Source organism: Cajanus cajan, chromosome 3 (assembly GCF_000230855.2).
Source record: "Cajanus cajan strain Asha chromosome 3, NIPB_CcT2T_4, whole genome shotgun sequence".
Taxonomy (NCBI): Eukaryota; Viridiplantae; Streptophyta; class Magnoliopsida; order Fabales; family Fabaceae; genus Cajanus; species Cajanus cajan.
Genome location: NC_138519.1, coordinates 34,512,749 through 34,584,837, shown reverse-complemented (window position 1 = coordinate 34,584,837; position 72,089 = coordinate 34,512,749). Strand labels below are relative to the sequence as shown.

General features: G+C 34.8%; 5 protein-coding genes across 10 annotated transcripts; 1 reads left to right on the top strand and 4 right to left on the bottom strand.

Moving 5' to 3' along the window:
* Positions 1-26,192: 26,192 nt before the first annotated feature.
* On the top strand, positions 26,193-36,721 carry LOC114915377 (uncharacterized). 4 transcript variants are annotated; one of them, XM_083070867.1, is made up of 5 exons: positions 26,193-27,256; positions 27,360-27,441; positions 28,201-28,269; positions 36,300-36,395; positions 36,487-36,721. In XM_083070867.1, the coding sequence occupies exons 1-4, from the start codon at positions 27,133-27,135 to the stop codon at positions 36,340-36,342; spliced, it is 318 nt and encodes a 105-aa protein (XP_082926993.1). In that variant the 5' UTR covers positions 26,193-27,132; the 3' UTR covers positions 36,343-36,395; positions 36,487-36,721. The 4 variants fall into 4 exon arrangements, 1 of the variants encoding a protein (XP_082926993.1); XR_003803352.2 differs by having other exon boundaries at positions 27,163-27,256; positions 28,061-28,269; XR_014432422.1 differs by having other exon boundaries at positions 27,168-27,256; positions 27,364-27,441; positions 28,061-28,269.
* Positions 36,722-38,568: 1,847 nt separating this feature from the next.
* On the bottom strand, positions 38,569-46,845 carry LOC109791975 (2-alkenal reductase (NADP(+)-dependent)). Its single transcript, XM_083070866.1, has 5 exons — positions 46,427-46,845; positions 40,167-40,341; positions 39,790-39,956; positions 39,135-39,217; positions 38,569-39,037 (listed from the first exon to the last, which is right to left on the bottom strand). Exons 1-5 carry the CDS (start codon positions 46,646-46,648, stop codon positions 38,659-38,661), a joined length of 1,026 nt encoding a protein of 341 aa, XP_082926992.1. The 5' UTR covers positions 46,649-46,845; the 3' UTR covers positions 38,569-38,658.
* Positions 46,846-48,734: 1,889 nt separating this feature from the next.
* On the bottom strand, positions 48,735-53,276 carry LOC145955744 (2-alkenal reductase (NADP(+)-dependent)-like). 2 transcript variants are annotated; one of them, XM_083070864.1, is made up of 5 exons: positions 52,942-53,222; positions 50,121-50,298; positions 49,482-49,648; positions 49,257-49,339; positions 48,735-49,164 (listed from the first exon to the last, which is right to left on the bottom strand). In XM_083070864.1, exons 1-5 carry the CDS (start codon positions 53,164-53,166, stop codon positions 48,786-48,788), a joined length of 1,032 nt encoding a protein of 343 aa, XP_082926990.1. In that variant the 5' UTR covers positions 53,167-53,222; the 3' UTR covers positions 48,735-48,785. The 2 variants fall into 2 exon arrangements, with proteins under 2 accessions (XP_082926990.1, XP_082926991.1); XM_083070865.1 differs by having other exon boundaries at positions 49,010-49,153; positions 52,942-53,276.
* Positions 53,277-57,216: 3,940 nt separating this feature from the next.
* LOC145956261 (uncharacterized) lies at positions 57,217-58,023 on the bottom strand. Its single transcript, XM_083071832.1, has 2 exons — positions 57,948-58,023; positions 57,217-57,611 (listed from the first exon to the last, which is right to left on the bottom strand). The coding sequence occupies exons 1-2, from the start codon at positions 58,021-58,023 to the stop codon at positions 57,217-57,219; spliced, it is 471 nt and encodes a 156-aa protein (XP_082927958.1).
* A 7,258-nt stretch (positions 58,024-65,281) lies between these two features.
* On the bottom strand, positions 65,282-69,786 carry LOC109794540 (2-alkenal reductase (NADP(+)-dependent)). Of its 2 annotated transcripts, none has more exons than XM_083070862.1 (5): positions 69,481-69,775; positions 66,716-66,893; positions 66,077-66,243; positions 65,852-65,934; positions 65,282-65,759 (listed from the first exon to the last, which is right to left on the bottom strand). In XM_083070862.1, exons 1-5 carry the CDS (start codon positions 69,703-69,705, stop codon positions 65,381-65,383), a joined length of 1,032 nt encoding a protein of 343 aa, XP_082926988.1. In that variant the 5' UTR covers positions 69,706-69,775; the 3' UTR covers positions 65,282-65,380. The 2 variants fall into 2 exon arrangements, with proteins under 2 accessions (XP_082926988.1, XP_082926989.1); XM_083070863.1 differs by having other exon boundaries at positions 65,605-65,748; positions 69,481-69,786.
* Positions 69,787-72,089: the final 2,303 nt, after the last annotated feature.

The following is a 72,089-nucleotide window of genomic DNA, read 5'->3' as shown; positions in this document are numbered from 1 at the left end:
TTAAATTAGTATTTTATTAATGGTTGATAATTAGAAAATAAAACAAGGATAAATACATTTTTTAAATTTTATATCTTAGATTTAAGATGAATAAATATATTAAGTTAATTAATAATTTATTTAAAATGTTAAAATTTAATTTATAAAAATAATATTTTAAAAGAGAAGGGTTATAATAACATCGGTGTAACTTTTACTAAGTATTACATCGCTCAATAACTTTATATTAAATGTAAATTTTATATATTCAACCGTTAAATTGAAAGTTTTTTACTCTTAGATCATATATACAGAATCTTATATGAATTCAAGATGATTTGATACTTCATTCTTATAAAATAAAATTGACGTAATATATACATTTCAAATAAAATATGAGCACTTTGATTACTTTTAATTTGTTGTTTAATTTTAACAAAAATTGATATAAACATATAAAGTGATATGAACTTTTAATCTATCGGTTGGATTTACAAAATTCACATTTAATATAAATTTATTGAGCGGTGTAATACTTAGTAAAAGTTATATCCGTGTTATTATAACCCTTCTCATTTTAAAATATATAAATTATTACTTAAACATTTAAATTTATAATAAATAATTTAAATTGTATCATAAAATTAATTTTAAATAGAAATAAGTAGATTGTTAATTATAAAAGTAAGTATATATATAAATAAAGATTAATTAAATATAATATAATTATTATTATTAGTAATATAATTATTATATATATTATTATATATTTATAACGGTCCGGATATACCAAAATGATAAGGATCCAAAAATAATATAAGTATGAGATTGGATAGTTGAGGATGACTTAAATGAATTAATTTGTACTACTTATACTAACAACATGCATTTGCTTTTCAGTAGCTTATCTCATAAGAACTTCACAGTTAAGCGTACTTGACTTAGAGTAATATAGGGATGAGTGACCTTCTGGGAAGTTTCCAAAATTGTGTAATTAAGGACAAAACATGCTAAAAACTTAAGTATTGTGAAATAAAATCCTTAAGAGGCCAAATATGAGTGGTTCAAAGCGACCAAATTTGCGATGTCTATAAAATTTAATAGAATAAAAAATAAATATTTAGCGACCGATTTATTCGGTCACTAATGAGTGATGTTTTCTTTATTCCTATTCTAATATAATTGTTTTACTTAGATAATCCATGGTAAAAGTTACTTGTTTTTTAGATTTATTAATTTAGCTAATATTTGGAATTTGGTACAATTAAAATTGTGTTATTAATGATGTCTTTAAAAAATTTCTTTGCCCATGGAAATCTTTTTAATTCTTATTAATTTAGCTAATATTTGGAATTCTTTTTTTTTTTAATTCTTTAACAAGTTGTGAAAGTTGAAGGTTTTAAAATTAATGGGTTTCTTTGGTACATTTCATTACTTACAATTTGTATTATAATATTTTTACAGGAGGCACAACAGAATCGTTCTGTTTCTTATCATGAAGTGTATAACAAAGTTCACAAAAAAATGATGGTGAATTTGTCTCAACTAGGGCGATTGATTATGTACTTTTTTAACCTCTTGCTATTTCACTTATTTTTTTTTGTTTATTATTTATAAGAAACATATGAAGAATCAATGACACAAAAATATGGAGAAGACACTTCATGTCATCCTGTAATTGATTCTCATCTTTGGTTAAAAGCTGTAGGTGAAAACAAGAAGAAAAGAGTTCATGGCATGGGACACAGCTTGGATCTTGGAACTAGTAGCTCTACACAAGCTTCATCTCCAGAGGTTGTAGGTTCCTCTACAAATCTTACGCCTATGACAGAAGAATGGGTCACTATAGTTATAAATAATGCATTAGCCTCTTTTTTGCAAACACAATTACAAGAGATGATGAGGCAAATAATTCAGGCAGTTCAACCATCAACAACACCATCAACCAACCAACATAAGGAGGATCAAGGACGAGATGATGATTTTACTAGCTTAGGTTGATTACTATTTAGGATGACTCGTTATTTGGCTTTTCTTTTTGTAAGACATTGATTAGTTTGGGTTTCTTTAAGATAGTATGCACAAGTTGGATTTTGTAAGACATTTAACAATTTGGTTTTGTAAGAGATATTGCTACATGCAACTTTTATTTTAAATCATGTTCAATTGAAAAAAAAATTATGTAGTTGATTTAGATTTATTTAAAATATCAAATTAAGTGGTATATCTACAGGGATTCATGAGAGAATAATGTATATATATAAATAAATTAGGAAGGTTTCGCGAGGCATTAGCGTGGTATTCGCGAGGGAACTCAATCGATATGCTTTGATGGATTTGCATGGGATTAGCAAGGGATTTGCGAAGGACATATTTGCGATGGGTTAGCGAGGGATTTGCGAAGGACCTCAATTGATATATTGCGACAGAGTTGCGAGGAATTAGCGACAATATTATCGCGAGGGATAATTGCGACGGAGTGGCGAAAGATTAGCAAGGAAATTAAAGAATATTTTGCGATGGAGTAGCGACAAAGTAGCGAAGGATATCTTGTGAAGGTTTTGCGATGTTTTGGCGAGGAAATATTAAATGTAATTAGCGAGGGAATTTAGGTTCTACATTTGCGAGGCGATAGCGACGAATTAGCGGCACAAATTTGCGACGGACTAGCGAAGCTGGTTGCGAGGGAAAAGCGAAGGAATGTAGCGAGGGAATTGCAAGGGATATGCATCCGTCGCTAATTAGCGACTTGAATTTAGCGAGGGAATAGTCCTTCACAAATCCCTCGCTAGTCCCTCGCCATTTTGTTTAGCGAGGGATTTGCGTAGGATCTTTCCCTCTCTAATTTGCAATTTTCTTGTAGTGTTTTTTTATACAAAATTCATTTTTCATCTTCTCTAGAAACTAAACAAATTATATTTTGTTTGCCCATATTTTGTAAATTAATCTTATAGAGATTATTCTTTCTAGGTTCATAGTTGGATCATCCACAACTTGTATACCTAACCAAGCATCTAGGGCAAATAATGAAGGGTTCCTTCATAGCTTAACTCCAAAGCAACTTACGAGTGGATGAGATTCTGAACTTTATGGCGCTACTACTAGATAAGCTTAATTGTTTGGGCATCCAAACGTGGTGGTCATTGAGATCAATAGGCCTTAGTATAGTTTGCAAGGAAGTCATTAGCCTAATGATAATCCTAGAGGCTTCACAATAGTGCATGATGATGTACTCCTTTTTTTTTAAAGTAAGGAGACCTCTTGGTGGCATCAAGGATTGGAGGTACCTAATCATCTTTAATGGTATGCTCCTTCTACAATCATTGCAATTATCTCTCCTCTTTAGAGTTTATACTCTTAGACTCCAAATCGTTAGTTGAGGGCACAAAGGATAGATAGTCTTCTGGTTCTTGAGGATCTAGCTCCAACAACGACGTGTCTACTTGCATGGGTATTACCTCGATTATGACCTCGGAAGATAGAGGTGCAATATCATTAACAAGGCAAGACATTTCCACTGATGTGGGAAATGTGGGCAGAACATGATGAAGACCTTAAGAGAGACTAGATTGATGTAGCTTATCCTTCAAGCTTCTTGAATGATTCTTTCACTTCTTGGACTCCTTCAAGCGTTTTCAATGACTTCCATTAATGTTAGAATCCATTTCTAATACACAAGAGGAGATAGGAACTTTCTTATAGGCGATGCCACACCCTTAAAGAATGATAAATCTCTTCAATTTCTCACGACTAAAGAGAAGATAAGAGAAAAGGAAGGATTTCAAAGAGAGAAACAAATTTTGAGAGAGAGATTCTAAGAGAAAATCTCAGCCAGATCTTAATATATGCATCAAATTTGAATACAAATAGTTTCAAGCACCTATATATAGAGTTTAGGTAACTTGGAGAAACAACTAGAGTCTTAGGTAGCTTGAAGAGGAAGCTAGACATCTAGGAGACAAGAAGACACTTAGATCTAATTCCACCAATCACAATCAAGCTCTAGGAGAATAAGCATAAAAAGAGTTATAAAAGTCTTTTAATTAATCAAAATATTCTTTTAATAATTTTAGAAAACTTAAGGTGTTATAGGTATTGACTCACTCAACATAGAAAGAGTTATGTATGATGAGTGAATCAACAACCGTCATAAATTTTTTTTGTCATATTTACATCTTTGCCACCATGTCATTTTCTTTGTCTTGTGGAATACACCAATGTTCGTCTTTAAAAGCTAATTTTTCACTAGTGACTTCCAACTAATTGTAGTTAAATATGAGGAAATGTGCCTCTATGTATGAGATCTTAATAATTGGTATATGTGATTATAAATTGTGAGACTATCATTGAGGTGTAAAGTGTGTAATTAATGAATTTTATGAGTTCATATCATAAGATATGGATATGAAACTTGTTTTTAAATATATTGCACAAACAATAAAGTTGTGATAATATATATATATATTGTGATGAGAAATTAAGATGTGCAAAGTATGAATTGTAAAAGACTAAGCCAGTGGCTTAGCAAATCTATAAGACTATGTTTGGGACATAATAAGGCTATTATAAAGGCTAGGTATGTGACTTAGCTCACGTGTTTAAAACCAAATTTGGGGCTTGGCAAGTGTATTATGAGATGTTATGTAAATTGTGATGTCATGTGTGAATCTCTAAATTGTTTGTATCATGCATAAGTTTGTTGGAGGTTTTGTAATAGAATTGAATTAGAGAGGTCTATATGATCATCTGTCATGACCTTGGGGATTTCATAGTTGGGTTCTAATCATCAAAATATTGAGAAAGGAGTGCCCATGTATGACAATGTGACCCTGTCTAGACTTGGTTGAACATTCTACTACTAAGAATGGGGACATTGGATACTAATAGTGCAATGGTTCATTGTGTTTAGGGTTTAGTGAGAGTGTTTGATAGTGCATTTTGGGAAGTAACTTTGTATATACTTATTTGGCCTTTTGACCTTTTTATGTAACTTATATTCATATTTTGGCTTAGATTTATGATAGTGGTATTATTTGATGATTGTTGTAATTTTACTCAATTTTTAGATTTTTACCCAATTTTACACCTTTGTTCTTGTGTAGGCTATATATGAAGCTCCCAATATCGGATTTGGACGTTCTTAGTATCTATGGAAGAATAAAAGAGAGTTACACAACTTCTTTGTCAGGAGCAAAGGCCAATTCGATTGCTAAGAGACCCAAAAATACGTTGCAAGACACTACAACAAAATTTAGTATTACCGATAATTATTTAATGGCAATAAATTAATTGCCTCTATTTTATTATTTAATAAAAATATTAATGACTATTATATAATGGCCACTAAAAGTATTTACATCACATCAAAATTCACTATTAGCGACAATTATTTGTTAGAAAAAACTTAAGTCCCACATCGACTAGAAATAAAATAATTAAAGAGTATATAAGTGAATGATAACTCTCACCTTACAAGTATGTTTTATAAGGTTGAGTTAGGCCTATAACTTACTATTCTAAGTTGGTATTTAGGAGATAAGATAATTAAAAAAATTAAAGAATATATACTTAGAAGATAACCTTCATCTTCTAAGTCCCACATCAATTAGAAATAAGGTAACTAAAGAGTATTTGTACTCATCTTACAAGTCATACATCGACTAGAAATAAGATAATTAAAGAGTATTATAAATCTTTTCTTAAACTTTTAGCGGCAATTTTAAATGCCAGTAACAAATGACACAAAAAGTTATTCACTTTTCCCGACTATTATGAGGGTCTTTACCAGCATATAGAATAATTGCCGGTAAATGTTTTAGCGACACTGCATATAATGGCTAATGTATGAAATGTTAGTAAAAGATTTTGTAGCAATTTTTATTGCCACTAAAAGTCATATTAAATGCCACTAAAAGTCCATTTTATTGTAGTGAAGGTTGAGGCCCTATTGAGTATTTTCTGTTTGGTTTTAGATTGTAATGTTAGGATTTGTTTAGTAATGTAATTATTTGATTTAGTGGCTTGGTCTTTAATTACTCAGATTAGGCCCACTATATTTATCTATTAATAAGTGTTGTGAGACTTGTTGTGTACACTTTACACTCATTTTTCATATTTTAGATTTCTTGCTCTAGAAGCTTCTTTCATTTTCTCTCAACTCTCTTATTTTCTCTCTCACGAATTCCTCCCTATTTTGGCTGAGACTCTTCATCTTTTCTCCGAACAGATGTGTGCATGGAAAATGATGGAGATGTATGACTAAGTTCTCTTAATTGATTCAAGTTTTCGATTATGCGGTAAAATCCTCTAAAATTTGAATTCCTTTCTTCTCTTATTTTTTGTTCTTCAATTAATTTTAAATTCTATTCATGATTATGGATTTTGTTTGTGATTAATTGAAGAATAGAACTAATTCAAATTAATTTTAGAACACCAAATTGGATTCAATTCGGATTGGAACAATACGAAACAAATTTATCTTCATAGGGTTTTCATAGAGGATGATTGTGTTCTTTGTTCTTTAATTTCAATTAAACATTAAATGTTGGAATTCAGATTATATTCTTTTTACTGCAATAATCATAACTTGAATCGATGTTTTATTCGATTGGATTTTCGAATTCATGATTCTGTAGAGTTTAAATTTTAGTTTATAATTATTGTCCATAAAGCGTTCGATAAAAATTCCTCTCTCTTATTCTATATAAAATTCAAGTTCCTGTGAATTGTGTCCTTTTGGAGATAACATAGGTTGTTTCCTATACTCCAAATAATTTTATGAGGGGAACCTAGTTTTATTTGATAGCGTTCAACACCATTATCAAATTTGGTGTCGTTTCTAGGGACACAAGTCATTGTGTCTTGATTTTATCATGCCTACTAACTGTTCGTGAAATTTCTTTTGTATATACAAACCTTGATTCTAACCATTTTTGTTGAGTTTTGTGGTTTTGTGTAATATTTTCTGACAAGCACTTTTTCAGAGTTTTCGCTTTGGGCTGAAACTTTTTCTCCAAAGGTAAACCATCAATCTAAGCAAACTTACTCCCTTTGAGAGTAAACTGTGTGTAAAATTGTCAAATTCCATCGTTTAGACCATTTTTCATTTTTTTATGCTTTTTCCATTTTTAAAATTCACCAAAAAATTACAGAAAATGGGAAATATGATATGAAATTATGTTCTTGTGTTGAAATATTTTTTTTAAAATTCATTTAGTGTAGTTTTGCATGTTCTAGACCTCATTTCATACATATTTGACTTTTTGTTGACTTTGAATTTTGTTTTTGTGTTCTGTATTGTTAGTGTTTACTCTATGATTGCTTAGTAGTGTATGACTACATCTAATCCTAATCATTTAAATGATTTTTATCCCGAAATTGAGAGAACACTACATAAGCTTAAGACTCAAGTAGTTCACACTAGTGATACTGCTACTTCTGTTTCTAATTCTTCTTATTCTCATTCAAGCTTCTTTCTATATGATAATATTGTTAAGTCAGACGAAGAAACTCCCAACGAGGTTTTTATTGAGACAAATATAATACATGTTGTTATCTCTAATAAGTGTGTTAGTGTTTCAGAAAAACATAAGAACATGTAAAATGAAGAACAAGCATATGAATCAGACGATACACAACGACAAACGAAAGGTTAACACAAGACAAATCAAGAACAAGACAAAAACGCGTCAAGCACAACCTAAAGCGAAACTTAAAGACTCAGACGAAGGTTGGTCAAAGATAATTTGAGAGTCTGACCATATATAAGTTGACCAAACGAAAGGAAAAGTCAATATGTTAATGACAAATGCTTAGACAAAGGTTAAGGCTTGAGCTACACGTAGACGACTAGACGTAGACAAAAATTGTCACGCAACCACCTGAGAAATCAAGTTTCAAAGGAAAATTTGAATGTCGTCCAAACTCACAGGAGAACACACGAAGTCATCAAAATTGTGAGAAGAAAAGAAAAAAGGAGAAAAGCAAGCGCAGAACTAAAAGTATGCATGTGTTAGAAAAAGTACATTACTTTTTCAAACAAGGAAAAAATTCCATAGCTATGCGACCAGAAAAGGACAAAAAGGTTCATAGGTCTCTACTAAACTTAGACACTGCTGCTACCAAGACAAAGAATATTTCACGCAAGGTCTATCATAAGAGGCAACATTTAATGCAAGAATCTGAACATTAAATGACAAGATCAAACTGGTCGTGAACGACTATATCTACTTCAACGGACACTTGCAACGGGCAGATTTGACAAGGCTATATATAGGTCTCAACTTCAAACCTTAAATGGTTGGTTGTTGGGCCCGAAATAGTGAAAACAAGATAAAGAGTGATATCTAGCCCATGATGCAACAAAACCAGAGATAGAGTGTATAGTCAAATGTACATTAATGTATTCGTCTCTATAAACTACGGAGTTTCAAATATGTACATCTTAGGATCAAACCTTAGTGAGTGTACCAATTTGTGTATCCTCTCCGTGAGAGTAAACAAAACACTCAATTGTTGTAAAGACTAAGGTTGCATACCTTAGTGACTGTAGAAATCTATGTATCCTCTCTATGAGAGTAAACCATACACTCAAAACAAACCTGTCTAGCCAACATTGTAAAGCCTGAAGAGGCTAGGAAAAGAATACTTGTAAAGCTCGGAGGGGCCTGTCACAAAATACTCACTGCTAGCCAAAAGTGGTTGAGAAGAATATACTAGCGTTTGTGAGTGATGTTAAATCAGATGAAGAAATTCCCAAAAAGGTTTTGAGTGAGACAAATATAATATATGTTGTTATCTCTAACAAGTGATTTAGTGTTTCAGAAAGACATAAGAACAGGTAAAATGACGAAGAGGCATAAGCATCAAACGATACAAGGCCATGCCAAACACAATCCAAGGCAGCACACAAAGACTCAGACGGAAGATGGTCAACAACCAAGAAGAAACTCCAGAAGAAATGGGAAGCTTGACCATATACCAGGTTGACCAAGGCGAAAGGAAAAGTCAAAATGCCGATCAGACAGAGGTTAAAATATTGAACTAAATGTCGACTACCAGACGCAGACGAAGAATGACACACAATCACCTGAGAAATCATGGTTCAAAAGAAAATTTGAATATCGTCTACACTCAGAGAAAGAAACACAAAATCATTCAAATTATTAGAAGGGAAGAAGAAAGAAGAAGAGCATGCTCAAACACCAAATCATGTATATGTCAGAAAAAGTACATCACTTTTTCAGGCAAGGACAAAAGTTCCACAGCTATAGGATCAGAAATGGACAAAAAGTTTCCTAGGACTCTACTACATTCAGATACAGCTACTAATTGAGCAAGAAAACTTCACGCATTGTCGATAAACAGGAAGCAACATTTAGTGCAAGAATCAGAGCATTAAATGAGAAGATCAAACTAGTCGCGAACAACTATATTTGCTTCAACGGGAAGTTGCAACGAGCAGATTTCCACTAGACTATATATATCACTATTTCAAACCTTAAAAGGTTGGCTTTCGATTGGAAGAAAAAGAGTGATATCAAGCCCACGAGACAGAGACCAGAAATGAGCATACATAGTCATATGTACAATGTAATATTATATTTTTTATCTCTGTAGACTAAGGTGTTTGAAATGTCAATGATGGACTAAACCTTAGTGAGTGTTGTAAACCTATGTATCCTCTCCATGAGAGTAACCCAAACACTCAAACACAAGTCTCTGTAAAACTAAGGTAGCAAACCTTAGTGAGTGTAGGAAATTCCCAATCCTCTTTGTGAGAGTTATGTATGCACTCAAACCAAAACTGTCTAGCCAACATTGAGAAGCCTGAAGAGGCTAGGAAAAGAATACTTGTAAAGCTTGGAGGGGCTTGTCAAAGAATACTCACTGCTAGCCAGATGTGGCTGAGAAGAATATACTAGCACTGGTGAGTGAAGCTGGCGGGCCAGGAGTGGTCGAGAATACTTGGAGAACCAGAAGTGGTTTAAGAATACTAGTGTTGGTGAGTGAAGCTGGAGGGCCAGGAGTGGTCGAGAATACTTGGAGAACCAGAAGTGGTTTAAGAATACTAGCGTTGGGGAGTGAAGCCAATGGGCCAGGAGTGGTCAAGAATACTCAAGGCCAAGAGTGGTCGAGAATACTCAGGTCCAGGAGTGGACGATAATACTCAAATATTTTTCATTTCATATCTAGTGGAACCCTTCAAGTTGAAGGAGACTGGACGTAGCTCAGTTGAGCGAACCAGTATAAAAGTGATTGCACTACTCTATCTATATTTCAGATGCAGATCATTTTCAATTGTCAAATTATAATTAATCTCCGTCTACTATCTATTCTTCATTAAAACAATTTTTCAGACGAAGACACAAATTTTGTTTACCAAACATAGTATACTGAAAAGCTTTATCCTCTACTTGTCTTCAAATGAAACTATCTTGAAAAGGAAAATGTTAGAACTTCAATAATTATCATTATAAAACATTTTTCTCAGTAGACGATGAATCCTTCAAATGCAATGACATTATGTTAACCAAATTTTTTGTAACCGTCTGACATTCAAAAAATGCATTAGATAAAAAGCATTACTCTTGCGAAAACGTTTTAAAATTCCTTCGTACTAACACACACATATTCAACCCCCCCCTTTCTATGTGTTTTTCCGCTAACCTCAAGTGCATCTGACGGGCCAGGAGTGGTTGAGAATACTTGGAGAACCAAAAGTGGTTTAAGAATACTAGCACTTGTGAGTGAAGCTAGCAGGCTAGGAGTGGTCGAGAATACTTGGAGAACCAGAAGTGGTTTAAGAATACTAGCACCGGTGAATGAAGCTGGCGAGCCAGGATTGGTCGAGAATACTTGGAGAACCAGAAGTGATTTAAGAATACTAGCGTTGGTGAGTGAAACTGACGGGCTAGGAGTAGTCGAGAATACTCAAGGCCAGGAGTGGTCAAGAATACTCAGGGCCAGGAGTGGTGGAGAATACTCAGGTCCAAGAGTGGACGATAATACTCAAATGTTCTTCATTTTGATATTTAGTGGAGAGCTTTAGTTGAAGGAGACTCGACGTAGCTCTGTTGAGCGAACCAGTATAAAAATGATTGCACTATTTTATTTATACTTCAGACGTAAATTCTTTTTAATTAACAAATCATGTTGAAAAACTTCATCCACTGTCTATTCTTCATACAAACTACTTTTCAGACGAAGATGCAAATCTTGTTTAACAAATATTTTACACTTAAAAGTTTTATTCACTGGTTATCCTTAAATGAAACTATCTTGAAAAGGAAAATGCAAGAACCTTAATCATTATTGTTATATGAAACATTTTCCTCAGTAGACGATAAATCTTTCAGACGCAGTACCCTTTTGTTAAGCAAACTCTGCATAATCATTTGGTATTCAAAAGTGCATTGGACGAAGAACATTACTCTTGCGAAAATGTTTATAAAATTCCTTTGTACTAACACACACATAATCAACCCCCCTTTCTATGTGTTTCATGTCTAACTTCAAATATGGCTAACCATGATCTGACCTTGAAGGAATTGGCTACACCTAATGTAGTTTATCAACCTTGGTGTGTTCAATATCTTCAATTAGAGGTGAATTATGAGCTTAAATATGGGCTAATCTATTTGTTGCCTAAGTTTCATGGACTATTGTAGGCGAAGATCCTTCACAGTAATAATGTTATGATCCTCCACAATAATATTACCATGATTCATACTCTAAGAGGTATAGTTCTAACTGGACAGGTCATCATTGGAGTCAACCACCACCTGTATAAAGTAATGGAGTTACATTGGAGGAAATGATGAAATAGATGGATGAATGCAATAAGAAGTTTCAACAAGAGTGGAATGTTGCATCTCAAGATTTGCAAATACAGATTGATCAATTGACTACTAATGTCAACCAACTAAAGTTAGCACATTCATCTATGTCTACCTTGAGGAGTGACATTCTTGATCTTGATTGTACTAGTATTGATTTATCTGGTATTGATTCCTCAATGTGTGAGATTGTTGACCTTGTATTTGAACATGGATTTGACATTTTTGACATTATAGCTGAGCTTTCCATTGTTGACTCTAATTATACTTGTGATGATTATTCTATTATTGTTAGAGAAAAAGATACATACTAGAAGGAGGTTGAATAGTGTATATCAAAAACTCGCACTTTGAAAATGTAGTGAAATGGTAAAAGTTGTGACAGGCGAAGTGGCACAAGTATTTTATACTGGTTCTTCTCAAACACAGAGACTACGTCCAGTTCTTAATCCAACCAGGTTGAGTTCTACTATCTTTCACAAAATACAAGTATTCTTTACACAAGCCAATTTTGGCTTAACCTAAGTAGTCTTTGATTTGCCTCTCTAGGTTGAACACCAAGTATTCTTTCAACAAGCCTCTCCAAGCTTAGACCAAAGTATTCTTTCTACAAGCCACTTCATGCTAAACACCAAGTATTCTTTCAACAAGCCTCTCTAGGCTCAACACCAAGTATTCTTTTGAACAAGCCTCTTCATGCTCAACCCTTACATGTAAATTTGACAAGTTACAAGGATAGCTTCATCTTTTCAAATGTGATGTTATGAAATTATAGCACAAATAGAATACAAAGAACTATGTACAAGATTTACAATGAAGAGCTTCTTTGTAGTGTTACAGCTTTGTTCTTAGTATGTTTGATCAATGTAAATTGCTCAATGTTGATCTTTTTATGTACAACGCTTTCCTTCTTATATGTATTTTATGTTCTCTGTTCTTTGCTTGGTCTCTAAAGGCCTGATCCTTGTATATTAGCTTTAGAGAGAAGATGACCGTTACAACAATGTTGGATTTAAGCATGTAAATTTCTTCACAAGTTGCTTCATTTGTCTTCCTTGTTGATCTTAGAGATTACCATTGATGCATTTAATGTGAGCATTAAATTCTTATCAGTGAAACGTGTATCTCTTATCTGATCCATGTAGCTACTTATCATCATTTCCTTATAAAATGAGTGTAGTAGAGGTAGTGTCAGAGTAAAGCAGTTGAGATTGGCATAGAGCATTCTTTACAGTGTCTTATCCATGAAATCTAGGATTTTTCTCTTTTTTTCCTGACACAATGATTTAACATTTCCTTTTGAAAACTTTTGTTATCATTGAGGAAGCTTTTTTATTTGATTTATTAAGGAATAAATAGTTAATACTTCTTAAATATTATTCTATTATTTTAATGAGAAATAAATGTGGCATTAATCTAGATGATGTACCTTGTTTGTTGCACTTCGTCTTACAAACGAAATATGACATTTGCTTCATCTGAAATAGTCTCCTGAGAAAATTTATTTGTTATCACAAAAACTCATAGCTACTCGAGGCATTCAAGACTATCTTTTAATTTTACAAACTTCCTTTTTTATCATACAATTATGTGTGATATATGTGCAAATATTAGTATTGCTATTGCAAGTACAACAAATGTCATAATATCAAATGCCTCACTAGTAAATGTAGCTACAACAGTGGATGTTCAATTAGTAGAAGAACCTCCATTTCCATCCACTGCGCAACCTCTATCCTTAGAGATGAAACTTGAATTTTCATTTGATATATGTTTAGAGAGTTTTCCAAGGATGTTTGTAGACCCCTAAAATTGTCCGGGTCGGAAATAAAGCTTGAAGACTCTCGAAGACTGAAGGAAGATCAGCCAGAAGGACTCCTGGAAGGCCCTAGGAGGGTTCTCTGTAGGTCTAGAGGTCTTAGAATAGCTTAAAATAAGGAAGTGGAGGGAATGAAGCCCAATACGGCCGTACTAAACTTAATACGGCCGTATTGAAGCTTCAATATGGCCGCAGTGAACTCAATACGGCGTATTGAAGTTTCTGAACTTCAATACGGCCGTACTGAAATCAATACGGCCGTATTGAAGCTTCAATACAGCCGCAGTGAACTCAATACGGCCGTATTGAAATTTCTGAGCTTCAATACGGCCGTATTGAACTCAATACGGCCGTATTGAAGTTCAAAAATTTCAATACGGCTGTATTGATTCTGTAGCCCGTATTGGGCCTGTTCCCTATAAATATGACGTCAATTGGACGTCATTCCACACTTTCACACTGAGTTTTGACTCCCTCCTTGAGTATTCTGGGGTTTTTGAGCAGTGTTCTGCCCTAGAAATCTCTCTGGGAGTCGATCCGACGAAGTTCTGGAATTCCGAGCACTTAGCTTGGAGATTCGAACCTAGTCGAAGGGAAATCCTCCGGATTTCCATAGTCCAAATTTTATAGGAGGGAGCGAGCGGGCTTGTAGAGCGAGGGAACGCCAAAAAGCTTCCCAGTTTTACGAAATATAAAAGCACGCTTCAAAGGTTTCTTCTTAAAATCCTTCCTTTTACTGCTTTCTGTGTGCATATTGTCATCATGTAGATAGTTAATTTATAATCGCTTATAATAAATAGGGGTAATTTAGTAATTTTACACTGTTATTTTAGAAATAATCTGTCATAGGGAACCCGAAAGGGGCGCTGTGGGGTGCTAACACCTTCCCCACGCGTAACCGACTCCCTTACCCAACTCTGGTTGTAATGGCCAAAGTTGATTTATAAAATCAATTGCCTTATCCCTTTTTCCAATGTTTTGAGTAAAACATTGGTGGCGACTCCACGAACCCTCCTTTTGCGAAAACCACTAATCCATGGAGGGTCCCGCTTGGGATTAATATGGATTGGTGAGACATTTAATAAATAAATTGGATAAGATCGACAAGGTCTCAGTTTGAGAACAAGTCGTTCTAATAATCCAATACATTTTCAAAAACTAAAATAAAAGCGAGTTCGACCGTCTTCGCGACCGCCGAAAGCCCGTTTGGGCCGGTGGCGACAGATGGCGACTTCACTGGGGAAGCCTCGAGAGTCAGTCCCATTTAGTGACAGATTATTTTAACAAATAATAGTTAAAATTACTTCATTACCCCTTGCTTGTATGATAACATGATTTATTATATGGCTTTAATAACTGTTGTATTTTTAAATTTACGCAATTGTTTGAAATAAAAACTGCACACAAACCTTTGCACACAACAGTTCCCTCTATACCCGGGGGCATGAGTGATTAACCATAGGGAGTGGATGTTAGTACGGCCGGTTGTCGAATGGGTCTATAGGTGCCCGTAGACCGTTGTCGGAAAACATCACTCAAGGTGATAACCATGAACTTGAGTCCGACGGTGCGTTGGAGCTTTCCATCGACCTACGATGAGAGGAATTGGATCCCTATAATGGGGGCACCTTGGGGCCTCAGACCGGTGAGAACAGTTAGATCCACCTTGAATATGCACTTTTCTGCAGGATACCCCTACCTCGTGATTCGCTCGTGACTGTTCGTGGATGAGTGAATTGTTTGTGCATTTTTTATGTGAAATTGTTTGAGCATACATTGCATTTCTTTAAACATACAACATTCCTATTCTTTTAAAAAAAAGAATAAATAGGAATAAGAATCTTCCATTATACGGTGTTAACATCTACCTTCATCACATTCATATAGGTAGTTTCCCTTTTCACCCAAAAAAATACAAAAAATATATAAAATAAAAAATACCCAAAAAAAGAAAAAAGGGTTATTTATCCAAACCAAGCAATATCATGCATCATCTTAGGAACATCCTAAAAACATGATAATGCTTAGTTGAATAAACACTATGCATGCATATTCAACCTCATCATCTCATATCATGCATATAGATCATGGAGAGATCTAGGAGTATTTCATACATCCCTCCTAGTAATTCATTAATAAACATAAATAAAAAGAAAGGATTAAATCGATGCGTATGTTCAAGATGGATCGCACGCCATTCGTTATCAAGTGTAAGCCAACAACCGCGCCAAGCGAGCACACGTCAACTCCGTTGTTGGTAATCAAGACAGACAAAGGGGAAGGTCCGACACCGTTAAGGATCATCGCTCCGAGGCCTTTCCCCTACGAATCAAATAAGGCTGTGCCATGGATATACGACATCCATTCTTCTGCCGACAGCGATATCTCCAACATCGCTGGACTTGGGGGCATGACTAGGAGTGGCAGGATCTACACTCCCGAAGATCTTCATGATAAAGCTCCCAAGAATAAAGGGAAAGAAAAAGAAGAAAAAACCGAGGAAAATAAGGAATCCGAGGAGGAGACAGACAAGCTGTTAAAATATATCCGACAGAGCGAGTACTCCATCATGGATCAACTTCATAAGACGCCAGCAAAGATTACTCTGTTGTCGTTGATCCTATGCTCCGAACCGCATCGGCAAGCTCTGTTGAAAGTCTTGAACGAGGCATACGTGTCGCACACTATCTCCCAAGACGAGTTTGAGGGGATTGTTAGTCACATCAAGGCTAATGATCACCTCACCTTCATCGATGAAGAAATCCCCGCCGAGGGATCAAACCACAACAAGCCCTTGCACATCTCTATAAAGTGCAAGGAGTATCACATCGCTAAAGTCTTGGTAGATAATGGATCTTCCTTGAACGTAATGCCAAAAAGAGCGCTCGAGCAATTGGCAATCAAGGGAGTCCAAATGCGCCCGAGCAACATGATTGTTCGAGCCTTCGATGGTTCTAAAAGAGAAGTGGTGGGAGAGATCAATCTTCCAATCCAAATTGGACCCACTATCTTTAATGTCGAATTCCAAGTGATGGACATTACTCCCGCATACAGCTGTCTCCTCGGCCGACCTTGGATTCATGATGCGAAAGTTGCTCCCTCTACGCTCCACCAGAAAGTCAAATCCATTGTGGGTGACAAGCTGGTGACTGTACAAGCTGAAGATGACATACTCATCAGCAAGCCATCCACCATACCTTATGTGGATGCAGCAGAGGTAGCTTTGGAAACCGCCTTCCAAGCATTGGAAATTGCCAATGTTGAAACGTTTCCCCGAGAAATGAAGAAGGTAGCCTCCATGCTCACCAAGAACGGATACTTGCCGGGACAAGGATTAGGCAAGGACTCCCAAGGAATCCCGGAGCTACCCATTATCAAGGATAATCCGGAAAACAAGGGTTAGGATACAACCCTAACAAAGATCAAAGAACGAAGAGGAATCAAGATCCTTCTCGACGTTCTTTAAGCCAGATCTTTAGGAAGGCCGGTTCACAAGCGTCAAGGCCGGTCGTCGTCATCAAGTGTTCTCCTCCTTCCAATAGGGATGTGTAAATTCAGTGACTATTAGAGATCACTCCTCGGGGACAGCCCGACCCCCGAGCCTCGATAGGGCACATGTTTCCACTATGATTATAATAAAATCATTCTTCATTATTTCTTATTGCTTCTTTTCTTGCTCGCAATAAAATTCTAAACCACGTCATTTAACCCTGTTTGAATAAACATAAGTGAGGTTAAAATCGTCTTAATAATCAATAAACCCGCATCATTTTTATGTGGAAATGTGCATGACAGCTTGGAGCACCTTTTTCTTGGCATCAATAAGTGCCATCATGGATAAAAGAAATCCTAAAGATAATAAGCTCGGCAGGAAACCCAAAAAGGGGACTGCGCAAAAATAAGAGCAAAAGACCCGCTAGGAATCCCACAAAAGGGTGACCTAAGCAAAAGTTAGGGTTACAAAATGAATACAAAAGCCCGCTAAGACATCACAAAAGGGTGTTTTAGGCAAAAGTAAGGGCCATCAAAAAGAAAAAGAACAAAATAAATCCATGATGGTACCATCAATTGAATTCAACAAGGGGCTCAAGAAAAGCTATCCAAGTTGTCAAAGCACAATCATTAATAACAAAGATGTGCTTAACCTCATAAGTGTTTAATCGAACAAACCTAAACACTTAAGCCTACCATTGGCCAGCCATTCTTACAAAATCCATTTTTCAAAAAATAAAATAATCCCCTCTAAAACACAAACTTTTGAAAATATATCATTTCCTTCTTTTCTCTCTTGTCCCAACGATTTTTGAATAATCTAGTGGAAACATGGAGATATAGTGGTCAATAGGAGGGTTGACACATCTTCTAAAGAAAGGGAAGAATCATTTGGTTGATGACACCAAAATCAAATACGCATCATTCCTCGGTAACAGAAATCGGCAGAGCACAGTCCGTCTGGAGGAATGGCAAAATCCAAACAGAAAAACGCATCGGTTAATTCTTTTGAAAAGAGAATCAAATAGAATTAGGTGCATCATACCGCATACATGCATACAGATGATAGGTGTACTGGAAGATCACTTATTCTCTGTTTATTGAAAAAAAACAAAAAAACAAAAAAACAAAAAAACAAAAAAACAAAAAAAACAAAAAAATATATATATATATATATAAACTTCAGAAAAACAATACGCCCGTATCATGTTCAGTATGCCCGTACCAAAATTAGGGTTATGAACAAATTTTCAATTCAATACGGGCATACTGAAATGAATAACGGCCGTATTGGCAATAACAGAAATCCTCCCTCACATCAATGACAAAATTCCTCCAAGAAGAAGAGGATAGGGGGAGCCATTCATTTTTTCCAAAAATAAAATAATTAAACTTGCATTTTGTGCATCGCGCACATTAATTGCACATTCAAAGACCTCGTCATGAGGCAATTGCATAAAATAGAAAAAAATAGAAAAAATTGCTTGTGTATGACAGCAGCAAACAAAATGCAAAGATTCAGAAAATCAACAGCGTCATACAGAATAACTGAGCCTGGAGAGGCTTGTCGAAAGAATACTCTCAGAATAATTGAGCCTGGAGAGGCTTGCCGAAAGAATACTCTCAGAATAACTGAGCCTGGAGAGGCTCGCCGAAATAATACTCTCAGAATAATTGAGCCTGGAGAGGCTTGCTGAAATAATACTCTTTCAGAATAATTGAGCCTGGAGAGGCTTGCAGAAATAATACTCTCTCAGAATAAATGAGCCTGGAGAGGCTCGCAGAAATAATACTCCCCAGAGGGAACCTCAGCTCAAGCTCACGGAAAAATCCCCAGCGAGAGCTATCAAAGCAAAATCGACGCAATCCCCAATGGAAGTGCGATCATCCAAACAGTATATACAAGTCAAAGGACTTAACACTTCCTCAGTGGAAGATAGCTCTCCAACTCAAGTGTTGAGTGAGGCTAAGCCTGCAGAGGCTTCCTAAATAATACTCTGGGATACATAAGATCCCTCATTCCCCAATCGCCTACTCAGAGGCATCCCTGCAAAAAGAGAAAAATCAAAAATATCAATAAGTATTCCCCAAGCGGAATCTGGCACTCAGCCGAACACTGAACTTCAATTCCTCAGTCGCCTACATAAGAGGCACTCCTTCAAAAGGAAAAATCATAAAAAGATCAATAATCATTCCCCAAGTGGAATCCGGCTCTCAGCCTATCATTGAACATCAAGATGATCTGCCTAACAGAAGAGGCCAATCACAAACCAATGACAAAATCCCCTGGCGGATAACAGCCTACACAGAGGCAACAAAATCCAAAAATTAAAAAGAGATACCCGAATAAGGATAAACCGGGATACTCCACCAACGTGAAAGGACGTCAGCCAAACATAAGGCATCGCTCAACTCAGAGAGAAAGAGCATCTGTGTCTATACCCCAAGGAGTCAGAAATTCCCCAAGGGTACCAACAATGCAATGCAAGTTGGGGCACAGGAACCTGTGAATGACTGCACATCCCCTATGACGGATCCCTGCGTTATCCAGCCCTCAGTGGCACAAAAACAATCGTCGAAGCAGCATCGTGGACTGTGGAGACAAAATCAACATCCAGAATCCCCAGCGGATAACAGCCTACACAGAGGCAGCAAAAATCAGAAAATCAAAAAGAGATACCCGAATAAGGATGAACCGGGATACTCCACCAACGTCAAAGGACGTCAGCCAAACATAAGGCATCGCTCAATTCAAGAAGAGCATCTGTGTCTACACCCCAAGGAAACAGAAATTCCTCAATGGGTACCAACAATGCAATGCAAGTTGGGGCACAGGAACCTATGAATGACTGTACATCCCCTAGACGGATCCCTACGTTATCCAGCCCTCAGTGGCACAAAATCAGAAAAACCGTCGAAGCAGCATCGTGGACTGTGGAGACAAAATCATATCAAAGCCTAAAAGGCAATACCCAGCTACCCAGTTGTCGAGAGCACCGAGGTATGCACCAGCCTGGAGAGGCAATACTCAGCTGCCCAGTTGTCGAGAGCACTGAGGTATGCACCAGCCTGGAGAGGCAATACTCAGCTGCCCAGTTGTCGAGAGCACCGAGGTATGCACCAGCCTGGAGAGGCAATACTCAGCTGCCCAGTTGTCGAGAGCACCGAGGTATGCACCAGCCTGGAGAGGCAATACTCAGCTGCCCAGTTGTCGAGAGCACTGAGGTATGCACAAGCCTGGAGAGGCAATACTCAGCTACCCAGTTGTCGAGAGCGCCAAGGTATGCACAAGCCTGAGAGGCAATACTCTGCTACCCAGTTGTCGAGAGCACCGAGGTATGCACAAGCCTGGAGAGGCAATACTCAGCTGCCCAGTTGTCGAGAGCACCGAGGTATGCACAGGCCTGGAGAGGCAGTACTCAGCTACCCAGTTGTCGAGAGCACCGAGGTATGCATGAGCCTGGAGAGGCGACGACTAATACTCAACCTGGAGAGGCTACTCAACAATTTTCCCACCTGAAGACATTACAAGTCGGAAGGATGGCTTATTCCCCGGACAATTGGGTCAACTCCTTTACTTGTCAGCCGGTACACCAAAAGACCGTTTGACTAAGTAAAGGGGGGGCAGCTGTAGACCCCTAAAATTGTCCGGGTCGGAAATAAAGCTTGAAGACTCTCGAAGACTGAAGGAAGATCAGCCAGAAGGACTCCTGGAAGGCCCTAGGAGGGTTCTCTGTAGGTCTAGAGGTCTTAGAATAGCTTAAAATAAGAAAGTGGAGGGAATGAAGCCCAATACGGCCGTACTAAACTTAATACGGCCGTATTGAAGCTTCAATATGGCTGCAGTGAACTCAATACGGCGTATTGAAGTTTCTGAACTTCAATACGGCCGTACTGAAATCAATACGGCCGTATTGAAGCTTCAATACAGCCGCAGTGAACTCAATACGGCCGTATTGAAATTTCTGAGCTTCAATACGGCCGTATTGAACTCAATACGGCCGTATTGAAGTTCAAAAATTTCAATACGGCCGTATTGATTCTGTAGCCCGTATTGGGCTTGTTCCCTATAAATATGACGTCAATTGGACGTCATTCCACACTTTCACACTGAGTTTTGACTCCCTCCTTGAGTATTCTGGGGTTTTTGAGCAGTGTTCTGCCCTAGAAATCTCTCTGGGAGTCGATCCGACGAAGTTCTGGAATTCCGAGCACTTAGCTTGGAGATTCGAACCTAGTCGAAGGGAAATCCTCCGGATTTCCATAGTCCAAATTTTATAGGAGGGAGCGAGCGGGCTTGTAGAGCGAGGGAACGCCAAAAAGCTTCCCAGTTTTACGAAATATAAAAGCACGCTTCAAAGGTTTCTTCTTAAAATCCTTCCTTTTACTGCTTTCTGTGTGCATATTGTCATCATGTAGATAGTTAATTTATAATCGCTTATAATAAATAGGGGTAATTTAGTAATTTTACACTGTTATTTTAGAAATAATCTGTCATAGGGAACCCGAAAGGGGCGCTGTGGGGTGCTAACACCTTCCCCACGCGTAACCGACTCCCTTACCCAACTCTGGTTGTAATGGCCAAAGTTGATTTATAAAATCAATTGCCTTATCCCTTTTTCCAATGTTTTGAGTAAAACATTGGTGGCGACTCCACGAACCCTCCTTTTGCGAAAACCACTAATCCATGGAGGGTCCCGCTTGGGATTAATATGGATTGGTGAGACATTTAATAAATAAATTGGATAAGATCGACAAGGTCTCAGTTTGAGAACAAGTCGTTCTAATAATCCAATACATTTTCAAAAACTAAAATAAAAGCGAGTTCGACCGTCTTCGCGACCGCCGAAAGCCCGTTTGGGCCGGTGGCGACAATGTTACATAGGTGTGTTGAAACTAACCTTATGCTAAATTTTGAAAATTTACATTTTATGGTAGTAGAAGGTATAATTTTAAAGCACTTAGTATCTATTAGAAACATGGAGGTTGTTAGGTGTGATATTAGTGTTTTATCTTTTCTACCCTACCTCGTATCTATGCGGGAAAGACATTCTTTTTTTGGACATGCAAGTTTTTATTGGAAGAAGGTCATGTCGAATTTCCACAAATTAGCCTTGCCATTGCCCAAACATCTAAAGTGGAGGAGAAAATGGAGGATTTTCATTTGGTCAAATCATGAGATATATCATGAAAATTATTTCTGTTTAATTTATTTTACACTTGAATTTTTTGTGGCATTATATGCTTCTTATGGAGCATTTTATGCGTACATAGGAGACAATGCAAATTTCAAGTTTTGAGGGGGATGCGAAGGATCTCTCCTTGGTCAAGCTACTATAAGGGAGTTTTACCTCTCTTTTATTTTAATGAGCATTGTCTTAATTGTTGAATTTATTTTTACATTGAGGAAAATGTGAATTTTAAGTGTGGGAGTGTATTTTCTATTTCTGTTTTAGTTTATTGCTTCTGTATTTTTACTGTTGGCTATTTTTTGTTTCTATTCTTATTTCTATTTTCTATTTTTGTATTTTGTATTCTATTTCTGTTTCTATATTATATTTCTATTTTTGTTTTTGTTTTTTGTATTTTGTTTCTATTTCTGTATTTTGTATACTATTTTATTTTCTGTTTCAGATTTTTGTTTCTATTTCTATATTTGTTTTTTTTTGTTTCTATATATATTTTTGTATTTTTCTATTGTACGAATTTTCTATTTTTTTATTTTTTTTACCTTTGTATTTTATTGTTTTATTGTTTTGTTTTGTTTTGATGTTGTGGACAGCTTGCACACAGCCTCTTGAATCTCTCCCAATAGTCATGCAGTGTTTCATCATTCATTTGCTTGATGCCACATATGTTCTTTCTTATGGCTGCAGTTCTAGAAGCAGGAAAGTATTTTTCTAGAAACAGCCTCTTCATTTCATCCCATGTGACTCTTTTAGGAGGGAGATAATACAACCACTCCTTGGCTGCATCAACTAGTGAAAACTGGAATGCTTTCAACTTTATGCTTTCTTCATTGCTACCAGCAGGTTTCATGGTTGAACATACAACATGAAACTCTTTCAAGTGCTTGTGGGGATCTTCACCTGAAAGTCCATGAAATTTGGGTAACAAATGAACTAAACTTGATTTTAGTTCACAGTCATCCTCGTTAGCAGAAAATTGAATGCATAAAGGTGGATTTGAAACATCGGGTGCAGCCAATTGTTTTAGTGTTCTATTATTAGCCATGTTATTGTTTTGATTACTCAAAGTGTTTCTAAAAAGTCTTCTTCTAGTTATCCTTAGTGTTCTTTCAATTTCAGGATCCAAATCAAGTAAAGGACTAGTAGAAGATCTTGTCATACACTACACAAAAATACAAAGAGAAAATGAAAATAAAATAAAATGAAAGATATCTAATATAACAAAATGACACCTTTAATCCCCGGCAACGGCGCCAATTTGACGAGAGGTTGTCGAAGCCTCTATCAAACACAAAATAAAATGAGTTTAAACTTGTAGCACAGTAGTGCCCTAAAGTCGTCTCTCGAGGATCAAAGGAAATTCTTTTTATTATATTAGCAATATTAACAAAATTTTGGAAAAGGGGGGGTTTGGAGTTTGATATAATTTTTAGAACAAGAAGTTGAATAATAAACTTAGATGATAAAAACTTCAACTTGTGGATTTTCGTTCTTTGGATTTATCCTTGGTTCAAAATCTCAATCTCAAATAATAATTAATTTCTTGCATTTAAGTTCAATTAGTTAAGCACCAACAAAACTTAAATAGATTCTTTCCAAAGTTCAAGCGAACATCATTTGAGTCCATTAGGTTAGGATCAAGCGTCCAAATTTAATCCCTATTTGGTCTCTAAGTCCAAGAATCCAACAAGCCATCCATTGGAGAATTTAATTAATCAAATCTTGCTTGTCCCAAAGTTAATCAATCAAGCGTCAATTAATTTAGGAGATTCTTCAAATGTTTAAGCAAACATGATTTGAGTTAACAAGGTTAGAATTATTCATTCACATTTAATCCCTAGTTAAACTCTAAGTCCTTGAATCGGCAAACAATTAATGAGTCAATCAATTAAGTCCATGAATGTTCCTTTGTCTTTCTCAAAATTAATGTAAACAAGTGTCACATAATTCTTGGTCTTGCATTCCTTCTTAAGTCCAATGTAAGTAAGCATCACATAGGTCTTAGTTCAAGGAGTTAATGAGAACATCTTATGTAATGAATTTAAGTGATCAATTCAAATTCAATTATATAAGCATAAACAAGATAGAAAGATAAAGGTAAATTCAATTATTAAGAGTTGAGGATACACAAAATTTTCTTCAAACCTCAAAATCCATTAGAACTTATTACCACAAGCTGAATTAGAAACTTAGCTATCCATAAAATTAAAAGACATTATAACATTAAATAACAAGAAAGACTAAGAAGAAATTGAGAAGAAGAAGAAGAAAGGGAGGTAGAAGAACACCCAAGAGTAACTTATTTGAAGGTGTTTTGGGACATCTTGCAATGGAGAAGTGAAGGCCTATTTATAGCCTTCATACAACACAAAAAAATTGTAAAATAATGGGGAAAAGAGTAGACAAAACGAAATGGGAGAGTTGGTGGGATGAGTTGGATTCCATTTCCGCACCGATTTTTGACCACCGAATTGGACCTTCTAGATGGACGAATTTGCCAACGGCTCCTTCTGTAAATATTTAGGTCTTTGTCTTAGCTTTCCAGGGCCACCGAGTTTGCTCCATTTGGATCACCACAGCCCAAGTTATGGCCTGAAAACCGAGACATGTTCATCAGCCCAAAAACAGCGAAAATTTTGAATAATAATTCCCAACTATCCAATTAGGCCTAACAACACACATATCTATCTAAATCCTATAATTAGCCATGACTGGAATGTAAAATAGCTAAATTAAAGGAAAAGATACATATCAAATTATGATTTATCAGTAAGTTGATTTGGAAAATTAAAGTTTGAAACATTGATGGTAGAACTATATACCTTGCAAGATTTTTAGCCTTAATTGATGGATGGACATCTTTTTCATGCCATATTCTTTCTTGTGTGATTCATTCATCTTGTTATTATTCTAGCTAGGTTTCGCTTTGACTCTCTTTGGTATTCCTTGTCTAACATGCATTATTGATATGATATAGACATTCCTTCTTTATAAGCTTCTAGCCAAATGGCCTTACCTTACATTTTTTCCACTTGTTAACCCCTTTGAGCCATTTTGGACCCTTCATTTGATGATTTAGCTCATTAAAGGTCTAAAAGTGAAAAACTATGATATACCCTAACCTTAAGAATTATTGGACCTTTGGAATTGTTTCGGGAATGGGTTTAAGATAAGTGTGGGGGTGTAACTCCAATGCTTTATGCAATGATGAGATGTTTGTTGAGTGTTCTTTTACATTAACTTGAAGAAAAAAAAAGGAAAAGGAAAAGCATTAAAAAAAATAGAACGAAAGAAAGGAAACAAAAGAAAAAGAAAGTTGAATATATATATATATATATATATATATATATATATATATATTCAAAATCAAAAAGAAAAAAATTAAATGAAAAGAAAAAATATATGAAAGTATAATAAAGTGGGAAGAGAAAAGAGAGAGAGAGAGAGTGAGTGAGTGAGAGAGGTTAGTTTTAGCATTAGGGCATTTTTCATACTTATCTCATTACTTATTCCTCATTGCTCCCTTTTTCTCTTTGGTTCTTAGCCTTGAAATCCCAATTTTATCCCACTTTTACCTTGACCACATTACAACCTAATAAAAGTCCTATTGATCTTTAATTGCATGTGTTTCAAGTTGATAAGATTAGGGGCTTATCAAAGTTTGGTAGTACTAGTATTGCATGATGTGCTTGAGTGCAAATACACACTAAAACACTTGAGAGATGAGAGTAAACACTATCTTGTGATGGTTCTGTCATTTTTGGATCATTCTTTAATTTGACTTGTCACCTTGCTTGCTTTTAATGTTGCATGTGTTCATGGATTGTTGTTTTGCCTTGATGCTTTGAATGTTGTATTCTTTCTTCTTCTTATAAATTTGTGAATTCATTGGAAAGTTTTGAGAAGTTTTGCTCATTGTTTGGTTTTGAGTTTTAGTTTTTATTTCTTTGAGTTTTGGCCCAAAGTGCAAAGGTCTTAAGTGTAGGGGTATTTGATAGTGCATTTTGGTAAGTAACTTTGTATGCATTTATTTGGCCTTTTTGAACTTTGTACGTGTCTTATATTCATATTTTGACTTAGATGTATGATAGTTGTATTATTTCATGATTGTTGTAATTTTTAGTCAATTTTCAGATTTTCACCCACTTTTACACTATTTTTTTACAGGCTATATCTAAAGCACCTAATATTGGATTTGGACGTTTTTGGTGTCTATGAAAAGACAAAAGAGAGTTCTACAACTTATCTATTGGGAGCAAAATCTAGTTTAATTGTTAAGAGACCTAAAAATGCATTGTAAGGTTGCGACCCTGTGCAATACTTTCTGTTTGGTTTTAAATAGTAATGTTAGGATTTGTTTAGTGATATAATTAGTTGATTTAGTTGGTCAAGCCTTTAATTACTCATATTAGACCCACTATATTTCTCAATTAATAGGGGTTGTAAGACTTGTTATGTACACTTTACACTCATTTTTTCATATTTTAGGTTTCTTGCTCTAGAAGCTTCTCTTATTTTCTTTCAACTCTCTTCTTTTCTCTCACGAATTCCTCCCTATTTTGGCCAAGACGCTTCATCTTCTCTATGAACACTAGTACAAAAAATATTTTTAAGAACAAGATTTTAAAATTAGTTAACAGAGGACTGATTTTAAAAAAGACACGGTGACATTTTTATAAATAATGCTACCATTTTTAAGATCGGTTAAAAGTTAACTAATTTTAAAAGACCTTTTAAAATCGATTAAATTTTAACCGATCTTAAAAAATATAGTCTCTTTATCTTTTAAAATCGGTTTACAAAAAACTGATTTTGTATGGTCTATACAAAACCGGTTCCTTCAGTTCTCAATAAACCGATTTTAAATACCTCGCTCAAATTTGCAAAGTCCCCTTCGTTCTCACTCGTACTCTGTCTCGCACCTTCCCTTCTCCCAGCAGGTTTATCTCTCGTTCATTTGTTTTCTCCATTCTCTCTCGTTCGCCTTCATCATGTTCCTCTGTGTTTCCTTTGCTCTTGTGTCACCGTTGTCGTTCGTTGTAGCTAGCCATTCACCACCATTCTCATTCGTGGTCGTTGGCCATTCATCGTTGTTGTTCATCGCCAGTTCGTCAACTCCCAAAAGGTATGTTGTTGTTTGATTATAGCTTGAACCCTGCCACGTTAGGGTTCTTTTCGAGCCACGACTCTAAGAGGTCGAAACACATATTTCGTTACCTAGTTACTTGAGGCCCATTTGGATAATTCCTTTGGGATTATGAACCTCGTCATAAAGAAGAATGAAATGGAAACCCATAGAATGGATGCGTGTTTTCCCCAATATTGGTTTGAATTATTATTCGGAGAGTAGATACATGCTTGATGGGTTTTTTTGACTTGGCCATACACCAAATTGATTATTAAACCCAAGATGATGGGTTTCATAATTTTTTGATTTTTTGGGATGCAGGAGGGTTGAAGACGTTGCAAAATTCTTCTTGATAAGTATAATTTTTTATGACATAAGGCACTCTGAAACTTGATAATGTAGCCACTTGTATTCCCATTGGTAGTCTGTTCCAGTTATGTACATGTTCTTACATATTAGTAAGAACTCTTCTGAAAAATCACTAGGTTGATCTAGTTCAGTTCTTACAAGTTTGCTTTGTTACTTCAATTATCATGCTATATTTCCTTATTCGTTTTTTCTAAGCATGTCTTCCATTTAAACATCAAACTTAATGATTCGTAATTATGCTGTGCAGCTATTTAATTGAAGAAAAGAACTATATGGATCGTGATGGTTACAAAAACGATTATTTTTCTGCAATAAGCTGAACCAAAGCTTCACGAGCTGATCATGAAGGCATTTTAACACTAAGCATTTTCAGTCTTTCTGGAACAGGCATTTATTGCAATGTGGCTTCCACGTGACTGCAATCCGACCACCTACTGTGCCTCCTAACTCATGCAGGTTTATATCTTTTTATAAGAAACCTCTAAATTAGTCATCCAGATACATAGGGTTAGACATTTTAGTCCCTGAAATTTTAAAAATCTTCCATTATAGTTCCTAACTTTAATGAATAGACAACAATCTAAACAAGGAGATAGGCAGCACCCTCTGTTCTTCACTATTCTTCTCTGATGGATTCTTATCACCCTTCAATTGTTTTGGTGATCCCTTTCTGGATAATTCTTTTCCATTTTCCATTGGTTCTTTCAGCTCTGAATTTAGCTTCTTAGGTGTCTCTTTTGAAGCAGGATTTAAATGGTTGATCCCACTGCAAAATACAAATTAATATTTAGAAGGAAATAAAATGAAATGTAATATCCACCAAATAGAAGGAATTTTGTAGATACATATTGGCAAGCAAAAACAGCACATGTGATAAAATCTAACCTTCCACCCGATGGATCGTTTTGCCCAGATGATTCTGATGCGGGCAAAGCTGAGGCAAGAAGTACCAAAGAGCAAGTCATTGGGGGAACCTCACGTATTAGTGACAGAGTGGTTAGGAAACCTGCCAAGTTACTTGATTAGACAGTTTTGAGAATTTCCCTCACTTATATGCGTGAGGTTATTTGTGTGCCATGTGGGCCCTTTACCCATTTTCTGTTATTGCAATATTCCATTCTATATAGTTGTAATGATTGAGCAATGAAAGATAAGAAGAATATTACTCAGCACTCTCTCTCTCTTATTCTCTCTGCTTCCCTCATCCTCTCTCTTCCTGATTCCTCCCTCATTTTCACCTTACCACTGCATCATTGGTGCTTTCATTAGGCTTACTCCATGACTGACAACATGCATACCCGCTCCAAAACCATTGAAGAAGCTCTCACCAAACTCACTGAACAGCACTCCTCCACCTCTGCCCAGATTTCCACCCTTTCCGATCATCTTCTCTCTCACACCACCGCCATTAACCAACTCTCCGACACTTGCCAAACCATCCAAAAAAATGCCCAGACCCAACAAACCATACTCCAGGATTTGCTGTTGAAATGCAATCGTCTGGAAAAACACAAACCACTCCTTCCCCTACCAACATCCACTGGCTTCCCCACCGACCGTAACCTCCGCCTACCCAAGCTCGAAATTCCCCTCTTCTCCGGCGACGGTGTTCTTGAATGGCTCTTCCAAATTGAGCGCTTCTTCGAGTACCATCAAACACCCGAGGAGCAACGGCTCCAGATTGCTTCCTTCTACATGACCGGAGTTGCCTTGCAGTGGTTTGCCTGGATGCACTCAATGGATCTCTTAACCACTTGGGAGTCCTTTTCCTCCGACATCACAAGCAGATTTGGCCCATCCTCATTCCAGAACTATGAAGCCCATCTCTACAAGCTTCGACAAACCACCACCGTCACGGCTTTCATGACGGAGTTCGAGAGCATTTCCAACCGCACACTGGGACTGTCCAACGATAACCTCTTGAACTGCTTCATCTCCGGCCTAAAAGAAGAAATCAAGCGTGAGTTACTTCTCCTCAAGCCTCAATCTCTCTCTGATGCTGTTGGTATGGCGAAGTTGGTTGAGGATAAGCTCGCCGCCACACGCGCGTCCCTGTCGCGCCCTCATTTCTCACGCCCTCCTCCTCTGCACCGCCCTGCGACTTCTATTGCTGCATCGCAGATCTCACGGCCACCATCGCTCCCGATCAAGCGATTAACACCCGAGGAGATGGCTGAACGTCGCTCCAAGAATCTCTGCTTCAATTGCGACGAGAAGTTCGTCGCAGGCCACCGTTGCAAACCTGCTCAATTCCTCTGTCTTCTAGCTGATTCGGAGGATCCATTGTCACCGGTGTTGTCTGAGCCGTGCACACCGGAGGAACCACCTGACCCGGACTCACCGGAATCGGAACCCACACCCACAATTTCCTTCCACGCTTTGACGGGGCAGTCTCTTCCTTCGACTTTGAAAATTTCGGGTCGGGTCAATGGTCACCCGGTTACTATCCTAATTGATGGGGGGTCGACCCATAACTTCATTCAAACCCGATTGGTATCTCACTTGGGCCTGGTTGCATGTCCATCACCTCACCTGAAAGTGACAGTAGGTAATGGAGATTCTCTAGGGTGTGTGGGCCATTGCTCCAATGTCCCCATATTAATGGGCCCTGAAACCTTTAGGGTGGATCTACTAATCCTCCCTATCTATGGAGCTGATATCGTTCTTGGGGTACAATGGTTGGCAGATTTGGGCCCAGTCCTTTTTGATTACAAATCCCTTTACATGGAATTTCACTACAAGGGGTCTTCCATTCGACTTGAGGGCCAAACACATCCTTCCCTGTCAGCCATCACTTGCAGCCAACTAAAACGCTGCGTAGACACCAACAGCATTGCCTCCTACTTCCACCTTCAAATCACCAACACCACCCCTCCTCCTTCGCCCCATTCCCATCCCCCCGAGATAACCACCCTACTCAACCAATTCCCTTCCCTGTTTACAGCTCCCACCTCCCTTCCCCCTCCACGCCCAATCGACCACCAAATCCCCCTCCTCCCCGGCACTGCACCAGTCAATGTGCGCCCTTATCGATACCCACATTTCCAAAAATCAGAGATAGAGAAACTCATTGCCGAGATGCTTGCTGCTGGTGTCATCCGCCATAGCCAAAGCCCTTTTTCCTCTCCTGCCCTCCTCATCAAAAAGAAGGACGGTACTTGGCGCTTTTGCGTAGACTACCGTGCATTGAACACGGTCACGGTCAAAGATCGATTCCCGATTCCGACCGTCGATGAGCTATTGGATGAACTTCATGGTGCCACTATTTTCTCCAAGCTTGACATTCGATCCGCATATCATCAAGTGCGGGTTCATCCAAATGATGTGGCCAAAACAGCCTTTCGTACTCACGAAGGCCATTATGAGTTCTTGGTGATGCCGTTTGGTTTGTCTAATGCCCCCTCTACTTTTCAAGCACTTATGAATGCAATTTTCAAACATATTTTACGTCGTTACGTCCTTGTGTTCTTTGACGATATTCTCATATACAGCACTGATTTCACTACTCACCTAGGCCACTTGCAGCATGTATTACAGCTTTTGCAGGACAATTCGCTACATGTCAAATTATCCAAGTGTGAATTTGCCAACCACACATTAACTTACTTGGGCCACATTGTCTCCTCCATGGGTGTATCTGTTGATCCTGGCAAAATCTCTGCTATCCATGATTGGCCTGTGCCACGCTCAATCAAGCAGCTCCGCGGATTCTTGGGCCTTGCCGGGTACTATAGACGCTTTGTTGCCAACTTTGCCTCCATAGCAGCCCCATTGACTCATCTGTTGCGCAAGGATGCTTTTCTGTGGGGACCAGAGGCTGACCAAGCTTTCCACTCACTTAAATCGGCCTTAATGAACACCCCGGTACTTAAATTGCCTGACTTCGACTCCCCGTTTGTCCTGCAAACAGACGCATCTGGTAGTGGGGTAGGTGCTGTCCTTCTTCAAAAAGGGCACCCCATTGCTTATTTCAGCAAAGGCCTCAGTCCCAAGTTGCAATTAGCTTCAGCCTACGATCGTGAGATGTATGCCATTACGGAGGCAATTCATAAGTGGAGACAGTATCTGTTGGGCCGTCGTTTTGAAATCCAGACAGATCACCAAAGCCTTCGCACAATGATCAGTCAAACAGTGCAAACACCGGCACAGCAACGTTGGCTGGCTAAGTTGCTTGGTTATGATTTCACCATCTCTTACAAACCGGGTTCGCAGAACACTCCTGCTGATGCTCTCTCACGCATCCCCAGCCCTTCGTTTGCTCATATACAGACCACCAAGCCCACTGCGGCAATTCTGGATGCCCTCAAGCATTTCTATGCCTCAAATCCTCAATCGGCAGCTTTGTTAACTGATGTTTCTGCAAACCCAGCGGCACACCCTTCGTTATCCGTATCAGAAGGCCTCATTCTACATAAGGGTCGCATACTGGTTCCGAAAGACTCTTCATTCCATCCATTACTTTTGTCGGAGTTTCACGATTCACCTACTGGTGGCCATGCTGGTGCTCAACGCACCCTTGCCCGACTCTCCTCCATCTTCTACTGGCCCAATATGCGCAAGGATGTTCAGGCTTATGTCAATGCGTGTTCAGTTTGTCAAGCAATCAAACCATTTAATACATCTCCCCAAGGACTGTTGCAGCCACTCCCGATTCCGGGCAATATATGGGACTCTATCTCTATGGACTTCATAACCCATCTTCCCCCTTCGTCCGGAAAAACGACAATCTTAGTGGTGGTTGATCGGTTATCTAAGCATGCTCATTTTTCGGCATTACCCACTTCCTTCACTGCGCCAAGTGTTGCTGAGGTTTTTGTGCGTGACATTATCCGCCTCCATGGGTTTCCTTCCACACTCATCTCCGATCGTGACCCTGTTTTCATGAGTACCTTCTGGCAGACTCTCTTCAAGCTACAGGGTACCAAACTCGCTCACAGCAGTGCTTACCACCCCCAAACCGACGGCCAAACCGAGGTGCTTAATCGATGCCTTGAAACATATCTGCGGAGTTTTGTAGCAGACCAACCTCGTTTATGGCTGCAGTTCTTACCTTGGGCTGAGTGGCATTATAATACATCGTGGCATTCCTCTATTAAGATGACTCCCTTCTAGGCGGTGTTTGGCCGACCACCCCCATCCTTGCGAGATTATCTACAGGGTTCCACAGCAGTTGCTTCGATTGATGACTTGCTGACCACCCGCACTCTCATTCTTAAACAGCTCAAGTCCAATCTGGATCGCGCTCAGCTGCGAATGAAGAATCAAGCTGATGCTCACCGCACTGACCAAGCATTTGCTGTCCACGATTGGGTCTTTCTTAAGCTGCAGCCCTATCGGCAATCGACACTTGCTCATCGTCAGTCCCACAAGTTATCCAAACGTTTTTACGGTCCCTTCCAAATCCTTGACCGTATTGGACCTGTGGCGTATAGATTGAATCTACCACCGGAGGCCAAAATCCACAACGTTTTTCATGTTTCTCTGCTGAAACGTTGCTTGGGGGATCCTAAACCCGCATCCAATCCACTTCCGGCTGATTTCTTGGGGTCCTGTCCTCTGTTACTCCCTGCTGAAGTCCTAGACACTCGTCGCGTCTTACACAATGGCACTGCTGTTCCCCAACTCCTGATCCGTTGGCAGCACCAGGGTCCAGGGGACGCAACGTGGGAACCACTGCACGAGTTCACCAAGGATTTTCCTGACTTTCACCTTGAGGACAAGGTGGTTTTTGAAGAGCAGGGAATTGATGCGGGCAAAGCTGAGGCAAGAAGTACCAAAGAGCAAGTCATTGGGGGAACCTCACGTATTAGTGACAGAGTGGTTAGGAAACCTGCCAAGTTACTTGATTAGACAGTTTTGAGAATTTCCCTCACTTATATGCGTGAGGTTATTTGTGTGTCATGTGGGCCCTTTACCCATTTTCTGTTATTGCAATATTCCATTCTATATAGTTGTAATGATTGAGCAATGAAAGATAAGAAGAATATTACTCAGCACTCTCTCTCTCTTATTCTCTCTGCTTCCCTCATCCTCTCTCTTCCTGATTCCTCCCTCATTTTCACCTTACCACTGCATCAGATTCTATCTTTATCTTACTTTCCTCTCCCACATCACCATTTTGTGCCTCTCCATTTTGTATACCATGAATATTGTTTGTAAGGACATTTGCACCGTTCATATGATGCCCATTCACATATCCATTGCTTTCTGCTTCAGCTTTCAACCGCTCATTTTCTTCTCTTCTCCTCCTAGCTTTTTCCGGTGCTTCTTCCCTTCTAGTGGCCCCAAGTGCCTGCCGCTGTTCAATGATCACATCTAACTTCTCCCTGAAAATTGCAGATCCAACTACTCGATTGACCAAATTGCATAAGATTTCTAGTTTAACACTGGCATCTTCAAGGCCATAATGTCCTCGTTTTATAGTTGCTTCACAGTGCTGTAGTTCAGGAATATTGATCATCTCTAGGAAATTGCATAAATATTCTGTCCAATTAATCATTGTAATCTGAAAATTAAAATGAATGAGATATTGTCACAATAAAACAATAATGAGAAAATCATTAACCAAGTTACAGAGGATATTGAAATAAGAAATATTCAACTGGGTCAAGCCATCTCAATATCTCATAAAATATGGACAATTGTCTATTAATAACAGTAACAAAAAAAATGTATGTGAGTGAGATGGTAACCTTAGACTTCATTTTAATTATTTTTTAACCTTATTTTCCATTGTCATTTTGCATCAAGAAGGACTAAAGTGAGTGATGTGTATGCATAGTCAGAGACTAATGGAGATTTTTAAAATTCATAGATTAAAATATTTAACTCACAATTCAAAAGACTAATTTCAGAATTTAATCTATCCTATATTCGCTTTAATTAAAATCTGAAAGTTGAAAGAGTACTGATAAAAGTGCCACTAATATTCTCCGCCCAACGTCCCCCATTTGGTTTCCATTTTTAATCAAACATTTTTTCACCTGAAACCACATCACACATTTTATAATTTGGTTTCTATAATTAAAAGAAAGACAACTACCCATTCTTACTAATAATATATATTGTTATTAATAATATATACTGTTGCCTATTCCTGAATCTCAATATTTTTCTTTTTCTCCTACAATCGTTTTCTTCTCTTAAAATCCTTTAAAAAAATAAATATACAAAGGCTTGTTTCTTGTACTAGTATGTATAGTATTGGTTTAATGTGCCTGGTTAACATACCAGGTGGAACCTAGGTGGACGTTTTTCAGTGGGATCATTATAATTTTTCAAGTTGAAATTCATTTACTGTATATCTGTTATTTAATTCTCTTTGCATCTAATATTCTTTAGGCTGCCAGTGGCCTGTTACTATGCAAGACTGTAGCTAGCCTTTGATTCATCAAAGATGAATTGCATCAGCAATGATTGAGACTATGCCGTAAATAAGTATACCCTTAGTTCCATCATTAGTAGTTGAAGTCAATTAAATTCTGTTTATAGTTGTAGGCTGGTAGCTTATTCCCTGATGTTATACCAAAATGACAAGCTATTTTGTCAACATCTAGATAAATATTGTTAACTGAAGCTATATATATATATATATATATATAATTTTTATCGACTTTTAGTTTAGGTTGTCTTTTTAATACTATCATTAATCATGCATTATTAATCACATCATTATATATAGTCAGATTACTCCACTAATTCTTAAATTATTTGAATGTTTTCAATTAATTAGGTGCTTATTTTTTTAATTAGAAACCTAAACTACATGATAAGTAGATTTCTGATATTAGTTTTTGAAAACTTGAAATTAAAAAAAAAAAATCATTTATGATATTTTGTTCTATGAATTAGCTAACGTTGAACTTTCATTATTTGTATAAGTCTTTGTATTTGACATACTTGATTTTTGGATAAGGGAAATGATCACATATATGGATTTTTGGAACCTTAGTCAATCCAAAAAAGTGGGAACAAGGCTAAAGAAATACAAGTTTACATTCAAAATTGGATGTTTGACTCAAATAAAAAAGTTTATTTGGCCCCTTACTTTTCTGAGTAAATCTACTTTTATATAATTGATTATAATTTTTTTATAAAAACTATTTTCTATCACTAATAATTTCTTAATGTAGTGTTCATTGGCAGCTTCTAGTTATTTATCCTATGGACAACATAGTTGTATGCATTTGCTTGTTGCATAAACCTCCTCCTGTGGACTTTAGACAATTATTAGATAAGTAAGTTGTTTGAAAACATCTACTTTCTTTTATTGATTATCATTACATTTGAATTTAAATTATAATCATAATGTCATTTTATCATTAGCGTCATGAAAGGATATCATATACTTAAGGGTTCAAAGTTTAAGAAAAAAATGAGTTGAGTCTCTCCTAAAGTAAGATTTTAATTCTAACAATGATATTTTTTAAGTAATTTTGTTTTGAATTACTATTAATATTGAAATTGATTTTATATTCTTTTTGTAGTCTCATAAACAAAAAGGAAACTATGAGTGTGGATACTATGTAATGAAGACAATGCATACTATTATCGATTCACAAATAGTATCTAGGTGGATTGAAGTAAGTTTTACAATTTTGAAAGTTTTTCTTTTGAGTTCTTATTTTATATATTTTATGAATTATTACTAATTGTTCTAAATTTTCTTAACAGATATTTATAGATCGATCACCATTACCGCTAGAAGACATAAACACCATTAGGGAGCAATTAATGGGCCACATTTTTTATCAACCATTACATTAACTAGTTTGCGATTATGTTTTTATAGTATTGCTTTAACTAGTTAGGACTTACATTTCATTGAACAATGTCGTCCATTTATGTATTACATGTATATATATATGGCTAAACTATTTGATTATATATATGGTTGATATTTATCATCTCTTCTCATTTGTATGCAATTTGGTTCATTGAGAAGTAACGTAAAAAATATAGATATTTTGGTTAATTGAAAACATCTGAACTGCCTAGTATTTATTCATTTGCAAGTTTTGTTCGGAGACGCTCCCAAAACAAGTCAAACATTCAAAAAAAACTTCACCACTTTTAAGATCGGTTATGCCATAACCGATCTTAAAAACCTTAGTTGGGACTTTTAAGATTGGTTATGAAACAATCAATCTTAAAAATGCACTTTTAAGATCGGTTGATAACCGATTTTAAAAGTCTAGCTTTTTAAAATCGGCTCTTTTAAGATTGGTTACGGAACCGATTTTAAAAGTTAAAAATAACCAATTATAAAAGTCTTTTTTCCACTAGTGGAACAAATTTGTGTCTGGACAATGATGGAGATGTGCGGCTAAGTTCTCTTAATTGATTTAAGTTTTCGATTATGTGATAAAATTCTCTCAAATCCATATTCCTTCTTTCTCTTATTTTTGTTCTTCAATTAATTTTGAATTAAATTCATCATTATGGATTTTATTTTTGATTAATTGAAGAAAAAAACTAATTTGAATTAATTTTAGAACACCGAATTGGATTCAATTCATATTGGAACAATATGAAACAAATTTGTCTTCATAAAGTTTTCATAGAGCACGATTGTATTCTTCATTCTTTAATTTGAATTAAACATTAAATGTTGGAATTTAGATTATATTTTTTTTAATACAATAATCAGAACTTGAATTGATATTTTATACGATTAGATTTTCAAATTCGTGATTTTGTAGAGTTTAAATTTTAGTTTATAATTATTGTTCATAAAGTGTTCGATAAAAATCTCTGTCTCTAATTCTTGATAAAATTCAAGTTCTTATGAATTATGAACTCTGTAAAGATGACATAGGTTGTTCCCTACACTCCAAATAATTTTTTGAGGAGAAACCTAGTTTTATTTGATAGCATTCGACATCGTTATTAGTGTTAAGGCTTCTTTTCATACTTATGGGTTTGATTTAAGACATATTGTGACATCAAGGTTGAAGTGAGGACTTTTAATTTGATTTTTCAGTTGTTGGTTTTCCTTATGTTAGAAATATTGTAAAGGCCATTGGGAATGGCTAATTATTTTCTTTATCTATGTCGCTTTGATTATTAAAGTGTTCTTTAGAAAAATGGCGATATGAACCTTTTCTCCGAAGGAGTTTAGGTTTAAAAACTTATCCTAATTTCTGCTTTTATTTATAATTAAAGGAATAATGTTTTGAATTGCTAAAGTTAGCCTATGCTAGAAGGTTAGAGTAGTATGCATTAGTTTTGAACTTTATTGTCTTCATTGTAATTCTGATAGATAAATTAAAGAATAATATGTTTTAGGTTAAAGGGTTCACACAAGACAAAACTTATATGCTTTAACGAACACACACACATATACCAATATAATTGGGGACAAGTGACATTAACAAAATTCAAAACCATTCCCAAGAAAAGCAACATAGAACAAAATTCCCAAGGTTGAAACACACAATGCATTATCGAAAATGACCCACTAAATTAGTAAATTAATTTGATGCACTTTTTTCCCAAGATATGCCAGCTCGTCAAATCAAACTTGTGTAGCGAAGAATCCCTAAATAAAAGAACACCAGTCGAAAATATACTTTTAATAATTTAGGAATATTTCTCAAAGAGAGGAGATGAATTTTCAATAAACAAAAATATTTATAGACCTAATGTTTACAACATCAAAAAACACAAATGTTCACTATTGCCAAAAAAAAATCAAGGTCTGTTCAACGTGCTTAAACAAAATAAATAAACGAGCAAATAGAACAAGCCAAGTACTACCACAATCAAAATGATGATTGTAAAAGCCACACCATGAGGCTTGAATATTCAACACAAGAATAGAACAAGAACTTAAATTATCTGCATTTAGTCATGAGCAACAACTAGCACTTGTTTACCAACATTGCGACCACTAAAGAGGCCAACCAAGGCTTTAGGGCCATTCTCAAGTCCCTCGGCTAAGTCTTCCAAATACAAAATCTTTCCTTCTTTAATATAAGGTAAGAGAAACTCCAAAAACTTGGGATATAAGTGATAGAAATCATTTACAAAAAATGCTTCCATGCGAACCCGCTTAAATATGATATTTGGCAAATTTGTTACACCTTCAGGTTGTGTAAGATTATATTGTGAGACCATTCCACAAATAGGTATACGACCGTGGACCCTCATATTCAGGAGTACTGCATCAAGTGTCTTGCCCCCAACATTCTCAAAGTAAATGTCAATGCCTTCTGGAAAGTATCTGATATATAAATTGATATCCATGGTCACCAATGTATATTGTATACATGCACAAATTTAATAAAAACTTATCTATCACGATACTATTAAATACTAACTTTTTCAAAGTTGCATCAAGGTCTGACTCTTCTTTATAGTTAAAGGCTTCATTAAATCCTAATTTGTTCTTCAAAAGATCCACCTGTTTGGAAAAAAAAAAAAAAAAAAACACATTCAAATGAAAGAAAAACTAGATAATTTTGTTGGCAAGAAATATAATAAAAAAAAAGGAATTTATGTCTTGCTAATTAGTCTACTATTATTTATGTATGACGAAAATCTCTTGATAAAAGTTTAAAGTCTATTTTTGGGTAAAGTGGAGGAGCAAAGGTTAGATTGGTTACACAATAAGATACATTTGCAATCAAACTTCAACAAAGTACCATGATGATACAATTTTTTGATATGTGCAAAACATCATAAAACGCAACTAATATTTGATATATATGTTTGCTTCATCACCATAATAATAATAACAATAAAATTACCATGTAGTTGAATTCTACATCTTGAAAATCACAGAAAGTATATATCTCAAAGTTTTCACCACCAAGGAATTTATAATTAACAAATAATATTATCTAAGCTAGATAATAGGTAAAATATTTAGGCTAATTCAAATAATAGTACCTTATATAACAAGATAAAAGACAAAATGTTGATTCTAATTTATCATTCATGCAAACACATATAATGATAATTATTAGAATATACCTTCTCTTTACTTCCAGCACTTCCAACCACATAACAACCAGTCAATTTTGCAAATTGACCAACAAGTTGTCCAACTGCACCAGAGGCAGCTGAAACAAAAACATTCTCTCCTTTCTTTGGAGAGCCTAATTCAAAGAAACCAGCATAAGCAGTCATTCCTGGCATACCTGTGATCAAAGAAGAAACTAGCATGGGTATAAGGCATAATAATATGTGAGAAAACAACGCAACAATGCTAATTAGATTCATTTTGAAAATGTATATTATATACTTATCAAACAAACATAAGCAAAATAGATTGAGGCTTGCATATCATATTGATATCAGGTGCATGATTCAATAGAAATCAACATAAATTGTGTTTGATGAATACATACCAAGTATACCAGTATAATATGAGAGTGGGACATCAGTGTGCTCAATCTTGAAAAGTAAAGTTGGAGAGACCAAGCTGAATTCTTCCCATTTTGTAAATCCCCACACTAAGTCACCTTTCTTATAATCTGAGTGTCCAGATTCTAGGACTTTTGACACCCCATACCCTGCTAATGGCTGCATACACATACCAGTTAAACTCACACATTTGTAATTAAAACTACACTACAAATAACATTTTGATTAATGTCTTTAATTAAAGTAGATACATCGGAACCATGGCATATATACATTATATTAGTAGCCCCCAATTATGCATTGAACAATGGGATTGTCATTGTTGAACCATTTTCTAAAATAAATAAAGTTAATTACACTTTTAATTTTTTAAGTATCACAATAGTTTGATCCTTTATAATATATTTCCTTATTATCATTTTGACTTTTTTATGGGTAAATGATTATTTTTATGACAACATAGAACAATAAAAGAAGGAATCTCTTTCCATTTTAAGCAAATTAATTAATATCTTGAGTATTGAATGAAATTAGGATCAATTCTCCAGATGGTAAACATGCGAAATTATGAGACCCAATTGTCATGAACAAATTGAATTGTGCTTAATTATTTTATTCTTAAAGCAAGTTAACAATAAAAGTTCATATAAATTTTTTATCCAACACAAAAGTTATGAAAAGTAACTTCAATTCAAAATTAATCTTTTACTTAACCAATTATTCGAAGTTGGACCAAGCATGCAAACATTTATCTAAAATTACAACAACAAGAATCAAAATTAATTTCTAAAAATATAACATATAAAAAATGTGAAAGGACTTTAAAGTGATTTTGTATTAACCAACATAAATTAAAGCAGGTAGTACACCTTTTGTGTGTCAAAACCAATCTATCCCACAAAAGTAACTTTTAGTAACAATTTTATAATGACAATAATATAATTGTCACTAAATCAATTATAAAGTACATGATTTTTTAGTTAATAAATATTAGTCATTAAAGTTTATTATTTATTTGTTATTATCTTAATAGTCAGTACAAATAATTAATCTTTAATGGTATGTTTAAATATTATTATTTTTTATTTTTGAATTTTAATTTAAAAATATGTTTAATTTAATTTCTTATTTTTAATTTTAGAAAATAAAAATATTTTAAAGTGACTTGAGTTCTAGAAATTTTGAGATGCACTCAAATCCAAAATTAATCACAGTAACAAGACAAAACCATATAAAATGAACCCAATCAAAGGATTCTTGTCCCAAGCCTTTTGACTACACCCAATAAACTTTTCTTTTCCTATTATATATAAAAAACATAAATTAATCAAAATGTATTTTACACATATAAAAGAATAAAAGATATTTTAGAGATAATATTAATCAAAATACATTCATATATATATATATATATATATATATATATATATATATATATATATATATATATTTCGTTTCTACATTTGTACATATTAAAAATAATATTTTTAATTAAATAAAAGATAATTTAGAGATAATAATATTTAAAACGTAAAGTTGATTAAAATTTATTTATATTTACTTTCAATTCAAAGGGAATATTTCTAAACATGTATTTTTTTTATACTTTTATTGGTAGAGACACCATATTTCGTCCAAACACTCGAAGGTCCAACAAAGCATCTAAATAGTCTAGGACAACACTATAAGGCCCAAGAACCTTGAAACCCTAATTTTAGGCTCAGAACAACCATTCCCAAACCTAGAACGGTCATTTCCAACTGAAAAATTGGCTTTCAATCCTAATTGGGAACGAGTCATTCCCAAGGCCCATTACATGTGTAAAAGCATGGGCCAAAACAGTCGTTCCAAGCTTAGGGATGGTCGTTCCACGCCCTTAGAGGTCTATTTAAGCGTTTATGAGGCAGGTGCTTCGATACACATGGTTCAATTGACTATCCTTGACAAAAACTCTCTCTTCTCTCTCTTTAGACTTTTCTTGAGTGTTTTGTGAGGTCTCTATAGGGCAAAAGACTGCCAAAATCCACCTTTGTACTAAGATTGAATATTTATTTCTATAAAGCTTGTTTCAAAGGTGTTTTTATCAATTTCTTCTCTCTCTTTATTTAATTGATTTGTTCATAATATTGTAACAGCCCAATTTTCACTGGGCCAAGGGCCCAATTAAGGTGGATCAGTAGCCCGGAACGGGCCGTTCCAAATGATGAAAATGAACCCATTTTTAAGTAGCAGAACGGGTCGTTCCAAAGTAGAAATTTTGCGTATTTGGGTTGTTCTAGAACGGGCCGTTCCCAAAGTGAAACAGGCCGTTCCGGAATAAGAAAAATGCTTAAAATATTTTAGTTGGAACGGGCCGTTCTAGTGGAAAATTTTGTGTATACATGAAGGTTCCGGAACGGGCCGTTCCGCTTTCAGTACAGGCCGTTCCGCTTTCAGTACAGGCCATTCCGGTAGGTGAGCCAGAATTCCTATAAATAGGCCATCATTTCTCTCATTTTGACACACCTTCTCTTCCTTCTCTCTTATGCTCTTCTTTCCTCTTCTTCTCTTTGAAGACCAAGAGGAACTCAGAGGATGAGGTTCTGCCCCAGTTTTAGTCCCGGTCCTTGTTTAAGGAAAGAAAGGAGGAGGTTATGCCCTAATTCCGATTTATCCAGGTACGGGGGAAAAGTGGATTATTTATATATAGAGTTACATGAGGGAATTGGGTAGAGGAAGAGCCCTTAGGGTTATGAATAATTTTATAATTATTTCTGTTTGGAGAATTAATTGTCTTATGTGATTCTGTATATATTTAGGACTACGAATATATGTTTAATTTGTAAAAATGATGCTCTGGGAGAGAGAACGAAATTATAGAAAAGTGCTTGTAAGTTAGGTTGTGAAAATTGGATGATTTCTGTTTGAGGAATTGAGGATCCCATTAGATTCTGTATGTGTTGCGGATTATAAATATGCTAATAATTTGTAAGAATGATGATCTGAGAAAGAGAACGAAATTGTAGAAAAGTGTCTGTGAGCTAGGTTTTGGGACAATTGGGGATTTTACTATTTATGTTAAAATTATATTAAATTGATAATTCTATTATTTATTATATTAATTTATGAATGTTATTGTTATATTATTTAATAAGAATTGATGATCTAGATGTGAATTGCTTGAGGGATGTGTAAACCCTTATTTTGTTAGACTTATCTGTTGAGTATGTAATATGGAATTGTGTATGTGATATGAAATCGTGATATGAGATGAGATGTTGTATGGACATGATTAAGAATGTGGTTGCGATGTGTTTCCTCACACTAATGACTAGGGATGGCACGGCTCCTGGGTAAGTGGTGCTACAGGGAGGGCGTGACCCTAGCATGGTATGGGATGAGTAAGACAGTTAACACACACCACTTATGTCGATTATGGCAGCCCTGACATAGGGTTAATTGCAAGAGACTGTATGGATTGTAATGTGATTGTGGTTCCTCACACTCATGCTTCAGGGACGAGCGTACTCTTGAATGATCAGGGATGATACGAATCCTGGGTAGGTGATGCTTCAGGGACGAGCGTACTCCTGGATGATCAGGGATGAAATGAACCCTAGTATGGTGTGGGTTGAGTGAGGCAATTAACCTGTATCACTTGTGTCAGATGTGGCGAGGTCTTGGCATAGTGTTAATTGTAAGATTGGCTTGAATTATGGATGTGGAAATGATATTGTTAATCGTAAAATTGTGTGGATTGTGATGGATTGATAAATTATGATACATGCTTGTATATATATGAATTATGATTTCATTATATGATGTTGTTGTATGTACTTTGCATGTAGATATTTTCTTTTCTCACCGTATAAATTGTGGATGTTTTAGGTGAGGAAGATCCGGTTACGAGTGACATCTAGAATGCCAACAGTTGAATTGTGGGTATGCTTTGATATTGTGACATCGGGGCAGAGGATTTTTAGGACATAGATTTTATATGGATTTGGAATTGTAAATATGATTTTGAAAACAATTCGTAAACTTTCAAGTTTTATTTTCAATTATTATGTTGGTTATTGATAAATGAATATGAAGGTTTTATGTGAACCCTTTTACCAACGTTAAAAATTTTATTCTTTAGATTATTTATATGATTATATTTATATATGTGTTGGGGTAGTAAGGGTGTCACAAATATCGTTATCCCAAAACAACTCGCAATCATGTGGATATTAAGTATGTGAATGTCTAATAAAAGAGGTAAATATTTAAATATTGTTCACAATTATGCTAAAATTGTCATAAGGTACCGAATTAGGGCGATGTGGGGTACTTAATACTTGTCCCACACGTAATCGATCCCCGAACCTAACTCTAACTATGAAGACCATTATTACTTTTTGAAAATCTTTTCCTTTTTTCAATGTTTTGAATAAAATATCCATGACAACTCCTTAGAACCTTTTTTTCAAAAACTATTAGTGAAAGATTAGTCTGATTTTCAGGCATTCCTACACCGATAAAATTTTCAAATGGATGTCAAGATCATCTGTGGATAAGATCGAAATTTTTTGAGTTCCGACAATTGAGTGCAACCTTTTAAAATTAAAAATAGTTTAAAAATATCTTATGAAAAAAGAATTTTAAAAGAAGAAAGCTTACTATTTCAAATTTTCTTTTAGAGAAATTCACCATCACTTTGTTGTTCATGCTCTCTCTCCTTCTCCCTCTCCCGTTCTCTCCTTGGTTAGTTTATTGTATGTGTTTTATTTTTGTTTTATCTCTGATTTGTCAATATATTTCTTCTTATCTTTGATTTATTCTCTAATATAGGATTTCTGTTTTTTTTTTCATTTGTTTGGTAATTCGTTTGATATGTGCATACAATTATGAGTATATATGTTTGTAAAAAGTTTAACACATATATTACTGGGTAGAAAGGATTGATCTTAAGCTCTGAGATTTTGGGTCATTGTCTAGGTTACTATGATTTAATGTGGCTAAACTAGTTTGTTGTTGCATTGAACAATCTAATTCTACCTAATTAATTTATCTTTGGATTTAAGGTTAGCAATACATTGATTTGCAACATTAGCTTAAATTCGCATTTTGAAAAGTGGAAGTTCCTTTTTAATTTGTAATTACTTTCTCTTGCAGTATGGTTCTATATTTACAAGTAAAGTCTTAAGGTATGTTAAAATTATGAGATATATCTTTCATAATTAATTAAAATGTTTGTTTCTTAATTGTGCTATTATGAAAAATTAGTAGTATTGCAATGATGTTCCCTCTGAAATGCAGAAACAATATTAAACCAATAGTGACAAAACCCAATACAATATAGCTTGTTTATGTAAGTTATTTGTAAGCAATGAACTAAGCTTAAATTTACCTATCAACTTGAATGTTGGTCTAGTTACCTTTCTTATTGAGTTTGGACTTTTACATCTTCCATACAACTATATTTCAATTTCTTTATATTTGTGCAGAACAAATAATTTAGAAGTTGCAAGAGTCCCAATATTTTTTTATATGTACATCTATTGATAGTTACTAAGAGTAGTTCAATTGATGTTCATGCATTAATTTTAATTTCAATTAAAAGACAATGAAAAATATATTGTAAATAAAACAAACATGGTATCATTTTCTATCATGTAATGCATGTTTACATGAGGGCATGACAAAGTCTTTCTTCTGTTTCATTTCCTTTATTTTGTCTCCTTTCACTATTCCTTTATTTTGTCTCCTTTCACTTCCTTTATAATAAGGCCAATAAAATTACATAGCAACTTAGAAAGTATATGGCTCATTCACGTTGACACAGTTTTCTTTTCTTCCTATTTCCTCTTATTTCTCCCCTTTTATTATTATTATGGAGGGTCTCAAGGTTGAATGAGTTGTTGTGCACAAACTTTGAGAAGACTTACTCATAATAAAGAGGCTTCAAGAGAAAACAGATTCAGGAGAAAGGTACAGTGAATTAATTCCATGAAAGATTATTAAAATATGTTGATATTTTTGTTTGCTAACATTTTTTTAATTCATATATGGACATAATCCACACAATCTTCCTAATTTGGCAACCAAAAGTTAGTATGTACTTATGAAATATTATTTTTGCTGATCAAAAATTATTTACGTTGGAAACACCAAGTCAACCACCAAACCGATACATGGTGAGATAGCTTATATATATAGCAAGAGAATTAAATATTAAAAGGAAAAGATAAGAAAGTGAGAGCGAGAAAAATTGATGACTTACAGAGCCAGGTGTGTAGGTGTGAATTCCCTCGGGAGCTATCTTTCTCATGAGGGCCACCATGTAAGGATCACATGATAGGTAGAGGTTTTTTAGAAGCACATCATTGGAACCTTCTGGAAGCTTCAACTCTATTGTTCCTTCAACTATGTTCATGTCGGATTCCTTAGGAGAACCTGTCACATAGTCCCTCAGAACCACTTGCTTGTTCCTCACTTGAGCCATCGCAATTCGTAGCCTCTATTTTTGCGTGATAATTTTTTGTGTTGTGTTAATTGGTTTCACTTCCCACACATGGGATATATTTATAGAGTGAACCGTTGGAGAAAGTGTGAAAATGGGAAAATCGAATGGCTAATGTTTCATCACTGCCTACGTTATTAGCAGTTATCAAAATGTTGTTGAATATAAGCTAGCTGCATAAAATTGATTCCGTGTTTGACTTACAAATGCTTCTTTTCTCAGTAAGACACTTGTGTCTCTTCGTTGTTTTAAAGGAATAAAAAAATATTAAAAAAATGGTAAAAGAAAGTAATGATGAAGGAGAAAGTCAACGGTTAACTTTATAATAGGATGGTAGTTTATTAATTTTTTTTAACTATGTTATTTTCATAAAATATTTCCTGACTTTATTCTATTAAAAAATTTAATTGACCATCTTTAATAGAGTCTTTTCTCTTAATTGTATTTTTTTATAAATAATATTCACATTCAACCATTTATTTTAGGTGATCAAATTTAGTATTAGAGATATCAATGATTTGTTGGTGATAGTCGTATATATTAATCGAAGATAAAATATTTTAAAAATATAAACAATAAAAAATTTAGTATTAGAGATATCAAGTGTTGGTCACATTGGTCACATTATCGGGGTTAGGGTTTGCTTGTTCTACATCTACGTGATTATTATTGTTCGTGTTTGTTTCTCTCTGATTATTAGATGTAGACATGGTTCTTCCACTCCTAAGTCTCATGCAACATGCATACCTAAAACTAGTCCAATTATGTTTGACTTAAACGGGTCCCACCGGGCGTGCCAATTTATTTACGGTGAAACTCGTTTTATGGATTCTTTTTATTCGGACTAGCACGACACACGTTTCAATTTAGGTATGTTTCGTTTTGAGATATTTGAAGTACCACGAGATGGAGCAGAAAGATTTAAAAGCTACTTGTTTCTAAATATTCATCAACGATTAACAAGTAATAATATTCATGAAAGTAAATCCTTAAATAAACAGCATGAACGATAGATACATTTGCAATACAGATCATGGTTCACTTGCATAATTAACAGGAATTACAATGCCAGAATGCTAGAACTACGTAATCAAAAGAAATAAGAAGAACGAACTACACTAATACTACTCCTAAAAAGAAAACGGAAAAATGGTCGAGAAGGAATCATACCCAAAAACAATTCCGTGCAAGAAAGCCATATGCGTAGGCAGAGAGTGATTGAGAGTATAGTTTTAGTATGAGTTTTCCGACCCCTGTGAAGGTACGTAGCTCTTGTATTTATAGAGCCAATCAAGAACGGTTAATTTCATGCATGTACGCCACTAGGGGATAACCGCTATCCACTATGCTTGTTACGTGACTCTAAATTGTAACTTCTCATAACCGTTCGCCTCACGCTTCAACTTTACTCGATTCGACCCTTAATAGCCACCTTAGTGCGCCTTAACTGTTAAGATCCCTTTAATAACAACTCTTTACCATTTCGAGTTACTATTACATTTTCGAGTTACTGTCGAGACCGCGTTCTAACTTCTCTTCAATGAACAACAGATAAACGTTTCGAGCACTCCTTTGTTCAATTTAATTAATTCTATTCGAACACATTCACGTGTGAACAAATAAGGCTTTCAATATGGTAGGTGTTGACCTTTATCTTTTGTTTCGAGTGGTTTTCACACCCTTTTCGAGTCACATGGTTTCGAGTAACCTTAACAACACGGTAAAAAAAAAGAAGTTTAAAGTCCATCACAAAAGACTTTATCACATAATTATAAAGTCAGCGAAATTTACATTTTAATTAGCATTAGCTTGCAGCGCTTATTTGAATAGTACTCTATTTGATACCTTTATATAAAGTTGTTTAAATTTTATAGATTAAAAAATATAATTGAGAAGGGAGATTCTATTCAAAGTGACTCGATATGTTTTCTAACAAAAGGTAATTATTAATATTATTGATGAATATTTTATACTAATATCATATTTATATATATAAGAAAAAATATCACAGACACAGCAATTGAAAATGATAAACCATACAAAGAAGCCTTAATTAACATTCGACCCAAAAACAGAACAAAAACCTAATTAAAGGATGGACTAATATGTCCAAATGCATTCAGTCGCGAGTAACAACCACCACTTGTTTGCCAACATTGCGACCATTATAAAGGCCAACCAAGGCTTTAGGACCATTCTCAAGACCCTCAACTATGTCTTCTACATACACAACATTCCCTTCTCTGATATGAGGCAAGAGAAACTCCAAAAATTTGGGATATAAGTGATAAAATTTAGTAACTATAAAACCTTCCATACGAAGTTGCTTGAATATGAGATTTGACAAATTTGTTACACCTTCATGTTGAGTAAGATTATATTGTGAGACCATTCCACAAACAGGTATGCGACCTTGGAGTCTCATATTCTGGAGTACAGCATCAAGTGTCTTGCCTCCAACATTTTCAAAGTAAATGTCAATGCCTTCTGGAAAATATCTAATATATAAATCAATATCCATTAATCATTAGTGCATGTGTATGAACCAATTTAATTAAAACTTTCATATCACGAAACTATTAATATTGACCTTTTCAAAGTTGCATTGAGGTCTGACTCTTCTTTATAGTTGAAAGCTTCATCAAATCCTAACTTATTCTTCAATAGATCCACCTAATTGTAAAAAACACATTCAAATGAAAATTTTGTGACATAAAGTGAATATTATAGACTGTAACTTCTGATATTTGACATAAACGTACAACTTAATTATCATTCATGCATACATATATAGTGACAATGATTGGAAGAATACCTTCTCTTTGCTTCCAGCACTTCCAACTACATAACAACCGGTCAATTTAGCAAACTGACCAACAAGTTGGCCAACAGCACCAGAGGCGGCTGAAACAAAAACATTCTCTCCTTTCTTTGGAGACCCTATTTCAAAGAAACCACCATAAGCAGTCACTCCTGGCATACCTGTGTTCAAAGAAGAAACTAACATGAATAATAATGCACAATTATAAGTGAGAAAACAATGATTTATTTTGAAGAAGTACGAATTACTCATGAGTATTTGTCTAAATATTACACAACCAATTGAATTAAGAGTTTGTATCTAAATATTCTCTAAATCTCTGTAGTGAAAAAACATAGTATTTGTCAAAAAATTTGGCCGATTATTTTTAGTGAGATTTCCTCTCTTAACCACATTGTTTTTTATACAGAAAACTTGAACTCAAGACTTTTATTAAAGAAATCAAACTTAATTCTACTCGGATCAAGGATTTATTAGTAAAAAAACACGTATGATATATATGTACTAAGAAAATCGAGAGAAAAAAATAGTCCAACATAACCGATATAAAATGAGGCTAGCATATCATACTGGCATGAGGGGCATAAATGATTGAATAAGAATCAACATAAATTGTGCTTATTGGATACATACCAAGAATACCGGTGTAATACGAAAGAGGGACATCAGTGTGATCAATTTTGAAATGTATTAGAGATGAAGGGATCAAGCTGAATTCTTCCCATTTAGTAATTCCCCATACTAAGTCTCCTTTCTTAAATTTGGGGTCTCCAGATTCAAGGACTTTAGACACCCCATATCCGGTTAATGGCTGCATTTAAATAACGATTAGTAAACACTAAGTTTATGATTAATAAAATGTATTTTCAGTACAACACTACAAACATTTTATTTTTAATCAAAGTTTGTCTTCAACAGTTCAATTTAATAACTATTTACACTAATCGTTAAAGTTTCACAAAACACCAAACTTCTTGAACCACTACATTCTCATCGCTGAACTGTTTTCTTAAAATTTTATTTTGAAAATATTGACTTGATACATATACCATTAATAAGCAGCCCAATATGATGTCCTTAGCTTTTCACTTTAAAAAAATGCCTTCAATGTTTTGATATCAATTTGTTAGAGTTAAGTACATGACAATAGGGGTGTTCAAATTGCTAAACTAAACTAAACTAGAAGAAAATTAAACTAAACTATAATAAATAGTTTACTAAACTAAATTGAACTAAAATAAATATTGACTAAACTAAACTAAACTATTATCTAGATTAGTGCACTATAGTTCTAAGAGTTTGAACTAAACTATTAATATCAATTAAATTAAATTATTATTAATTATAAATTAAATTATTATTAATTATAAACTAAATTGAACTACATTAAAAAAAATTAAAATCAACATTTTTAAATTAAACTACCAAATTATTGATATTAATTATAAATTAAATTTAAAATAATGACGCGTTTGTTTTAATTTATATATTCAGAGATTGAATCTTCGTCTTAAATATGAAATAGTATAAATTATGTTCAGCAAAAAATATTTATCTCGAATATTCTGTAATGATTGTCCATTTAAAATAATTCTGTAAACTAAATAAACATTTAACTGAAAATGAATTACTACAAAAGAAGAAGAAAAAAAAGAAATTTCGTGGTTGTGTTATTGATTGGATCTCAAAAAACTACAAGAAGCGAGAACAAGGAGTAAATGAGAAAGCAAACGTAGGCAACAAAGCGGGGGTGTTCGTCCCAGCGCGCGACCTGTCCGAGGAGCTTGGCGCAGACCCTGGTGACTCTTCGATTCTCCGTAAATGTGCTTCTTGTATTTAGTTTTAGTGAACTGAACTATTAATTTTAATAGTTTAGCTTTATAAACTACACTAAAAATAATAGTTTGGTTTAAACTATTAAAAAATAATTTAATTTATTTTAGTTTAGTTTATTTTAGTTATTTAAAAAGTTTAGTTTTAAATAGTTTTGTGAACACCCCTACATGACAAGAGCTTAATTGAAAAGATTAGTTCATTTGCTCAAAGAATCTTATAACTTAAGTATTATATTGAGTTCTTATTCTACATGTGTAAAGTGTAATACAAAAATAATAGTGCTATATTTGAGAGTTTTGAAAGAGATATGATATAGTGGTTTAAAAATTAGAAGGTTGAAATGGAGTGGTGAGGAAACTTGAAAGGAACGAGTTACGAGTATGACACCGGAAGATGTTGTAGGGTAGTTCTCCATTGTTTAGAATTCATAATGGTAAGCAATGGATTGAAGAAAATTGATATTATAAAAAAATTGTAGTTATAAATTGTTAACTTATTCAAGCTAAAAAACAAGTGGATTTAAATTAATATATTTATTACTAAATAGTTTTGAAATCATATGAAATTTGATATATATGATCTTGTGTATAATATAACATAATTTAATATTTGAATAAATTAAATTTGTATTATATCAAAAGTTATTTATTAAAAGGGTAAGATTTAACTCATATACAAACACACACACACATATATATATATATATATATATATATATATATATATATATATATATGTGTGTGTGTGTATATGTATATATGTGTATATATATGTACACACACACATATATATACATGTACATATATATATGTGTGTACATATATATATATATGTGTGTACATATATATATATGTGTGTACATATATGAGCACAACATATATGAGAATTGATTAAATTATATTGATATAGCTTTTACAATTATTATACCATTCAATAGATTTATATAAAAAATAAATTTTGTTGATCTTATTATTGAATTACAATTTTATATTATCTTATATACCAAATTTGTTAAAATTTAATTACAATAATTAAGAAGACAATCAAATTATTTATACTTTAATATATTTAAAATACACATATATATATATATATATTATATCGATTTTAATTTATATAAATGTAAAAAAAAATTGGATTACTATAAATTTTTTTATATATAATCTGAAAAAAAAACTTTTTATGTAATATTTTTTTTTAAATAATCATTTAATTATATATATATATATATATATATATATATATATATATAAAAGTTGGAAGTATAATTTTCTTTTCATCGAATCAGTCTCATTAAAAATAAAAGTTGTATCTTTAATTACAACTTTATGTCTAAATTAAATCAAATTTCAATTCTTAATTAAGAAATATATTAAGGAACTCAGTTTAAATCACTTGTACAAACAACTCTAAATTTAACTGTCTAAATTGAATCAAATTTCAATTTTTAATTTAGAAACTCTTGTGATAAATAATTTTTACTTAAAACAAAAATTTGTACACCTATGTATAGGTTAGGTTTTATATAAGTGGTTGATGATGGATGCATGAGAACTAAATATTTCAAAATAAAAGCAAAAAAAGAAAAAAAACAAGTGAGAAAAGTTTGAGGACTAACTGAACCAGGTGTATAGGTTTGAAAGGCGTCGATGGTTTCCATTTTGGTCATGAGGAATCGCATGTAAGGGTCACATGATAGGTAGAGATTTTTGAGTAGCACATCATTGGAACCTTCTGGAAGCTTCAATTCTATTGTTCCTTCAACCATGTTCATGTCGGATTCCTTGGGAGAACCTGTCACATAGTCCCTCAGAACCACTTGCTTGTTCCTCACTTGAGCCATCGCAATTCGTAGCCTCTATTTTTGCGTGATAATTTTTTGTGTTGTGTTAATTGGTTTCACTTCCCACACATGGGATATATTTATAGAGTGAACCGTTGGAGAAAGTGTGAAAATGGGAAAATCGAATGGCTAATGTTTCATCACTGCCTACGTTATTAGCAGTTATCAAAATGTTGTTGAATATAAGCTAGCTGCATAAAATTGATTCCGTGTTTGACTTACAAATGCTTCTTTTCTCAGTAAGACACTTGTGTCTCTTCGTTGTTTTAAAGGAATAAAAAAATATTAAAAAAATGGTAAAAGAAAGTGATGATGAAGGAGAAAGTCAACGGTTAACTTTATAATAGGATGGTAGTTTACATTAGGTTGCATTAGGTTGCATTTCATTAAAAAAATATTATTAAAAAATATTATTAAAAAATGGCTAATGTTTTACATTAGGTTGCATTTCATTAGTCTTACAAAAAATCTTTTTCTAACAAAATTTGAATCATGCCTAAGAATACTTCACACATTTCTCAAAGTGGTAGTGACTTTAGTTCACGTCCTATTAGGTAAAATGTCAATCTTAGATCCCTCTGGTTTAAGGTTTTGTTGTTAATAAACAAAGAGACTTTTGATCAATAGAGTAAGTTTTCGAAATGACTAAGACAAATCTTCTAGTAAGACACAACTTTTCAGTAAGACGAATCCTTGTTCAAGATGAAAGTTGCACTAAAATGAAGCTTTATATACAAAGAGAGATATGCATTGAATTGTTATCAATTTACACTAGGAGGAGATATACTAAGACATGACGAGATAGAGGTGTCGACCAAGTTACAAATATGTGCACACAACATGTGAAACTAAGGCTCCAACGCCTGATTATCCCCAAGGCCATGAATCTCCAAGCTTTTAGACAAAAGAGACCTTCTATGGCAGTATATTACATACCCATCACAAAAACAAGTTATATACATGATGCATGTTACACACAAGACATGATGCATATTATTCATGTTATTTTTTACATTCTCAAGCTCATATTATACAAGTCATATGCAAATCACATCTTAGCAATCATACCCAAACTTTCATCCTGGCTAAGCTTCGACTTATACTTTTATATCGCATAACTGTCACATGATCCACACATAGTACATCATACATTCCATGAACAACCACCTAAATACACCCAAGGTTGTAATCACCATTAATTTACACACAAATTCCATAATAAATTAACATATTATAATTAATTATAAGTTCACAAATTATTTCACCCTCCTTCTTAGTTTGCAGATGCTACCTTCGATGGTGGTATCAGTATTATGTAGATAAACTTCTCTCTTTTGATGCTTTTTTGAAGAAGCTGATCAATTCTCCTCTTTCTTCTTCGCAGGGCCCCAAACAATCAGGTACTTTCAAGAACTGAAATATTATTTATCAATTCGAGCAATTCTTTAAAGTATGTTATCGACCTGACAACATTAGTCGAACCATCTTCGATGCATCTGTCTCTCTATCGAAAATGGTACAGAGGAACATCCGCTCAAAAAAGGTAATCAATCCTCGAGGGAAAACTGATTTCGAAAAATTTTGCCCTAAAAATATACCTCCTCTTCCAAATGCTCTTTTTGGTTTAGCTAAATATTTGTCTTATCCCCCTTGGGTAAAAAAACTCGACCCATTTTACCTCGAGCATAAAGCGGTTCCTGTAAAGAATCGAGTTACTTATGCGAAATGTTCCCTGTATGATTTTCCTCAAAGAAGATGGTGGCCACTATGTTGGGTCGATAACACTAATCCTCCCCCTGGTAAATGTCTATACTCAAGGAAATCTCTCGAATTTTTCATTGTACTTATCTCATCTCTTTGCTATGTTGTGTTATACAACTGCCATTTCTCAGCATGTTCCATAGCACGATGAGCAAAATCCCGATTGGGAGAGTGATGATAATGATGATGCAAAGGGATCATCATTACAAGGTCGAAAAAGAAAGACTGCTGCTGACAAGGTTTCTTTACGTTCTAAGGTACAATTCTTTTCGACTTTGCCCTTTAATCTGACTTCTAGCATTTATTTCACTACCTTTTCTGGTTCTTACATTGTAGAGTATTGAAACCTTGAAAAAACAAAAGGTACAAAAGGTTGACTCGGGCAGCACCAAGACTGTAAGTACATTATTTTTCCTTTATATTTTTCGTTACCCTTTATTTCGAGTCTTAAAAAGAATATGTCTTCCAATTTTAGGTCTCAACCACGAAAAAACAGGATAAAGGCAAGGGAAAGTTAGTAATTCCTCTTTCCAAGAAACCTCAGAAGCCCTCTGGTGAGAAACTTCTTCAAGATGCAATGAAGTCATTTCCCAAGGTACTTTTGTTTTGATTTTCGATTACATTTCCTCACATTTCCTTCTTTCTTAGACTTTCCTAAGATACTTGTTCATAATAGGGTACTGAAATCATCCACATTGATTCTTCTCGAGAAATGTCGAGAGATCTTCCTCCCGTCACTGGGGCATCTCCACAGGTTCCCCTTTGCTCTTTCCTAGTTTCTTATCATTTTGTTCGAGAAATGTTTTTTTAAAAAAACCATTTTCTTATGATCTCATCACTGGTTTGTAGTTGGTCACGTCCGAGTTGAATGTTACTGAAATAAATTCGATTGTGGCCTCGATTAGATTCCTCCTCAAGTCGAAGAGGACAAGGTTCCCTAGTCGGAACCTTTGGTGAATGTGGAGACTTTGCAAGAGTCTGCCCAAGGTGAAGATTCTTTCGCGCTCCAACCTCCCTTGAATCCAAACAAGGGTATATTTCCTTTAACTCCACACCTTTATCGTGACTCTTAACGAAGCTATCTCATAGCTATTTTCTCTTTTTGTGCAGATTCGACTGAGTCTCCTAGGCCTTTCACGACTTCCCCCTCGACTCAAGGAGGTGCTATCTCTTCTATCCAAGGCCTTTCATCAATTCCTTCCCCAGACTTAGACTTGATGAGCTTCTTTAACGACGAGGATGAGGATATTAACAATATCTTCGAGGTGCTGGACAACTGGACAAGTGGTCCATCCGGATCTGGGCAGGAAAAAGAAAGGGTTGTCGAGCAAGTGTCTGAGACACCATCTTATCAACCTTTGCTCGAATCTTTCCGATCGAAAGCATACGTAGAAGATCTTGATCAAGCCTTTCTTGTTCCTGAATTTAAGACAGAGGTGGAGCAGATGGTCGAAGACCTGTTGTCTTATTCGGATCTTCCTCCTGAGGTCCATTCTGAGTTGCAGGAATTTATCAAACCCTTTAGTCTCGCATGGGATCTTCGAGCTCAATGGTCTACTACATTCCAAGAAGTAGCCCAGATTGAGATCGAGAATGAGGGAGACCGTGCCAAGCTTGAGAACCTCCGTCATGAATTAATTTCTATCAAGAAATCAACGGAAGACATGATTTCCGCTTTGCAAAAATTGCAAAAAGAGGAGGGAGATATCGAAAGAACTATCGAGGCTTTGCAACATGAATTGGATAAAACTCGCTCGAAGAAAGATGCTGTAAAAGTTCAAAGCCAAGAAATCAAGCAACGTCAAACAGGTCTTAAGGAGGAAGGCATGGTCATATCTTCTAAGCTTGCGAAGGCCTTGGAACAAAAGAAGCATCTAGAGGCTCAGTGCTCTTCTCGAAGGCAGAATTTGGACAAGGCCTATCGAGCTTATAAAGATTTCAAGTCTAAGTTCTGTAATCATTGAATTTCTGAACATTTTCAATTTTCTCTTTTGTTTGTATTTATCGAACATCTTGTTATTTAGTTCTTTTATGAAAGCACTTCAAGTATTTCCCATTCATTATTTTGCTTACATTCGAACTCACCTCTTTAATAACGTATGCATTTTTTGAATATACTTGTTCGATTACAAAGGGGCCTTCCCAATTGTAAGACCACTTCCCTAGGCATCGAGATTTCTGATCCATGGGAAGGATCACCTTTAACATTAAGTCCCCAACTCGAAATCGTTGTGCTTTGACTTTCTTATTGTATGATTTCTCGACTCTTTCTTTTTGTTGAACAAGACTCTATAACGCTATTAACCTTTCTTCGTCTAAAGATATTAATTCATCATACATTAAGTTCCAATAATCCTCAATAGGCAAATCATTCTGTTTTTGCACGTGAATTGATTGCAAATTAATATCTAAAGGCAGAATGGCGTCATGCCCATATACCAGTTTATAAGGAGTAGTCTTCGTGGCATCTCTGGGGGAATTCCTATATGCCCATAAAATTTGAACAAGTGTTTCATGCCAGTTTTGAGGCTTACCCGAAATTTGCCTTTTAATTAAACTGATAATAAGCTTATTAGCAGCCTCTACTTGTCCATTTGCTTGTGCGTAATATGGTGTTGAAGTTATCAACTTAATTCCTCGCGATTCAGCATATCGAGCAACTTTCCGACCCGTAAATACTGTGCCTTGATCAGTAGTGATTGTTTGAGGAATCCCAAACCTTGTAATAATATGATCTTCGACAAAATCAATTATGTCTTTTTTGCTCGACTTCTTTTAAAGGAATAGCTTCAACCCATTTTTTAAAGTAGTCTATGGAAACCAATATATACTTATGATTTTTCGAGGAAGGTGGATGAATTTGCCTATTATATCAATTGCCCAACCTCGAAATGGCCAAGGCTTAATGATCGAATGCAATTCACTTGCTGGTACCCTTTGTATTGGCCCATTTCTTTGGCATTCTTCACAACTTTTTGCAAATTCAATGCAATATTTAATCATGGTTGGCCAATACAAACCTTTCCTCGAAAAAGTCCACTTCATCTTTTCTCCTGCTTGATGTGCACCACAAATACCTTCATGTACTTCTGCCATAGCTATATAAGTTTCATGATTTCCAAGGCATTTGAATAAAACTCCATCGAAACCTCTTTTATATAATTCATTATTTAGCAAGACATAATTGAGAGCTTGGAGTTTGATTTTTCTCTCGACCTTCAAATTAGGATTTTGCAAATATTCGACCAATTTGCTTCTCCAATCTTGTTGACTCGAAGAACCAACACTTAGAATCTTTAGATGGCTTATCAATTCCTTTTCTGTATGAATCATACACTCGAGACATTCTTTACTTACTTTATACCCTGATGCCATCTGGGCCAATTCATTTGCGATGGTATTCGAGTCTCGAGGAATATGTTGTAACTCAACCTCGTCAAATGCGTTTAACAGTTGTACAACTCGAGATTTGAGTTCGACTAGTTTTCATTCAAACATTTATATTCCTCAGTTAGTTGTTTAATAACAAGTTGTGAATCTCCTCGAATTATTACATTCTTAGCACCTAACTCTTTAAGGATCTCGAGTCCAGTAATGATTGCTTGATATTCAGTTTCATTATTCGAGTATCCTCTATCTGTTTTAAATGATAACTTAGTAGGAATCCCTTCAGGTGAAATAATTAATAACCCTATCCCAGTGCCTAATTCATATTTCGAGCCATCGAAAAATAATTCCCAAGGCTTGGTGGTTAAGTAATTAATTTCCTCAGTTTCTTTCGAGTGATCTGCAAGAAAGTCTGCAATTACTTGCCCCTTAGTTGATTTTAACGGCTCGAAAGTTAAAGAATATTCAGTTAACGCAAGTGACCATTTGCCGACTCGAGAATGTAACACAGGTTTACACAACATATACTTAATCACATTACTTCGACAAAATATTACAACATCACGAGGCCTAATATAGTACTTCAACTTTGTACAAGCAACATAAAGACTTAAACATAATTTCTCTAAAGGAGTATATCTAATTTCTGCTCCTACTAACATTCGACTTAAATAATAAATGACTCTCTCGATGCCATTATCATCATCTTGCGCCAGCATGCCCGTAATAGTCGAATCGCTAGCTGAAATTTACAACTTTAGTTGCTTCCCTTTAGAGAGTGGTGCAAGCACTGGAGGATGAGCCAAAAAAACTTTGATTTCATCGAACGCTTTCTGCTGCTCTTCATTCCATCGAAATTCTTGCTTCTTTTTTAAACGTAAAAGAGGAGAAAATACTTTAGTTTTACCAGACAAGTTCGATATAAATCTTCTCAGAAAGTTTACTTTACCTAGGAGAGATTGAAGTTCCTTCTTGTTCGATGGAGGTTTAGTCTCCATGATAGCTTTCGTCTTGTTTCGATTTACTTCAATTCCTTTCTGGTGTATGACAAACACCAGAAATTCTCCCTCTGTAACACCAAAAGCACATTTTAGTGGATTCATTTTCAAACCAAGTTTTCTCATTCTCTCGAAAGATAATTTTAAATGGCTTAGGTGATCCTCTTTTTGTTTCGACCCAACAATTATATCATCAATATATACTTGTACAAACTTACCAATTAAATCATGGAATATTAAATTCATTGCCCTCTGATAAGTGGCACCTACGTTTTTTAGTCCAAATGGCATCATTGCCCATTCATAGACGCCTAAAGCACCTGGACATCGAAAAACAGTTTTCGATACATCATTAGCTGCAATATAAATTTGGTTATATCCAGAATAACCATCAAGTAAACTCATAATTTCATTACCTGCAACAGCGTCTATCATAGTTTCAGCAATGGGCATAGGATATTCATCTTTGGGAGTTGCTGCATTAAGATCTCGAAAGTCGATGCATACTCTGAGTTTTCCATTCTTTTTTATAACAGGCACGACATTCGATATCCACTCAGCATATCTTGAAGTTCTGATGATTTTCGCTTTAAGTAATCTCTCAATTTCTTCCTTGATTTTCTCGATTACTTCAGGAGCGAATCTTCGAGGGCTTTGCTTCACAGGTTTCTTTCCTGGGATCATGGGTAGCCTATGCTCTACCAATTCTCGATCTAATCCTGGCATTTCATTGTAATCCCAAGCAAAGCAGTCTTTATATTCATGCAAAACTCGAATTATTTCCTCCTTCAACTCCCCTTGCAAGAACTTGCTAATATAAGTTACCTTTTTATTTTTGATAGTTCCCAAGTTAATTTCCTCATGTGGATCTTGAGATTCTAACTTATGTTCTCCCTTGGTTGCTCTTTCGAATCCCAACGGTGAATCATCGAAAATACAGTCTAACTTGGGTTCTAGCTCTTGCTCTTTTCCTTCTTTAAAGTTTTCGACCTCCTGGTCCATATCAGTTTCTATTTTTTCTTCTGTTTGTTTCGAGATGACCTGGTCCCTTCGTTTTTTCTCTATTTTTTCCTTTTCTTCCTTCTTTTCGACTTCGAAGTCCATATCTTCCTTCTTTTGTTTTTGTTTTTCTCCCTTCTTTTTGACCTCGAAATCTGTTCCCTCTTTCTTTTTTTGTTTTTCTTCGGCCAAAGAGGTCGTGCTATCTTCATCATCCTCAACTTCATTTTTATGAACCTCCTTGTCTTGTCTTTCCTCGGCCATGTTGGTCGTTCAATCGGCCATGTAGGCCGATATTCGAGCTAAGAAGCTCGAATAAGGATCTCCATCCTTCATTCTTCGATTGGAGCCGAATCCTTTTCGGCTCGAATTATAAAACCTTTCTTCACATCCTAACAGAAAGTTTTCTTCACTCCTTCTTCCTCATCCATTACTCCAGATTTGTAGGCATCGAAAGGCTTGGTCTTTGTAAATGCTGTCAATTGTTGATCAGTAAAATACATATTAACTTCATACGTTTTCTGGTCAGCCTCGAGAACCTCCAACCCCTCATCATCGTTCCAGAAGAAGATTTTTTGATGCACCGTGGAAGGGACAGCACCTACCCCATGAATCCATTCGCGTCCCAATAACACATTGAAGTTAGCCTTCGAGGGGGTTACTACGAACATGGTAGTCCTTTTTACACTCCCAATCTGCACATCAAGCAGAATCATTCCTTCAGGATGTGAAGACTTTCCCGCATAGTCCGAAATCAATATATTATGAGGCTTTAGATCGGCCATGGACTTTCCAAACCTCTTCAGCATTGTCCTGGGCAAGATGTTCACAGCTGCACCTCCACCGACCAACACTTTATTTACTTCGTGACCTTCAATCATCAAGGTCAGTAATAGAGGTTTAAGGTGTCCCTTCATCTCTTCGGTGGGGGAATCGAAAACAGCTGAATTGAACTTTGGGATAACCCTCGAGATTTGATTAACCCACACGATCTTGGACTCGTAATTCGGATCATCGAAAAAGTCTTCCCGATGAATATCCTCTTGTTCATTAACAGATTCCATTGCTCCCGCATACTCGGAAGGAAGAATGGAAACTATCCCACAGATGTCCTCTAAGGAATCATCAAAACCACTCTCGAAACAATCAGTGATCAAGTCTTCATCGTCTTCGATGAACTTTCGAGAGGATTCCCCTTTTTGAGGTACAGGAATCGAAAACCGGTTTCCTCGAAACCCATCAAATATAGCCTTTCTCATCCTTTGCTGTCTCCTCCACTGAGTTTTGGTTAAGTTATTGAAGGGCTGTCGAAAACCGCGCCCATAACTTCCAATTGGGAATTTACCAGAACCTGCAGCCATATTTGAGAATTTCCCAGGATTTCCATGTACTGGGTTCCCAGCATAAGTCATCACTTGCTTTCCTCGACCCATTCCACCAACCACAGGCCTTGGTGGTGCATTCCATTTTCCAACGGGAACGTTTGCATTTGGCACAAAAGTGTTGCCGAATCTCGACGAGTTGTACATTTCCATCTTTCCTACTGGAGCATTATATTGAGGCATGTGAACCTGCCTCATAGTTAACCCAGCACTTGATCCAGCATTAAGCTTGGGTTTTTCTCGAAGTTTTTTAGCCTTGTAGCTCCTCATCATATCGGATTCTTCAAAGGCTTTAGCAGCAGCTCTATCGAAGAAAGCACTGCATCAGGGACACAACATAACTTACCTATCAGCCTCTTTCTTTTTTTACAAGAACTCGACTAAGCTATCTCCCTCTTTTGGATAAATAGGCTCCTGTTCCTTAGCAAAATCTTCCATTAATTCCTCGAGCTTCTCATCAGAAATGGGTTCAATGTTCTCATCGTCCTCGACAGCAACGTCCACCATATTGATCCCCATCGAAACTGGTTCGACATATCCAGTGTGAGCAGCGAATGGATCGGTGTCAACATTCATATCTTTCTCTTTGAAAGCAAGGCGACCATCAATAATCGCCTTTTCGATCAAATCCCTGAAACGCACACAGTTGTTAGTCCAATGACCATACATATTATGATACTTACAAAATTTCTTCCCTTTTCTATGCTCGAATGGTGGAATTTTATGATTTTCTAGGAGTACAATTTGTTTATCTTTTAATAAGATATCGAATATTTTTTTTGCCTTACTCACGTCAAAACTATATCTCTTAGTCGAATTTCCTTCTACAATATCTCCTGGTTTTAACATTTGACACTGGTAAGTGGGACCAGGACGCAATTCCGCCAAGTTTATCTCAAAATCTTCACTCGAAATCTCATAGTTAGGATCATCACTGAATTCAGAATTTTCTAAATAAGCCACTTTTCCCTTTCGAACAAATTTATCAAATTTTCTTAATCTTTCTTTTTCTAGCTTGATTTGTTCGATCTTTCTTACCTTTTCGGCTAACTGGGCCATATCTCTCAACTGTTCATTTACTAATTTTTTACGTATCGAGAAATCTAACCCTGTTGCTGCAATCCTAACTAATTCATGTTCAGGTATATTAGTATAACATCGAGATTTTAATTTCCTGAACCTATTTAAATAGTCATCTAAAGTTTCATGGCTTTGTCTCTTAATGGTCATTAGATCGACTATACTAACTTTCGTTTCTTCTCTGAAGAAATGTTCATGGAAACTACCTTCTAACTGAATCCAAGTGTGTATCGAATTAGGGGGCAAGGTTGTGAACCATGTAAAAGTGTGCTTAGTCAACGAACTTGGAAAATATTCCATCTTTAAATATTCATTATTCGCTAAATCCCCACATTCGACTACATACCTAGCTATATGTTCGACCGTAGACTCAGTTAATTCTCCCGCAAATTTTGAAAACTTGGGGACTTTTGTTCCTCTAGGTAGTTCTACTTGAGTTACATAATCTGGGAAGGCTGACACAAAATAAGGACGTTCATTTCGACCTACATCGAATCCATGTCTGTTTAATATCCTTTCTACTATTTGATCTATATTGTCATTAGGATTCCTATTAGGTCGACCTACGTTTTGTCGAAAAATCCCATTCCCATCTAGATTATCCATTTCATTCAGATTTGCACTCATGGCTCTCGAGGGTGGTCCCTCACCTAGTTTATCTCCTATTTTGTTTATCAATTCATATAGAGGAGTCATAATATTGTGCATCTGGGTTGACAACAAATTGACCATGTCATGATTACTATGGTCCATCTGTTGTCGAAGAGCCATCATGGCTTGATTACTAATACCAGTAGGGATGTAACTACCCTGTCGAATCAGGGAACCTTCCTGACTCGTTCCTACGTGTTGATATGGGTCTTGCATAACAAAACCCAAGCCATTTGGTCCAGGATTATATCCCTGTGGGGATACGTGCATTTGTGGATTAGGACCTAAGAAAGGTATTGGCATTTCGACCTGTACTGGTTGGGTATTTCGCCAATTGTGTGGCATACCCCAGGGATATTCCCTAGTGACGTTTACTAGTTCCTGAGTGACATTTGTATGCCTAGCTGTATTTTCAAGTAACACAGGGGAAGTTGTTGCCCCCCTGGTCACATTGGTCACATTATCGGGGTTAGGGTTTGCTTGTTCTACATCTACGTGATTATTATTGTTCGTGTTTGTTTCTCTCTGATTATTAAATGTAGACATGGTTCTTCCACTCCTAAGTTTCATGCAACATGCATACCTAAAACTAGTCCAATTATGTTTGACTTAAACGGGTCCCACCGGGCGTGCCAATTTGTTTACGGTGAAACTCGTTTTATGGATTCTTTTTATTCGGACTAGCACGACACACGTTTCAATTTAGGTATGTTTCATTTTGAGATATTTGAAGTACCACGAGATGGAGCAGAAAGATTTAAAAGCTACTTGTTTCTAAATATTCATCAACGATTAACAAGTAATAATATTCATGAAAGTAAATCCTTAAATAAACAGCATGAACGATAGATACATTTGCAATACAGATCATGGTTCACTTGCATAATTAACAGGAATTACAATGCCAGAATGCTAGAACTACGTAATCAAAAGAAATAAGAAGAACGAACTACACTAATACTACTCTTAAAAAGAAAACGGAAAAATGGCCGAGAAGGAATCATACCCAAAAACAATTCTGTGCAAGAAAGCCATATGCGTAGGCAGAGAGTGATTGAGAGTATAGTTTTAGTATGAGTTTTCCGACCCCTGTGAAGGTACGTAGCTCTTGTATTTATAAAGCCAATCAAGAACGGTTAATTTCATGCATGTACGCCACTAGGGGATAACCGCTATCCACTATGCTTGTTACGTGACTCTAAATTGTAACTTCTCATAACCGTTCGCCTCACGCTTCAACTTTACTCGATTCGACCCTTAATAGCCACCTTAGTGCGCCTTAACTGTTAAGATCCCTTTAATAACAACTCTTTATCATTTCGAGTTACAATTACATTTTCGAGTTACTGTCGAGACCGCGTTCTAGCTAATCTTCAATGAACAACAGATAAACGTTTCGAGCACTCCTTTGTTCAATTTAATTAATTCTATTCGAACACATTCACGTGTGAACAAATAAGGCTTTCAATATGGTAGGTGTTGACCTTTATCTTTTGTTTCGAGTGATTTTCACACCCTTTTCGAGTCACATGGTTTCGAGTGACCTTAACAACACGGTAAAAAAAAAAGAAGTTTAAAGTCCATCACAAAAGACTTTATCACATAATTATAAAGTCAGCGAAATTTACATTTTAATTAGCATTAGCTTGCAGCGCTTATTTGAATAGTACTCTATTTGATACCTTTATATAAAGTTGTTTAAATTTTATAGATTAAAAAATATAATTGAGAAGGGAGATTCTATTCAAAGTGACTCAATATGTTTTCTAACAAAAGATAATTATTAATATTATTGATGAATATTTTATACTAATATCATATTTATATATATAAGAAAAAATATCACAGACACAGCAATTGAAAATGATAAACCATACAAAAAAGCCTTAATTAACATTCGACACAAAAACAGAACAAAAACCTAATTAAAGGATGGACTAATATGTCCAAATGCATTCAGTCGCGAGTAACAACCACCACTTGTTTGCCAACATTGCGACCATTATAAAGGCCAACCAAGGCTTTAGGACCATTCTCAAGACCCTCAACTATGTCTTCTACATACACAACATTCCCTTCTCTGATATGAGGCAAGAGAAACTCCAAAAATTTGGGATATAAGTGATAAAATTTAGTAACTATAAAACCTTCCATACGAAGTTGCTTGAATATGAGATTTGACAAATTTGTTACACCTTCATGTTGAGTAAGATTATATTGTGAGACCATTCCACAAACAGGTATGCGACCTTGGAGTCTCATATTCTGGAGTACAGCATCAAGTGTCTTGCCTCCAACATTTTCAAAGTAAATGTCAATGCCTTCTGGAAAATATCTAATATATAAATCAATATCCATTAATCATTAGTGCATGTGTATGAACCAATTTAATTAAAACTTTCATATCACGAAACTATTAATATTGACCTTTTCAAAGTTGCATTGAGGTCTGACTCTTCTTTATAGTTGAAAGCTTCATCAAATCCTAACTTATTCTTCAATAGATCCACCTAATTGTAAAAAACACATTCAAATGAAAATTTTGTGACATAAAGTGAATATTATAGACTGTAACTTCTGATATTTGACATAAACGTACAACTTAATTATCATTCATGCATACATATATAGTGACAATGATTGGAAGAATACCTTCTCTTTGCTTCCAGCACTTCCAACTACATAACAACCGGTCAATTTAGCAAACTGACCAACAAGTTGGCCAACAGCACCAGAGGCGGCTGAAACAAAAACATTCTCTCCTTTCTTTGGAGACCCTATTTCAAAGAAACCACCATAAGCAGTCACTCCTGGCATACCTGTGTTCAAAGAAGAAACTAACATGAATAATAATGCACAATTATAAGTGAGAAAACAATGATTTATTTTGAAGAAGTACGAATTACTCATGAGTATTTGTCTAAATATTACACAACCAATTGAATTAAGAGTTTGTATCTAAATATTCTCTAAATCTCTGTAGTGAAAAAACATAGTATTTGTCAAAAAATTTGGCCGATTATTTTTAGTGAGATTTCCTCTCTTAACCACATTGTTTTTTATACAGAAAACTTGAACTCAAGACTTTTATTAAAGAAATCAAACTTAATTCTACTCGGATCAAGGATTTATTAGTAAAAAAACACGTATGATATATATGTACTAAGAAAATCGAGAGAAAAAAATAGTCCAACATAACCGATATAAAATGAGGCTAGCATATCATACTGGCATGAGGGGCATAAATGATTGAATAAGAATCAACATAAATTGTGCTTATTGGATACATACCAAGAATACCGGTGTAATACGAAAGAGGGACATCAGTGTGATCAATTTTGAAATGTATTAGAGATGAAGGGATCAAGCTGAATTCTTCCCATTTAGTAATTCCCCATACTAAGTCTCCTTTCTTAAATTTGGGGTCTCCAGATTCAAGGACTTTAGACACCCCATATCCGGTTAATGGCTGCATTTAAATAACGATTAGTAAACACTAAGTTTATGATTAATAAAATGTATTTTCAGTACAACACTACAAACATTTTATTTTTAATCAAAGTTTGTCTTCAACAGTTCAATTTAATAACTATTTACACTAATCGTTAAAGTTTCACAAAACACCAAACTTCTTGAACCACTACATTCTCATCGCTGAACTGTTTTCTTAAAATTTTATTTTGAAAATATTGACTTGATACATATACCATTAATAAGCAGCCCAATATGATGTCCTTAGCTTTTCACTTTAAAAAAACGCCTTCAATGTTTTGATATCAATTTGTTAGAGTTAAGTACATGACAATAGGGGTGTTCAAATTGCTAAACTAAACTAAACTAGAAGAAAATTAAACTAAACTATAATAAATAGTTTACTAAACTAAATTGAACTAAAATAAATATTGACTAAACTAAACTAAACTATTATCTAGATTAGTGCACTATAGTTCTAAGAGTTTGAACTAAACTATTAATATCAATTAAATTAAATTATTATTAATTATAAATTAAATTATCATTAATTATAAACTAAATTGAACTACATTAAAAAAAAAATTAAAATCAACATTTTTAAATTAAACTACCAAATTATTGATATTAATTATAAATTAAATTTAAAATAATGACGCGTTTGTTTTAATTTATATATTCAGAGATTGAATCTACGTCTTAAATATGAAATAGTATAAATTATGTTCAGCAAAAAATATTTATCTCGAATATTCTGTAATGATTGTCCATTTAAAATAATTCTGTAAACTAAATAAACATTTAACTGAAAATGAATTACTACAAAAGAAGAAGAAAAAAAAGAAATTTCGTGGTGGTGTTATTGATTGGATCTCAAAAAACTACAAGAAGCGAGAACAAGGAGTAAATGAGAAAGCAAACGTAGGCAACAAAGCGGGGGTGTTCGTCCCAGCGCGCGACCTGTCCGAGGAGCTTGGCGCAGACCCTGGTGACTCTTCGATTCTCCGTAAATGTGCTTCTTGTATTTAGTTTTAGTGAACTGAACTATTAATTTTAATAGTTTAGCTTTATAAACTACACTAAAAATAATAGTTTGGTTTAAACTATTAAAAAATAATTTAATTTATTTTAGTTTAGTTTATTTTAGTTATTTAAAAAGTTTAGTTTTAAATAGTTTTGTGAACACCCCTACATGACAAGAGCTTAATTGAAAAGATTAGTTCATTTGCTCAAAGAATCTTATAACTTAAGTATTATATTGAGTTCTTATTCTACATGTGTAAAGTGTAATACAAAAATAATAGTGCTATATTTGAGAGTTTTGAAAGAGATATGATATAGTGGTTTAAAAATTAGTAGGTTGAAATGGAGTGGTGAGGAAACTTGAAAGGAACGAGTTACGAGTATGACACCGGAAGATGTTGTAGGGTAGTTCTCCATTGTTTAGAATTCATAATGGTAAGCAATGGATTGAAGAAAATTGATATTATAAAAAAATTGTAGTTATAAATTGTTAACTTATTCAAGCTAAAAAACAAGTGGATTTAAATTAATATATTTATTACTAAATAGTTTTGAAATCATATGAAATTTGATATATATGATCTTGTGTATAATATAACATAATTTAATATTTGAATAAATTAAATTTGTATTATATCAAAAGTTATTTATTAAAAGGGTAAGATTTAACTCACATACAAACACACACACATATATATATATATATATATATATATATATATATATATATATATATATATGTGTGTGTGTGTATATGTATATATGTGTATATATATGTACACACACACATATATATACATGTACATATATATATGTGTGTACATATATGAGCACAACATATATGAGAATTGATTAAATTATATTGATATAGCTTTTACAATTATTATACCATTCAATAGATTTATATAAAAAATAAATTTTGTTGATCTTATTATTGAATTACAATTTTATATTATCTTATATACCAAATTTGTTAAAATTTAATTACAATAATTAAGAAGACAATCAAATTATTTATACTTTAATATATTTAAAATACACATATATATATATATATATTATATCGATTTTAATTTATATAAATGTAAAAAAAATTGGATTACTATAAATTTTTTTATATATAATCTGAAAAAAAAACTTTTTATGTAATATATTTTTTTTAAATAATCATTTAATTATATATATATATATATATAAAAGTTGGAAGTATAATTTTCTTTTCATCGAATCAGTCTCATTAAAAATAAAAGTTGTATCTTTAATTACAACTTTATGTCTAAATTAAATCAAATTTCAATTCTTAATTAAGAAATATATTAAGGAACTCAGTTTAAATCACTTGTACAAACAACCCTAAATTTAACTGTCTAAATTGAATCAAATTTCAATTTTTAATTTAGAAACTCTTGTGATAAATAATTTTTACTTAAAACAAAAATTTGTACACCTATGTATAGGTTAGGTTTTATATAAGTGGTTGATGATGGATGCATGAGAACTAAATATTTCAAAATAAAAGCAAAAAAAGAAAAAAAACAAGTGAGAAAAGTTTGAGGACTAACGGAACCAGGTGTATAGGTTTGAAAGGCGTCGATGGTTTCCATTTTGGTCATGAGGAATCGCATGTAAGGGTCACATGATAGGTAGAGATTTTTGAGTAGCACATCATTGGAACCTTCTGGAAGCTTCAATTCTATTGTTCCTTCAACCATGTTCATGTCGGATTCCTTAGGAGAACCTGTCACATAGTCCCTCAGAACCACTTGCTTGTTCCTCACTTGAGCCATCGCAATTCGTAGCCTCTATTTTTGCGTGATAATTTTTTGTGTTGTGTTAATTGGTTTCACTTCCCACACATGGGATATATTTATAGAGTGAACCGTTGGAGAAAGTGTGAAAATGGGAAAATCGAATGGCTAATGTTTCATCACTGCCTACGTTATTAGCAGTTATCAAAATGTTGTTGAATATAAGCTAGCTGCATAAAATTGATTCCGTGTTTGACTTACAAATGCTTCTTTTCTAAGTAAGACACTTGTGTCTCTTCGTTGTTTTAAAGGAATAAAAAAATATTAAAAAAATGGTAAAAGAAAGTGATGATGAAGGAGAAAGTCAACGGTTAACTTTATAATAGGATGGTAGTTTATTAATTTTTTTTAACTATGTTATTTTTATAAAATATTTCCTGACTTTATTCTATTAAAAAATTTAATTGACCATCTTTAATAGAGTCTTTTCTCTTAATTGTATTTTTTTATAAATAATATTCACATTCAACCATTTATTTTAGGTGATCAAATTTAGTATTAGAGATATCAATGATTTGTTGGTGATAGTCGTATATATTAATCGAAGATAAAATATTTTAAAAATATAAACAATAAAATAATATACTATCTTGATTAGTTGTTATAAATTAAGGGAAAGGAATATTTTTATAAAATAAAATTTATTTATGTATCCTAATTTTTAGGAAAGATGATTGAAGTTTCTTTATACAGATTTTTTAATATTAAATAAAATTTAAATAAAAAAATTATTGAATGAGGTGATTTTTTTTATAAAAAAAAACCCAATTACATAAAATAAAATAAATTTTAAAAAATTATTAACCTTACTTTTTTATTTATGGCCCCATCATGCTTACGAATGACTGAATGTGAAAGCTATAACTTCTCATTTGGCCACGCTATGAATTTGAAAGTTCTAACCATAGTTCTCATGAAATGCTTGTGGCCTGCCTAAATTTTGTTTGAATATCTTCCCTATTTTGGTGGAAGTATTCAGAATAATTGAATTAGCTCACTTACCAACTCCTAATGGTATTTTATTTTTCTTTTCGGAAATTTTTTATATAGATATTATTAGGGTGCTTATAACATTTAAACATATTATAACTTAAGAATCTATTTATTAATATTCCTTGTTGAGGTATGTATTCTATTGCTTTTTAGTATGTTACTTCCATTTTCAATAATATTTTTTAAAATTGATTGTACGTACAAATTCACTATTTCATTATTATTTTTTTTATGAGTAAGAAAAGCAAGATAAAGAAACCAAAGAAAAAGTAAGAAAGAAACTAAGGCCTAGGGTACAAGGTACCCGCTACATCAACTAAACACCCTAAATTTTTTACTTTCTTTATATTTTTTTATTTCTCTCTTTCCTATTTTCACTATTCCATCCTACCAAACATATCCTTAAGCATTTAACAATAAGGTCGTCGTAAGACTTTAAGTATTATGATACTTTCAAAGTAAATTATTTGGATATTAACAATAAAATATTGATTAAATAATTTGAGATGTCATGTGATTGTGTTTCTATATTAGGATACACATTTAAGAGTTGTCCCGATTGCGATTCTTGGTCTAGGTCTAGGTCTTCTCGTTCCGTTCCAGTAGTCCAAAGTGGGGGAGGTGTCTGCAAAAGATACTCCAACGCTTAAGTAAGTGATTGACGTATTAAATGCAATAGTTAAAGTTAGTTACGTACCTCGTTGAGGGTCTATTTATAGTAGTTGTTGTTGGGCCCCAGGAAATTAGGGGTTTAAACCGTTTTATTAAGTAAATTAATCTCTCCTTAATTTACCTGTCTTAACTCCGTGTCCTCGTGTGCGCGGAGCCTGCACGACCGATCTGACCGACCACGATTTCATCGAGCCGCCCAGGTCGGCCGTGCTAGATATGGTCGGTCGGTTGGGTCAGCTGAGTTGCGTGTTCGAACTGGTCGGTCTCCATCCGGTATACAACCCCCGTAGTGTCAAGGACTGAAAGGACAAAGGCGATAATGAATGCCTTGGATTGTCTGTGCTAAAGCTCTTTGACCTAGAAGTATATTGATTATTCGTTGAAACAGGTCCTGGCCGAGCATAAACTCGATGGTGGCGCGTTGGACGTGGACAGCCTTGCCGACCCCTCCATCCGGGAATAACCTTGGTTGTGCCATGAAGTGGAGTCGACCACTCGTATCCGGGCATGACTGACGGACCCATGGGCGTGGAAGGCCTTGCCGACCCCTCGAGCCGGGAATGACCGGATGTGGAGCCGACCACTCATATCCGGGCATGACTGACGGTCCCATGGGCGTGGAAGGCCTTGCCGACCCCTCAAGCCGGGAATGACCTTGGTTGTGCCATGGATGTGGAGCCGACCACTCGTATCCGGGC

Bases quoted from the DNA above. Each gene is read 5' to 3' on its own strand.
- LOC109794540 (XM_083070862.1), bottom strand. From the start codon at position 69,705: ATGGCTCAAGTGAGGAACAAGCAAGTGGTTCTGAGGGACTATGTGACA. The intron at 65,935-66,076 runs GTATTCTTCCAA...TTTTACAATTAG, and splicing joins GTGCTGGAAGCAAAGAGAAG to GTGGATCTATTGAAGAATAA. The intron at 65,760-65,851 runs GTCAATATTAAT...TTTATATATTAG, and splicing joins CTCAATGCAACTTTGAAAAG to ATATTTTCCAGAAGGCATTG.
- LOC145955744 (XM_083070864.1), bottom strand. From the start codon at position 53,166: ATGGCTCAAGTGAGGAACAAGCAAGTGGTTCTGAGGGACTATGTGACA. The intron at 49,340-49,481 runs GTATTCTTCCAA...TTTTACAATTAG, and splicing joins GTGCTGGAAGCAAAGAGAAG to GTGGATCTATTGAAGAATAA. The intron at 49,165-49,256 runs GTCAATATTAAT...TTTATATATTAG, and splicing joins CTCAATGCAACTTTGAAAAG to ATATTTTCCAGAAGGCATTG.
- LOC109791975 (XM_083070866.1), bottom strand. From the start codon at position 46,648: ATGGCTCAAGTGAGGAACAAGCAAGTGGTTCTGAGGGACTATGTGACA. The intron at 40,342-46,426 runs GTAAGTCATCAA...ATGTGTATGCAG, and splicing joins ACACCTACACACCTGGCTCT to CCATTAGCAGGGTATGGGGT. The intron at 39,218-39,789 runs GTATATTCTAAT...TTTTCCAAACAG, and splicing joins GTGCTGGAAGTAAAGAGAAG to GTGGATCTTTTGAAGAACAA.
- LOC145956261 (XM_083071832.1), bottom strand. From the start codon at position 58,023: ATGGCAGAAGTACATGAAGGTATTTGTGGTGCACATCAAGCAGGAGAA. The intron at 57,612-57,947 runs GTTTGTATTGGC...CTACTGATCAAG, and splicing joins GTGGACTTTTTCGAGGAAAG to GCACAGTATTTACGGGTCGG.
- LOC114915377 (XM_083070867.1), top strand. From the start codon at position 27,133: ATGGTCTATACAAAACCGGTTCCTTCAGTTCTCAATAAACCGATTTTA. The intron at 27,257-27,359 runs GTTTATCTCTCG...CGTTCGTTGTAG, and splicing joins ACCTTCCCTTCTCCCAGCAG to CTAGCCATTCACCACCATTC. The intron at 27,442-28,200 runs GTATGTTGTTGT...TTTCTGGAACAG, and splicing joins AGTTCGTCAACTCCCAAAAG to GCATTTATTGCAATGTGGCT.